Source organism: Anthonomus grandis, chromosome 19 (genome assembly GCF_022605725.1).
Source record: "Anthonomus grandis grandis chromosome 19, icAntGran1.3, whole genome shotgun sequence".
In the NCBI taxonomy this organism is placed as follows: domain Eukaryota; kingdom Metazoa; phylum Arthropoda; class Insecta; order Coleoptera; family Curculionidae; genus Anthonomus; species Anthonomus grandis.
The window spans coordinates 346,864-407,811 of record NC_065564.1 but is presented as its reverse complement, the minus strand read 5'-3'; the positions used below and the strand labels follow the sequence as shown (position 1 = coordinate 407,811).

General features: G+C 37.9%; 6 protein-coding genes and 1 long non-coding RNA gene across 13 annotated transcripts; 1 reads left to right on the top strand and 6 right to left on the bottom strand.

Moving 5' to 3' along the window:
- Positions 1-2,555: 2,555 nt before the first annotated feature.
- On the bottom strand, positions 2,556-8,869 carry LOC126747643 (protein arginine N-methyltransferase 5). 2 transcript variants are annotated; one of them, XM_050456395.1, is made up of 9 exons: positions 8,712-8,869; positions 8,363-8,632; positions 8,095-8,303; positions 7,872-8,042; positions 7,578-7,816; positions 6,163-6,551; positions 3,185-3,384; positions 2,900-3,118; positions 2,556-2,836 (listed from the first exon to the last, which is right to left on the bottom strand). In XM_050456395.1, exons 2-9 carry the CDS (start codon positions 8,601-8,603, stop codon positions 2,648-2,650), a joined length of 1,857 nt encoding a protein of 618 aa, XP_050312352.1. In that variant the 5' UTR covers positions 8,604-8,632; positions 8,712-8,869; the 3' UTR covers positions 2,556-2,647. The 2 variants fall into 2 exon arrangements, with proteins under 2 accessions (XP_050312352.1, XP_050312353.1); XM_050456396.1 differs by having other exon boundaries at positions 8,363-8,614; positions 8,712-8,863.
- Positions 8,870-9,387: 518 nt separating this feature from the next.
- On the top strand, positions 9,388-11,261 carry LOC126747648 (uncharacterized). The gene has a single exon (XM_050456407.1). The coding sequence runs from the start codon at positions 9,547-9,549 to the stop codon at positions 10,972-10,974; it is 1,428 nt and encodes a 475-aa protein (XP_050312364.1). The 5' UTR covers positions 9,388-9,546; the 3' UTR covers positions 10,975-11,261.
- Positions 11,262-18,107: 6,846 nt separating this feature from the next.
- Positions 18,108-23,582, bottom strand: LOC126747651 (lysophosphatidylserine lipase ABHD12-like). Of its 4 annotated transcripts, none has more exons than XM_050456411.1 (8): positions 23,314-23,582; positions 23,147-23,252; positions 22,532-22,650; positions 19,129-19,422; positions 18,828-19,078; positions 18,620-18,778; positions 18,426-18,553; positions 18,108-18,367 (listed from the first exon to the last, which is right to left on the bottom strand). In XM_050456411.1, the coding sequence occupies exons 2-8, from the start codon at positions 23,227-23,229 to the stop codon at positions 18,310-18,312; spliced, it is 1,092 nt and encodes a 363-aa protein (XP_050312368.1). In that variant the 5' UTR covers positions 23,230-23,252; positions 23,314-23,582; the 3' UTR covers positions 18,108-18,309. The 4 variants fall into 4 exon arrangements, with proteins under 4 accessions (XP_050312368.1, XP_050312369.1, XP_050312370.1 ...); XM_050456412.1 differs by having other exon boundaries at positions 23,159-23,252; XM_050456413.1 differs by lacking the exon at positions 23,147-23,252 and having other exon boundaries at positions 23,314-23,581.
- Positions 23,583-23,823: 241 nt separating this feature from the next.
- LOC126747642 (E3 ubiquitin-protein ligase CBL-B) lies at positions 23,824-35,289 on the bottom strand. Its single transcript, XM_050456394.1, has 8 exons — positions 34,494-35,289; positions 32,123-32,269; positions 31,797-32,066; positions 31,516-31,738; positions 31,282-31,449; positions 30,706-30,777; positions 24,649-24,898; positions 23,824-24,582 (listed from the first exon to the last, which is right to left on the bottom strand). The coding sequence occupies exons 1-8, from the start codon at positions 35,096-35,098 to the stop codon at positions 24,047-24,049; spliced, it is 2,271 nt and encodes a 756-aa protein (XP_050312351.1). The 5' UTR covers positions 35,099-35,289; the 3' UTR covers positions 23,824-24,046.
- Positions 35,290-38,413: 3,124 nt separating this feature from the next.
- LOC126747645 (glycerol kinase) lies at positions 38,414-44,352 on the bottom strand. 3 transcript variants are annotated; one of them, XM_050456402.1, is made up of 12 exons: positions 44,144-44,352; positions 43,839-44,092; positions 43,697-43,789; positions 43,427-43,644; positions 43,152-43,367; positions 42,114-42,224; positions 41,977-42,055; positions 41,745-41,922; positions 39,009-39,189; positions 38,785-38,953; positions 38,642-38,728; positions 38,414-38,585 (listed from the first exon to the last, which is right to left on the bottom strand). In XM_050456402.1, exons 2-12 carry the CDS (start codon positions 44,077-44,079, stop codon positions 38,491-38,493), a joined length of 1,668 nt encoding a protein of 555 aa, XP_050312359.1. In that variant the 5' UTR covers positions 44,080-44,092; positions 44,144-44,352; the 3' UTR covers positions 38,414-38,490. The 3 variants fall into 3 exon arrangements, with proteins under 3 accessions (XP_050312359.1, XP_050312360.1, XP_050312358.1); XM_050456403.1 differs by having other exon boundaries at positions 43,839-44,089; XM_050456401.1 differs by having other exon boundaries at positions 43,839-44,352.
- A 387-nt stretch (positions 44,353-44,739) lies between these two features.
- LOC126747655 (pro-resilin-like) lies at positions 44,740-45,810 on the bottom strand. The gene is made up of 3 exons (XM_050456418.1): positions 45,650-45,810; positions 45,240-45,563; positions 44,740-45,184 (listed from the first exon to the last, which is right to left on the bottom strand). The coding sequence occupies exons 1-3, from the start codon at positions 45,653-45,655 to the stop codon at positions 44,936-44,938; spliced, it is 579 nt and encodes a 192-aa protein (XP_050312375.1). The 5' UTR covers positions 45,656-45,810; the 3' UTR covers positions 44,740-44,935.
- Positions 45,811-46,789: 979 nt separating this feature from the next.
- On the bottom strand, positions 46,790-55,747 carry LOC126747672 (uncharacterized). The gene is made up of 3 exons (XR_007664320.1): positions 55,528-55,747; positions 48,958-49,322; positions 46,790-47,497 (listed from the first exon to the last, which is right to left on the bottom strand). It is a non-coding gene; the product is annotated as an uncharacterized LOC126747672 (long non-coding RNA).
- Positions 55,748-60,948: the final 5,201 nt, after the last annotated feature.

Genomic DNA, 60,948 nt, shown 5'->3' with positions numbered 1-60,948 from the left:
AAATTTTTGGGTTTTTTATGGAGTAGGGCCTTGAAAATTTGTAGATCATTAGAATTAATGTTTTCCTACCTGGTGCTTTTTAAATGAACATTTTAAGTTGAATAGAACAGAAATTGGGTCCTGAAACATGTGGTTTTTGGGTGAAAAAACCCAAAATTGCCAAAATTTTTGAGTTTTTTATGGAGTAGGGTCTTGAAACTTTGTAGATCATTAGAATTAATGTTTTCCTACCTAGTGCTTTTTAAATGAACATTCTAAGTTAAATAGAACAGAAATTGGGTCCTGAAACACTAGTTTTTTGAGTGGAAAAAAACCAAAATTGCCCAAATTTTTGGGTTTTTTATGGAGTAGGGCCTTGAAACTTTGTAGATCATTAGAATTAATGTTTTCCTACCTGGTGCTTTTTAAATGAACATTTTAAGTTGAATAGAACAGAAATTGGGTCCTGAAACATGTGGTTTTTGGGTGAAAAAACCCAAAATTGCCAAAATTTTTGAGTTTTTTATGGAGTAGGGTCTTGAAACTTTGTAGATCATTAGAATTAATGTTTTCCTACCTGGTGCTTTTTAAATGAACATTTTAAGTTGAATAGAACAGAAATTGGGTCCTGAAACATGTGGTTTTTGGGTGAAAAAACCCAAAATTGCCAAAATTTTTGAGTTTTTTATGGAGTAGGGTCTTGAAACTTTGTAGATCATTAGAATTAATGTTTTCCTACCTAGTGCTTTTTAAATGAACATTCTAAGTTAAATAGAACAGAAATTGGGTCCTGAAACACTAGTTTTTTGAGTGGAAAAAAACCAAAATTGCCCAAATTTTTGGGTTTTTTATGGAGTAGGGCCTTGAAACTTTGTAGATCATTAGAATTAATGTTTTCCTACCTAGTGCTTTTTAAATGAACATTCTAAGTTAAATAGAACAGAAATTGGGTCCTGAAACACTAGTTTTTTGAGTGGAAAAAAACCAAAATTGCCAAAATTTTTGGGTTTTTTATGGAGTAGGGCCTTGAAATTTTGTAGATCATTAAAATTAATGTTTTCCTACCTGATGCTTTTTAAATGAACATTCTGAGTTCAATAGAACAGAAATTGGGTCCTGAAACATGTGGTTTTCGGGTGAAAAAAACCAAAATTGCCAAAATTTTTGGGGTTTTTATGGAGTAGGGTCTTGAAACTTTGTAGATCATTAGAATTAATGTTTTCCTACCTAGTGCTTTTTAAATGAACATTCTAAGTTAAATAGAACAGAAATTGGGTCCTGAAACACAAGTTTTTTGAGTGGAAAAAAAACAAAATTGCCAACATTTTTGGGTTTTTTATGGAGTAGGGCCTTGAAACTTTGTAGATCATTAGAATTAATGTTTTCCTACCTAGTGCTTTTTAAATGAACATTTTAAGTTGAATAGAACAGAAATTGGGTCCTGAAACATGTGGTTTTCGGGTGAAAAAAACCAAAATTGCCAAAATTTTTGGGTTTTTTATGGAGTAGGGCCTTGAAATTTTGTAGATCATTAGAATTAATGTTTTCCTACCTGGTGCTTTTTAAATGAACATTTTAAGTTGAATAGAACAGAAATTGGGTCCTGAAACATGTGGTTTTCGGGTGAAAAAACCCAAAATTGCCAAAATTTTTGAGTTTTTTATAAAGTAGGGTCTTAAAACTTTGTAGATCATTAGAATTAATGTTTTCCTACCTAGTGCTTTTTAAATGAACATTCTAAGTTAAATAGAACAGAAATTGGGTCCTGAAACACTAGTTTTTTGAGTGGAAAAAAACCAAAATTGCCCAAATTTTTGGGTTTTTTATGGAGTAGGGCCTTGAAACTTTGTAGATCATTAGAATTAATGTTTTCCTACCTGGTGCTTTTTAAATGAACATTTTAAGTTGAATAGAACAGAAATTGGGTCCTGAAACATGTGGTTTTTGGGTGAAAAAACCCAAAATTGCCAAAATTTTTGAGTTTTTTATGGAGTAGGGTCTTGAAACTTTGTAGATCATTAGAATTAATGTTTTCCTACCTAGTGCTTTTTAAATGAACATTCTAAGTTGAATAGAACAGAAATTGGGTCCTGAAACACAAATTTTTTGAGTGAAAGAAAACCAAAATTGCCAAAATTTTTGGGTTTTTTATGGAGTAGGGCCTTGAAACTTTGTAGATCATTAGAATTAATGTTTTCCTACCTGGTGCTTCTTAAATGAACATTCTAAGTTGATTAGAACCGAAATTGGGTCCTGAAACACATGTTTTTGCCTTTGAAAATGATGCTAAATCAGGACAGTCAGCAGGCCATTACGCAGATAACGACCTTGATTTTTCCTTAAGATTTATTAAAATGAGACTAATCAGGAGTTAGTTGGGCCCTTGTACACAAACAATGACCTAATTTTCCTTAATATTAATTAAAAAATAGATAACCGGGAGGATCAGTATGCAAAAAACCCCCATAATATATTTGGCAACGTCGGCCGTAATTTGTGACTTTAGCGGTTCGCGTTCGGTACCGCGCGCTGTTGCCGCACAGCAGCAAAACTAACGACAGAAATAAAACGACGAATTATAAGTAAAATAACATTTTTATTCATATTTATTATCACTTAAACAAACTTAAAAAAAAAAAGTGCGTTTTCTACTTAACCTAAAACAAATTTAGTGTTTTTTAATGCTATACGACCTGCCGTTGGGGTTCATGATGGGCGTCTTAAACGGCGACTCGAGGCACCACTCGTACCACACCTTGTCGGGGTTCTCCTCGCGCCAAAACGACACCCGCACCACGTCTCCCGCCTTCAATTGAACGGGGGCGGGCAGGGGAAACACTATGGGGAACCACGAGACCTGAAAACCCACCGAGAATCAACTCGAATTTCCTCCAAAAAACAAAACAATCGAATTCGGTACCATATCGGGGGTGTGAGTCCTGGGGTTGGTACTGAGGGTCACGTTCTCGTGCAGGACCGTCTCGAAGAAGCCGCTGAACCCGGTCAGGACCGCCGCCTTCGTCAACGGCGGGTACTTGATCGACTTGTGACGCGTATTCGGTACCAACTGGAAGTTCGGATGGTCGAAAACGAACAGGGGCCGAGCCTCACCCAGTTGATAATAATTCGCCAGGTGCACCTTCGAACATCGAACATTTCCATGCGATTTGTCTGAAATGTGTATTTACGCCCCACTTGGACTTACCACATAAGGGGTCTCGAACACTTGTCTGACGCTCTTGTCCGGCATCCGGGAGTTTTTGATTTCGTTGTACAGTTTTACGGACTGCAGGGGGGCCAAGTACGACGTGTACTGACTCGGTATCGAAATTCCGGTGGGTTTCCTCAAGAACCGTTGGGCACCGTCCAGGCATTCCGGTGATAGTTCGTTGTCCCCGAAAGATCCTATTAAAGACGGTTATGTGATGTTAAATCGGGCCAGTGGGCGGGCCAACAAATAAATTGTTTGTTAAATAAGGCATAAGATCTCTATTCCATGTAACCTTCTTAATAACTCTCTTATTAGTGGGTATATTCAGTTGATTCTTGTTTTGCCAAGTAGATTGGACCTTTCCTTAAGTCCCTTTGAAGGTTTAAAATAAATTCTTTCATTGGAATTTTTTTGATGGCATTTTTTGAAAATCACTTTTTTCTCATTGGTACACTTCTGTTCCATGTAATCTTCTTAATAACTCCCCTATTAGTGGCTCTATCAAGTTGATTTTTGCTTTGCCAACTAGATTGGACCTTTTTCTAAGTCCCTTTGAACATTTGAAATAAATTCTTCCATTGGAATTTTTTTAATGACATTTTTTAAATACCACCTATTTTTTTAGTTCAGCTCTACTCCATGTAACCTTCTTAATAACTCCCTTAATAGTGACTCTATCAAGTTGATTCTTGCTTTGCCAAGTACATTGGACCTTTCACCAAGTCTCTTTGAGGATTTGGAATAAATTCTTCCATTGGAATTTTTTTGATGGCATTTTTTGAAATTCATTTTTTTCTCATTGGTACACCTCTACTCCATGTAACCTTCTTAATAGCTCCCCTATTAGTGACTCTATCAAGTTGATTCTTGCTTTGCCAAGTAGATTGGACCTTTCACTAAGTCCCTTTGAAGATTTGGAATAAATTCTTCCATTGGATTTTTTTTGATGGCATTTTTTGGAAACCACCTATTTTTCCTTAGTACAGCTCTACTCCATGTAACCTTCTTAATAACTTCCCTATTAGTGGCTCTATCAAGTCGATTCTTGCTTTGCCAAGTATATTGGACCTTTCCTCAAGTCCCTTTGAAGATTTGGAATAAATTCTTCCAGTGGAATTTTTTTAATGGCATTTTTTGAAAACCACCTATTTTTTTTTTAGTACAGCTCTACTCCATGTAACTTTCTTAATAACTCCCTTAATAGTGGCTCTATTAAGTTGATTCTTGCTTTGCCAAGTAGATTGGACCTTTCCCCAAGTCACTTTGAAGGTTTGGAATAAATTCTTCCATTGGAATTTTTTTAATGGCATTTTTTGAAAACCACCTATTTTTTTTTAAGTACAGCTCTACTCCATGTAACTTTCTTAATAACTCCCCTATTAGTGGCTCTATCAAGTTGATTCTTGCTTTGCCAAGTAGATTGGACCTTTCCCCAAGTCACTTTGAAGGTTTGGAATAAATTCTTCCATTGGAATTTTTTTGATGGCATTTTTTAAAAATCACTTTTTTCTCATTGGTATATCTCTGTTCCATGTAACCTTCTTAATAGCTCCCCTATTAGTGGCTCTATCAAGTTGATTCTTGCTCTGCCAAGTAGATTGGACCTTTCCCTAAGACCCTTTGAAGATTTGGAATAAATTCTTCCATTGGAATTTTTTTGATGGCATTTTTTGAAAACCCCTTTTTTCTCATTGGTACACCTCTACTTCATGTAACCTTCTTAATAACTTCTCTATTAGTGGCTCTATCAAGTTGATTCTTGCTTTGCCAAGTAGATTGGGCCTTTCCCCAAGTCTATCTAAAGACTTGCAATAAATTCTTCCATTGGAATTTTTTTAATGGCATTTTTTGAAAACCACCTATTTTTTTTTAGTACAGCTCCACTCCATGTAACTTTCTTAATAACTCCCTTAATAGTGGCTCTATTAAGTTGATTCTTGCTTTGCCAAGTAGATTGGACCTTTCCCTAAGTCCCTTTGAAGGTTTGGAATAAATTCTTCTATTGGAATTTTTTTGTGGGCATTTCTTGAAAACCACTTATTTCTCATTGGTACAGCTCTACTCCATGTAACCTTCTTAATAACTCCCCTATTATTGGCTCTATCAAGTTGATCGTTGCTTTGCCAAGTAGATTGGACCTTTCCCTAAGTCCCTTTGAAGGTTTGGAATGAATTCTTCCATTGAAATTTTTTTGATGGCATTTTTTGAAAACCACTTATTTCTCATTGGTACAGCACTACTCCTTGTAACTTTATTAATAACTTCCCTATTAGTGGCTCTATCAAGTTGATTCTTGCTTTGCCAAGTAGACTGGACCTTTCCCTAAGTCCCTTTGACGTTTGGAATAAATTCTTCCATTGGAATTTTTTTTATGGCATTTTTCGAAAACCACTTATTTCTCATTGGTACAGTACTACTCCATGTTAATAACTCCCCTATTAGTGGCTCTAGCAAGTTGATTCTTACTTTGCCAAGTAGATTGGACCTTTCGCTAAGTCCCTTTGAAGATTTGGAATAAATTCTTCCATTGGAATTTTTTTAATGGCATTTTTTGAAAAACACTCATTTTTTATTAGTACACCTCTCGTCCATGTAATCTTCTTAATAACTCTCTTATTAGTGGCTCTATCAAGTTGATTCTTGCTTTGGCAAGTAGATTAGACCTTTCCCTAAGTCCCTTTGAAGATTTGGAATAAATTCTTTCATTGGAATTTTTTTAATGGCATTTTTTGAAAACCACCTATTTTTTTTTAAGTACAGCTCTACTCCATGTATCTTTCTTAATAACTCCCCTATTAGTGGCTCTATCAAGTTGGTTCTTGCTTTGCCAAGTAGATTGGACCTTTTCCTAAGTCCCTTTGAAGATTTGGAATAAATTCTTCCATTGGAATTTTTTTGATGGCATTTTTTAAAAATCACTTTTTTCTCCAAACAAACAGTGAACCCGGTCATTTAGTCTTAGAAAAACTTACCTAAAAGTTCGGAAATCATAATATCCGCCAATTCCGGTGCCTGCCAGGTCCTCATGTCCTCCCTGACCAACGTCACCTGGGAATCCCACTCGTATTTGTTCCTATGTGCGATCGTGTTCATCGCGTACGGGTTTTTCTCGACCGCGTACACTTTCACCGGTTTTCCCAGGGTTTTCGATACGTTGAGGACGCATTGGACCAGGGGACCCCTGCCGGCCCCCACGACCATCACGACCGGGGCCCTAGCCTCCTCCCACTTTTCCAACGCGACGAAAAACGCTTTTTGGTAATAATCGTACTTCACCTGGTCCTTTTCGAACACCTCGTACACGGTGGTTTCCAGGTGTTCGGTTAGGGGCTGCAGGGGGTTTTGCAGGTAGTCTTCGCACCTGAAAACGCCAAGTAATTCCTTTAGACAGCCTTGTAGTGGGTGCTTTGTAGGTTAATTAGGTGTAAAAAAAAAGTTTGTGAGTTGAAAAATGAGTTAGCTAGAGCAGTTTTGGTTTAGGGGTAATTTTTTTATGCATTTTTTGTTCTTTGAGGATTTCTCGATAGCGTTTTAAGGTACTTGGATCGGGTTTTTAGTAAAATAAAGGGCGTTTTCCGAGGAACGATTTCATATATGAAGCATTTTTGTGGGTCCAATACTTTTTGAGCTGGAACGAGTTTTGTATGTGGGCAAATTTGAGGTTTTTGACAAAAATTGAAAGTTTTGATTTTTTAAATTAAGCTTGTACATATTTCCTTATAACTTCTGAACTATTTAACTTATTTTTGTAATTCCTTTACAGCCTTACAGTGGGTGCTTTGAAGATTAATTAGATGTAAAAATTATGATTCTGAGTTAAAAAATGAGTCAGCTAGAGCACTTTTAGTTTTGGAATAATTTTTTCATACATTTTTGTTTTTTTTTTTAATTAATCCCGGACATAGTTCCTTATAACTTCTGAACTATTTAAGATATTTCTGTAATTCCTTTACTGCCTGGCAGTGGGTAGTTTGTAGATTAATTAGGTGTAAAAATTATGATTCTGAGTTAAAAAATGAGTCAGCTAGAGCAGTTTTAGTTTAGGGGTAATTTTTTCATACATTTTTATTTTTTTTTAAATTAATCCTGTACATAGTTTCTTATAACTTCTGAACTATTTAAGATATTTCTGTAATTCCTTTACAGCCTTACAGTGGGTGCTTTATAGATTAATTGCGTGTAAAAAATATGACTCTGAGTTAAAAAATGAGTTAGCTAGAGCAGTTTTGGTTTAGGAGCAATTTTTTAATACATTTTCAAGGATTTATTGATGACTGTTCAAGGTACTTAGACGGGGTTTTTACTAAAATAAAGGGCGTTTTCAGAGGATTAATTTCACTCAAAAAATGTCCAAATCTTAGACCAGAAAAAATCGTGCCACACTCACCCCCTAACGAACTCCGCCATGGTGTCACACATGTACAATTTCTTCCCTAAGAACGCCATATATTTCACATATAAACTAGTATCGGCATGGTCCACGTCCAAATGTATAATGTACTGGACATCAATGGTCATAAACCTCCTCACCAAGTCCTGAAGGGCCTTCGGCAAAACCGGTTTACCGTAGTGGTTGATCAAGAAGTGTGAGGCCTTAAAAACCAGAGCCTTAACAGGCTCCCCGATCTAAAAAAGGTGATTCTTAGCCCCTCTAGAGCTTGGTGAACAAAGAAACCTTTACCCATCGGTCCACTTCGTCGGCAGGAGGCACATCTTTAGCCTCGGGCACCTCCAAAACCAGCCCCACCCTTTTGTCATAGTCACATAAAGTTCTGAAGTCGTTCCACCAGTCCCAGGTGTCCTGTTCCTCTTCCCCCATGGGGTCCTGCCTGGAAAAATGCACCATGGGCATCTAAAATGCCCCATTTAAACTAACGAGTCATAGATCCATTATAAAAACATACTTGAGCCCAAACAGAGAAAGAAAACGAGGAGACCAACTTATCGTTTACCACCCTTGCGAGCTGCAAGTTCTTAGGTTTGTTTAAATAAAGCAAGACAGCTGGGACCCCTAGGTGCGAAGCGAACCCCAATTCTTTCATCATAACCTCTTTGTCTCTTAACCTCACTGCCTCATCCTCGCTGTCCAGATTTAAATCCTTGGATAATTCACCTGAAATGTCACTAAGAGCTAGAGAAACAGGCCCCTCGTTAATGACTGGCATCCCTCACCGACCACCAGCCTGCTCCACTCCTGGGACTTTAAGATGCGATCGGTGCGCCCCATGACGTATTTGGCGTCGGGCCCCTCGAAGTCTTTCGTAAAGTTCGGGTGGGTTAATTGAGTGACTAAGAAATGAAAACCCCAGTCGAAACTGGTGTGAATTGCCTCCTTGAGGGACTCCGGACAGTCAAAGTAGACCCCGCAGGACATGGTTTTTCGTTTTTCCTCGGTTTGGTCGTTGGTATCCATAGTGTTGCTGCCTTTTTTTTTAAATAACCCTAATAAGAAGCCCCAAGTGGTTGAATGTGGGGGCCACAAGGGTAATTGTTGTTTTTTTGTTTAAGGAATACTACTTACAGTTTTTTGTGTGTGTGTGAGAGGGAATTATTTGATGCAGGGGTGCGTTAAATAGTGGTTTTGAAAGAAATTTGATGAATGAGATTTATTGAATTAAACTTTTGAGGTTAAAGTAAACGTAAACGAGGTTGCCATTGAAGAAAGAAATGTCGAATTTTTTGAATTTTGCCGCTCAATTTCCTGTCAAAACTGCTTGTCAACAGGCAACCAAAATCGAGAACGTAGCAGAATATGTCGGTTGCCAGCAACTTATTTATAGTCCGCGCTCGCTGTTATTTAATCCTGAATTTATATTATCTCCTGAAATGCCCAAGGGATTTTAATAATTTCTTGTCCAGATATTAATAATAAATATCTAAATCGAATTATGGTGGTGCCAAACCTTTAGAAACTAAGGGTTTATGTAAAAATTAATTAAAAAGTCAAATGTTAAAAAAGGCTCTAATTCCCAAAAAAGCCTTAGTTTGTAGAGGTTTGGAGTCACCTTAGTATTTATTGTTAATATCTGGACAAAAAATTAATAAAATCCCTTGGGAATTTCAGGAGATACAGGCATTATATTGATTAAATAACAGCGAGCGCGGACTATAAATAGCTACGTTCTCGATTTCGGTTGCTGGTTGCGATCGCCTAACTTCACACACGTGCCCATGACAGAATTGTCACTTTTGACGTTCGCAACGACGCCATTTTGTTGTGTGCCACAAACGAAAACATTGGGATATTTCTGGGGTAAATCATTATAAATACACAAATAATTTAATAATTTTTTTTATAAAAATAACCCTCGCGTAATTCGATATTCGCGTAACACTTACGTAACCCAAATATAAGCATGAGAAGACAATCGCCCCCTAGGAGACGTAGGCCGGGACCGCCGCGACGCGTGAGCCCCTTACGTAACCAACCCGCGCCTCCCGGGGAGGAACACAACAACCGAAACCTCTGGACCGAGCCCCCGCACAACAACAATAAAAGGGGAAGAAGTAGGGGCGGGTCTAGGCCGCGAGACTGGGCCCCCCAGTCGCCCCCCTTTAAACGCTCCTCCTCCGGGGTCATGCACCCGGAATACGAAGAAAGTTACTTGGATACTAATTATATGGGGCATGGGGGGGAAGGGATTATAGCGGTAGACCCTTCCGTGATGAGTTTTAATAATTACGAGCCGTTAACGCCAGAGATGCGGAGGCACTCTCCTGTTAAGAGGAGGTCGCCTCCGGCTCGGAAACCCTTGTCGCCCCCAAGGAGGGCCAAAAGATCCCCCATAAGGAGATCTCCTTTGGCGCATAGGCCCTTAAGGAGGTCTCCACCCCCGAGAAGGTCTCCTCCTCCGGCAAGGAGGTCCCCGCTAGCAAGGAAATCCCCCCTAATACGAAGATCCCCGGCAAAAAAAGCCAAACGGTCCCCCACACCCAGAAAAACCCAGAAAGAAGAGTCTGCGGACCGCATAAACCGCTTGGAAAAATTAGTGGAAAAACTAGTGGAGAACAAAGGGGGGGACAAGAACCAGCAGGGCCCCGGCAGTTCCCTGTCTCCGGGAGGGATCCCCGAGCTGATCCCCAGCAACCACCGGTTCACCACCTCGATGTGGCTCAACGCGGTGCACGAGGAGTGCCTCAAACAAAACTACGACGAGCGGAGCTGCATCAGGTTCATGCAAGACAAAATGACGGGCATCATGAAGGCCTGGTTCAAAACCGTATCGAATTATGACTTCACCTGGCCCGAAATCAAACTGCTCATCACGAAAACCTTTCCGGACAACACCGACTTCGCTCAGACCCTGAAATATTTAGTGTCGAGGGACAAAACCCCCGAGGAAACCATCACCCAATACTACTTCAGTAAACTGTACTTGTGCGAGGCCTGTAAGATAACGGGGGAAAGTGCCGTGTCGTGTCTCATCGATGGACTGAACAATCCGTTTATGAAGCAGGATGTGCGCGCACGTAATTTTTTGACCCCCGAGGCATTATACGGGGAGTATTTGGCCAAATATCCGGAGGGTGAGGTGCATCGGTCGGAGCACAGGGAGGTGGTACCAGAGTACCAACCGGACGACGATTATGTCCCCGTGCAGCAGGACGGGTATCCGTCCCGCGAGCAGGATATACCGAGGAAATCGCGCCCCCTGGTGCCAAGGTGTCTCACCTGCAAGAAACTGGGGCACACCACCCTGATGTGCAGACACGCCCCCATTTGTTACAAGTGTAAGAAGAAGGGACATATTGCCGCCAAGTGTTTTTCCTCGAATGCACACTAAACGGTGAATTTATTTTTTGTTTGGGGTTTAAATCAGGACAAAATTTGTATTTTTTAATTTACGGTAGGGTTCAGTCAGGTCAAGAGATGTTCCCTTGAATACCAACCTTGTTTATGATGTAAGATACACTTTGCTTCTTTTTTTTTTTTTGATTGTTTCTAATTGTAACAATTCTCGGAAGTGTTTTTTGAGAGTTTAGGGGTATTCATTCGGTTTTGTAGATCTTAAGACATTATATATATATATATATACGATTTGTAAGTCAATATAGAAAGTGTGCAAGTTTTTTTGTGGTGAAATTTTTATTTTTAAACAACGGCCCGTGTACGTCTTGGTCTAGATCAGGAAGGAAATCTGTCCGGTGTAAGCAGAAATCTTCTCCTATAAGTCAAGAAGAAAAAGTGAAATGCATCATCTTTATAGTGACTTGATTTGTTGTTTATCCCAGAGTAGTCATAGACTTTGGAAGAATTTAATTTGACAATGAAGAAGAAAACCCTCCTGGTCTCTAAAAAGTCTGGAAGGGGAATAAATCACAGAAGAATTCAAGGAAGATCACAGGAAACTCTCAGGATTGTTATATACTGCCACAAAATTGTCTCCTTAAGGTTCTTAAGCTGTTCTACTGGTTCCTGGAAGGAAATCTTATACTCCAAATGTCTGGAAGAAAATTGAATCCCCAGATCCTACACTAAAATATAAAGGAATCCTTGGAAACTGGAATGGAACAGTCTGGAGTTACTCCATTTCTAGAAGATTATGGGAAACCCCTTTGAATTGAATCCCAGAGGTACTCGGGAAGATCACAGAAAGAATCAAATGCAGGATTAATATGTCCGAAGAGAATCCACAAACCTCTCTTCTAAAGGATTTAAAGATACTCTAATAGTTTCTGGAAGAAAATCCTTCACTGTAAATGCCTGGAAGGGAATAGAAGCCCAGATCTTACATTAAAATATCAACAGACCCTCGGAAACTGGAATGGCTTGGTCCCAGTCCTGTTAAATCACAGGAAATTATTGCAGGACTGCCTTACCCAATTAGAATTCTACAAAAATGAAATTTTTCTTTAGCATTGTCCACAAACGTCCCTCCAAAGCTACTCTACTCATTTCTGGAAGAAAATCTTACACTCTGAATGCCTGGAAGAGAATTGAATCCCAGATCTTACAATAAAATATCGACAGACCCTTGAAAACTGGAATGGAACAGTCTAGAGTTACTCCATCTCTGGAAGATTATGGGAAACCCCTTTTAGGACTGTCCTCTTCAATTAAAAACCTACAAGAATGCAATTTTTTTTGGCATTTTTTCCAAACATCATTTCTGAAGATTCTTAACCCGTTCTACTAGTTCCTGGAAGATGATTGAATCCCAGAGGTACTCTGGTAGATCACAGAAAGAATCAAATGCAGGATTGATATGTCCGAGGAGACTCCCACAACTTCCACAAACTTCTCTCCTAAAGCATCTAAAGATACTCTAATAGTTCCTGGAAGAAAATCGTTCACTGTAAATGCCTGGAAGGGAATTGAAGCCCAGAGCTTACATTAAAATATCAACAGACCCTCGGAAACTGGAATGGCTTGGTCTGGAGTTACCCCAGACCTGTTAAATCACAGGAAATTATTGCAGGACTGCCTTACCCAATTAGAATTCTACAAAAATGAAATTATTCTTTAGCATTGTCCACAAACGTCCCTCCAACTCATTTCTGGAAGAGAATCTTACACTCCGAATGCCTGGAAGAGAATTGACTTCCAGATCTTACACTAAAATATCAAGAGACCCTCGGAAACTGGAATGGACTAATTTGGAGTTACCCCATCTCTGAGAGATCACAGGAAAACCCTTTCAGGATTGTGCTCTACATTTAGAGCACTGCTTAAACGTAATTTCCCTGCAAGGCAGTTGAATATACGAAGAATGAATTCGAGTGCCTGGAAATATCTTCAGAAGTGAAATATTTCTTACAGGCAGTTGAAAGTACGAAGTACGCATTGAATTCCCTGAAAGTTATGAGAACATTACTTCAGAAATATTAGATTTTTCCCAAGCAGTAAGAGTCCTAAAGAGTCTAGTAGTTCCTGGAAAAAATTCTGTACTCCAAATGCCTGGAAGATAATTCAATCCTAGATCTTACACTGAAATATCAACAGACCCTTGAAAACTGGAATGGAACAGTCTAGAGTTACTCCATCTCTGGAAGATTATGGGAAACCCTTTTTAGGACTGTCCTCTTCAATTAGAGACCTACAAGAATGCAATTTTTTCTTGTCATTTTCTGCAAACATCATTTCTGAAGATTCTTAACCTGTTCTACTAGTTCCTGGAAGAAAATCATTCAGCTCCAAATTCCTGGAAGATGATTGAATCCCAGAGGTACTGAGGAAAATCACAGAAAGAATCAAATGCAGGATTAATATGTCCGAGGAGGATCCCACAACTTCCACAAACTTCTCTCCTAAAGCATCTAAAGATACTTTAATAGTTCCTGGAAGAAAATCGTTCACTGTAAATGCCTGAAAGGGAATTGAAGTCCAGAGCTTACATTAAATTATCAACAGACCCTCGGAAACTGGAATGGATTGGTCTGGAGTTACCCCAGACCTGTTAAATTGCAGGACTGCCTTACCCAATTAGAATTCTACAAAAATGAAATTATTCTTTAGCATTGTCCACAAACGTCCCTCCAACTCATTTCTGGAAGAGAATCATACACTCCAAATGCCTGGAAGAGAATTGACTACCAGATCTTACATTAAAATATCAACAGACCCTCGGAAACTAGAATGGACCAGTTTGGAGTTACCCCATCTCTGAGAGATCACAGGAAAACCCTTTCAGGATTGTGCTCTACATTTAGAGCACTGCTTAAACGTAATTTCCCTGCAAGGCAGTTGAATATACGAAGAATGAATTCGAGTGCCTGGAAATATCTTCAGAAGTGAAATATTTCTTACAGGCAGTTAAAAGTACGAAGTATGCGTTGAATTTCCTGAAAGTTATGAGAACAGTAGTTCGGAAATATGAGATTTTTCCCAAGCAGTAAGAGTCCTAAAGAGTCTAGTAGTAGTTCCTGGAAGAAAATCCTGTACACTTCAAATGCCTGGAAGATAATTGAATCCTAGATCTTACATTAAAATATCAACAGACCCTTGGAAACTGGAATGGAACAGTCTGGAGGTACTCCATCTCTGGAAGATTACAGGAAACCCTTTTTAGGACTGTCCTCTTCAATTAGAAACCTACAAGAATGCAAGTTTTTCTTGGCATTTTCTGCAAACATAATTTCTGAACATTCTTAACCTGTTCTACTAGTTCCTGGAAGAAAATCATTCAGCTCCAAATACCTGGAAGATGATTGAATCCCAGAGGTACTCAGATAGATCACAGAAAGAATCAAATGCAGGATTAATATGTCCGAGGAGAATCCCACAACTTCCACAAACTTCTCTCCTAAAGCCTCTAAAGATACTCTAATAGTTCCTGGAAGAAAATCGTTCACTGTAAATGCCTGGAAGAGAATTGAATCCCAGATCTTACACTAAAATAGCAATAGATCCTTGGAAACTGGAATGGATTGGTCTGGAGTTACCCCATCTCTGAAAGATGACAGGAAAACCCTTTCAGGATTGTGCTCTACATTTAGAACACTGCTTAAACGTAATTTCCCTGCAAGGCAGTTGAATATACAAAGAATGAATTCGAGTGCCTGGAAATATCTTCAGAAGTGAAATATTTCTTACAGGCAGTTGAAAGTACGAAGTATGCATTGAATTCCCTGAAAGTTATGAGAACATTACTTCAGAAATATGAGATTTTTCCCAAGCAGTATGAGTCCTAAAGAGTCTAGTAGTTCCTGGAAGAAAATCCTGTACACTCCAAATGCCTGAAAGATAATTGAATCCCAGATCTTACAATAAAATATTGACAGACCCTTGAAAACTGGAATGGAACAGTCTAGAGTTACTCCATCTCTGGAAGATTATGGGAAACCCTTTTTAGGACTGTCCTCTTCAATTAGAGACCTACAAGAATGCAATTTTTTTTGGCCTTTTCTCCAAACATCCCTTCTGAAGATTCTTAACCTGTTCTACTACTTCCTGGAAGAAAATCATTCAGCTCCAAATACCTGGAAGATGATTGAATTCCAGAGGTACTCGGGAAGATCACAGAAAGAATCAAATGCAAGATTAATATGTCCGAGGAGAATCCAACAACTTCCACAAACTTCTCTCCTAAAGCATCTAAAGATACTCTAATAGTTCCTGGAAGAAAATCGTTCACTGTAAATGCCTGGAAGGGAATTGAAGCCCAGAGCTTACATTAAAATATCAACAGACCCTCGGAAACTGGAATGGACTAATTTGGAGTTACCGCATCTCTGAGAGATCACAGGAAAACCCTTTAAGGATTGTGCTCTACATTTAGAACCCTGCTTAAACGTAATTTCCCTGCAAGGCAGTTGAATATACAAAGAATGAATTCGAGTGCCTGGAAATATCTTCAGAAGTGAAATATTTCTTACAGGCAGTTGAAAGTACGAAGTATGCATTGAATTCCCTGAAAGTTATGGGAACATTACTTCGGAAATATGAGATTTTTCCCAAGCAGTAAGAGTCCTAAAGAGTCTAGTAGTTCCTGAAAGAAAATCCTGTACTCCAAATGCCTGGAAGATAATTCAATCCTAGATCCTACACTAAAATGTCAAGAGATCCTTGGAAACTGGAATGGACCAGTCAGGATTGCCCTCTTCAATTAGAACCGGACAGGAATGCAATTTTTCTTTGATATTATCTACAAACGTCCCTTCTAAAAAATCTTAAGCTGCTCTACTACTTCCTGGAAGAAAATCTGAACTTTCCTAATGCCTGAAAGAAGATTGACTCGCAAATCTTAAGCTACAGTATCAATAGACCCATGGAAATTGGAGTGGACCAGTCTGGAGTTACCCCAGTGTCTGGAAGATCACAGGAAACCCTTTTCAAAACTGCTCTCCCTCCAACTAGAATACCCAAGAATGGAATTTTTCTTCATAAACGTCCCTCCTAAAGACTCTTAAGCTGCTCTACTAGTTTCTGGAAGAAAATCCTTGGCTTCAAATGCCTGGAAGAAAATTTATCTTATATTAAAATATCAACAGACCCTTGGAAACACTGGAGTGGACCAGTCTGGAGTTACCCGAGGAAACCTCTTTTCAGGATAGTGTTAAAAAGTAAAAATTACGGTTACACAAGTCAAAAAAAGAAACTACACAACAAGCATGATCCTAAAAAGAAGAAATGCAATAAAACTGGTTATTAGCCCAATAAAAAACAAGATTCACGTGTGAAATGACGCAATGTTATAGTGAAATTGGATCGGAGTAGGTATTCCTCAAGAGGGTAAAAGGCATGTTTAATTAAGGTAGTCCCTAATCTTGACCCGACATGCAGAAAATGTTTAAGTACTTGGAAAGTATCTTCAGAAATAGTGTATTTCTTACAGGCAGTTGAAAATTACTCCAATTGTCTGGAAAATATAAGGAATTCACTTCAGAAGTATGAGATTTCTTGCAGGCAGTTGAACAGACAGAAAATGAATTCAAGTTCCTGGAAAATGTAAGAAATTATCTTCAAAAATAGAGTATTTCTTACAGGCAGTTGGAAATTAATTCAATTGTCTGGAAAATCTAAGAAATTCACTTCAGAAATATGGAATTTCTTCCAGGCAGTTGAACATACAGAAATTGAAGTCAATTTCCTGGAAAATGTAAGAAAATATCTTCAAAAATAGTGTATTTCTTACAGGCAGCCGAAAGAATGAAGTATGCATTGAATTGCCTGAAAGTTATGAGGAAAATGCTTCAGAAACTTTAAATTTGTCCCAGGCAGTTGCAATTTACTCCAATTGTCTGGAAAGTATAAGAAATTCGCTTCAGAAATATGGAATTTCTTCCAGGCAGTTGAACATGCGGAAATGAATTGTATTTCCTGGAAAATGTAAGAAATTATCTTCAAAAATAGAGTATTTCTTACAGGCAGTTGAAAGAATGAAGTATGCATTGAATTGCCTGAAAGTTATGAGGAAAATGCTTCAGAAACTTTAAATTTGTCCCGGGCAGTTGCAATTTACTCCAATTGTCTGGAAAATATAAGAAATTCGCTTCAGAAATATAAGATTTCTTCCAGGCAGTTGAACATGCAGAAAATGAATTGAATTTCCTGGAAAATGTAAGAAATTATCTTCAAAAATAGAGTATTTCTTACAGGCAGCCGAAAGAATGAAGTATGCATTGAATTGCCTGAAAGTTATGAGGAAAATGCTTCAGAAACTTTAAATTTGTCCCGGGCAGTTGCAATTTACTCCAATTGTCTGGAAAATATAAGAAATTCGCTTCAGAAATATAAGATTTCTTCCAGGCAGTTGAACATGCGGAAATGAATTGAATTTCCTGGAAAATGTAAGAAATTATCTTCAAAAATAGAGTATTTCTTACAGGCAGTTGAAAGAATGAAGTATGCATTGAAGTGCCTGAAAGTTATGAGGAAATTGCTTCAGAAACTTTAAATTTGTCCCAGGCAGTTGCAATTTACTCCAATTGTCTGGAAAATATAAGGAATTCGCTTCAGAAATATGGAATTTCTTCCAGGCAGTTGAACATACAGAAAATGAATTGTATTTCTTGGAAAATGTAAGACAATATCTTCAAAAATAGAGTATTTCTTACAGGACTGTCCTCTCAAACTACAATGACACCATAATGCAATTTTTCATTGGTATTGTCTCCAAATGTTCCTCCTAAATTACTCTACTAGTTCCTGGAAGAAAATCCTTCGCTCCAAATGCCTGGAAGACGCTGGAAGGCCCTTAATAAACTCAAACTGTTCTGCAACCCAAGATTTTGAACTATAACATCGAAAACCCCTTGGAGACTGTAACCTGGACTTGTAACGTTCCCTCTTAAAGTTGTACCACTAATTCCTGGAAGATTTTCCCAAGAATTCTGAACATCAGTCACCTGGAATCCCGTTTTACATGGAACTGCTTCATGGAGCAGAACAAGGAGCCTCTGAGGAGGAACAACAGTTTATTGGTTTGTGGAAATCCTAAGAGCAAATAAAGGAAGGAAGAAAAAAAAGAGGCAAAAGTTAATTGAAATTCCGTTTATTGCTACGTAAAAATAAAAACCCTAATGAGATACATGTCGCAGGCATTATACTAAATTGACATTGCTTATCAATAATGACTAACTAACTTAAGGAGGGATGAAAGGACTATATCAAAAAGTTGCCATAAAATCACAGTGGTCAAATAAATTAAACTAAATAAATAAAGGCGTCCGTCGCTACATTAATACTGATGGTCGATCTTGTCGGTTTTGATTTCCAGGCAGATTTCCAAAAATTCACTGAAACAATAAAAACTTATCCAGGAACCCCCCCGCCAGCGTCTATTTGCGCACTTACTTGATTTTCTCCGGTAAATCTTCCGCCCTGGAGATGTACTTGTGCCCAAACTTGTACCGCGCATCAAAAGAATGGAACAGAACGGGGCCCTGGGCCTCGCTCCTGCACTGTTTCGCCCCAGCATACAACTACAAAGTACCACTCACTAATTAAACGTCATTATTCAAAAAAACAAACGAAAATCAAAAAATCACCTTCTCTCCTAACTTGTAGGGTACCACCTTGTCGTCTTTGGCGTGCAGTATCATCACGGGCACATTCACCTCGCAAACGTACCGATCAGTCTCGAATTTGAAGTTTTCCGACATCGGATTGACTATGGTCGCCTTGAACCAGGGCAGGAACTTGAACATCTAAAACCGAACCTGATTCACTGGGGCCTTAAGGGGGGTTGAAACTTGCCTTAGCCAAAGGAAACTCGCCGATTTCCTCCCTCATGTTATTAAAGGGACTCTCCAGGATCAGTCCCAACGGTTTTTCCAGCGGTAACTGTTGGATCTCCCTTAGGGCGTTCGTGGACAAACTGGTGCCCAACGAGTGACCCCAAATGAACACGTTCGTCCTCGTACGGTTCCGCACCCATTTGTACACGTTCACGATGTCCCGGACCACGTCCGGTTCGCTTGGGGGTTCCGAGGAGGAATCCCCGTAACCTAAAAGGGTCGATTAAGGGTCTACACTCTTCACCGGAACCGGGCAATACCTCTATAATCGAAAGCGATCACGTGGAAGAACTTGCGGAGCATATGATAGGTCTCGATTCGGTGGGGGGTGAGTCTACAGCCGCCGTTTCCGTGGTTGTAGATCACCACCGGTTGACCGTCGCTCAGCACCCGTTCGAAGAACTCCGCGCTCGTTTCGTTGATGTTTTCCAGGTTGGCGGGGAGGATTTGCCACGTGCCCAACTCGACGTTTTCGGCCGTTATCCGGAAGTTCCGGGATCCGCTCAGGCCGTACTTTTCCGGATGTTCGTAATCGGCCGAGGAGGGCACGTTTACTGGAAATAGCCAGAGTTAAATGGGAAAATTCGGGACCTTAATTTGTGTAAAACCAAACAAAGTTGCCTTGAAAAGCACAGCCGTTTTGGAGTTAATAAGTAGATTGATTAAAGAAGTCTTGATAGTGTCAAAGGCTTTAAAAAAATCTTAATATACTTAAAGCACGGAATGATTTTATTGATATGAACTGCGATGAGTTTCTTGATCAAAAAGTCCCTTGTAAACGCAACCGTCTCAGAGGTATTGGATAGTTTTATTATTAATCTAAAGAAATCTTGATACTGTCAAAGGCTTTACAAAAATCCAAACACTCGTGTAACAATTTTATCGAATTTCTTTAAAAAATCGATGCATTCTTTTACAAAGAGGCATGCGACAATTATTTTGGGTCTTTTCTATATAAGACTTCCAAGAGTAAGAGTGAGATGTGTTGGCATGCAAAACTGGTTGTATCTCAGGAAGTATTAGACCTAGAAAAGTGGTTCATATATGAAATTGTTCATTAGCAAACGCCCTTACTTTCAGTAAAAATTCCATTGAAGTGCCTCGAATAGTTTTCAAATGATCCCTAAAGAAACTTTTGTGACAGAATTGTCATGAAACCAAAACTGCTCTAGTTAATTAAATTTTTCACATAGGATTGACTTTTTTACATAGAATTAATCTACTGAATGTCCACAATTTTATAGTGAAAGAATTACGTAAATACGTCGAATAGTTTAGAAGTTATAAGGAAAAATGTCCAAGAATAAATAAAGAAAAATTAAATTAAAAACCTCAAATCTAGGGAGCATTGGGACTTGGCGTGCAAAACTGGTTGTATCTCAGGAAGTATTAAACTCAGAAAAGTGGTTCATATATTAAATTGTTCGTTAGAAAACGCCATTACTTTCAGTAAAAACTCCATTGAAGTGCCTCGAATAGTTTTCAAATGATCCCTAAAGAAACTTTTATGACAGAATTGTCATGAAATCAAAACTGCTCTAGTTAATTTAATTTTTCACTTAGGACTAACTTTTTTACATAGACTTAAGCCACTGAGTGTCTACAATTGTATAGTGAAAGAATTACGTAAATACATCAAATAGTTTAGAAGTTATAAGGAAAAATATCTAAGTATAATGAAAAAATTGTAAATTAAAAACCTTAAATCTGGGGAGCATTGGGACTTGGCATGCAAAACTGGTTGTATCTCAGGAAATAGTAGATCCACAAAAATGGTTCATATATGAAATTGTTCATTAGAAAACGCCCTTACTTTCAGTAAAAACTCCATTGAAACACCTCGAATAGTTTTTAAGTGATCCCTAAAAGAACTTTTGTGACCAGATTGTCATGAAACCAAAACTGCTCTAGTTAATTTAATTTTTCATTTAGGATTAACTTTTTTAGATAGAATTAATCTACTGAATGCCCACAATTGTATAGTGAAAGAATTACGTAAATAGGTCAAATAGTTCAGAAGTTATAAAGAAAAATGTCCAAGAATAATGAAAAAATTGTAAATTAAAAACCCCAAATCTGAAGAACATTGGGACTTGGCATGCAAAAGTGGTTCTATCTCAGGAAATATTAGAGTCACAAAAATGGTTCATATATGAAATTGTTCATTAGAAAACGCCCTTAATTTGAGTAAAAACACCATCGAAGTACCTCGAATAGTTTTAAAATGATCCCTAAAGAAACTTTTGTGACCCAATTGCCATGAAACCAAAACTGCTCTAGTTAATTTAATTTTTCACTTAGGACTAACCTTTTTACATAGAATTAATCTACTGAATGTCCATTATTATATTGTGAAAGAATTACGTAAATAGGTGAAATAGTTTAGAAGTTATAAGGAAAAATGTCCAAGTATAATGAAAAAATTGTAAATTAAAAACCTCAAATCTGGGGAGCATTGGGACTTGGCATGCAAAAGTGGTTCTATCTCAGGGAATATTAGATCCACAAAAATGGTTTATATATGAAATTGTTCATTGGAAAACGCACTTACTTTAAGTAAACATTTCATTGGGGTACCTCAAATAGTTTTCAAGTGATCCCTAAAGTAACTTTTGTGACCCAATTACCATGAAACCAAAACTGCTCTAGTTAATTTAATTTTTCACTTAGGATTAACTTTTTTACATAAAATTAATCTACTGAATGTCCACAATTGTATAGTGAAAGAATTACGTAAATACATCAAATAGTTTAGAAGTTATAAGGAAAAATGTCCAAGTATAATGAAAAAATTGTAAATTAAAAACATCAAATCTGGGGAGCATTGGGACTTGGCATGCAAAACTGGTTGTATCTCCGGAAGTAGTAGATCCACAAAAATGGTTCATATATGAAATTGTTCGTTAGAAAACGCCCTTACTTTTAGTAAAAACTCCTTTAAAATGCCTTGACTAGTTTTCAAGTAATCCCTAAAGAAACTTTTGGGACTTAATTGTCATGAAACCAAAATTGCTCTAGTTAAGTTAATTTTTCACTTAAGATTAACTTTTGTACATAAAATTAATCTACTGCATGTCCACAATTATATAGTGAAAGAATTACGTAAATACATCAAATAGTTTAGAAGTTATAAGCAAATATGTCCAAGAATAATGAAAAAATTGTAAATTAAAAACCTGGAGAGCACTGGGACTTGGCATGCAAAAGTGGTTCTATCTCAGGGAATATTAGACCTAGAAAAGTGGTTCATATATTAAATTGTTCGTTAGAAAACGCCCTTACTTTTAGTAAAAACTCCATTGAAGTTCCTCGAATAGTTTTCAAATGATCCCTAAAGAAACTTGTGACCCAATTACTATGAAACCAAAACTGCTCTAGTTATTGTAATTTTTAACTTTTTTACATAGAATTGATCTACCGAATGTCCACTATTATACTGTGAGAGACAAACATAAACAAGTCAAATAGTTTAGAAGTTATTTGGAAAAAATAACCAAATTACTCAGAACAGAAAAACCCATTTACTGTCAAACGTGCCCATGTTGCAACCCTTTCACTTGATACTTTAACTTCATAATGCTCGTCCCGTATTGAAGCTACAGGAACATTGGATACATCATTTTAAAGCAAAAATTACGCGTTTTCATACAAATCGGTACTTACTGAACGTCAAGAAGACAACGGACCTCTGAAAGCCGTAGGAGTACTTGAAGATCAGGGGTACGATACCGAAGAGTATCACGCATATTACGCAGGCGACTTTGAAGGCCCCAAGGGTTATTCTGCAACAAAAAAAAAATTGGCAAAAACTAATGTATGGAAACTAAAGGCGGTTTTATACCCGATCAAGGTTTTCCTAAACGTTGTTTTAGTGACGAGTTTATCATCGTCAAAGATAATGGCGCGATATTCTAACTTATTTGGAAAACTGTTTGTGGCCATTTTAGGCATGGAGTGTAACTCTGCAGTACCATAAAATAACTAACGGAAAAAGCGGACGAATGAGTGGGGTTTTTTAAAAGTTTTTGATAAGGAGCAGTGGCGCCCCACAATGGCCCCAGCATTGCCCACCTTATTTAGATAGACACCCAATTTGTAATATATATATTTTTTTAAATAGATTCTACACTACTGGCACATTAAATATGAATTAAATTGCCTCGATAACGAAACCGTTTACTTGGCGATCTTTAAACATTATTTATTAATGCACTTCCTGAAGTTAATAGATTATTAAGTGGCCTGATTCCAGGTACACATTTTAAGCGATTTACTTACATATCAACGTACACAAGAAAGTAGAGAAACACTGGTAAGGAAGGCAGGATAAGGTAAAACAGCTTGTGCCTCTCCCGTGCCATTTCACTCAGTTTTTCTCTATCCTCTAAAAGGAACCGAGGTTACGTAAGAACCTCACTGATATATAATTTATTTTAACTAATTACCTCTTGATAAAGCGTCTTTTGTTCAGTATCATGGTGGGGTTCCATGCAACTCGGGGCACAAAGGTATAACATACGACATATAAAATCTCCCCGGATCGATTGTCGGGCGGCAATAATTTATTAAGGTCAACCGTTCATAAATAATTGATCTCAATTTATTATTAAGGACCTTATATACTTCTCTCCCTCGATAATAAAAAACAATTGATTTTAATTTTAAAGTGTTTTCAATTCAAACAAAGCCGCCATCAGCTGATTGGTTGACAACTGACTCACTCACTTACCTCCTGACGTTTCGCTGAACATAAAGTTGCTACCGAAATGATATCTTGGCTTAAACCAAAATTGCTCTAGTTAAGTCAATTGTTCACTTAGAATTGACTTTTTTACATAGAATTAATCTACTGAATGCCCATTATTATATTCTGAAAGAATTACATAAATAGGTCAAATAGTTTAGAAGTTATTTGAAAAAATGTCCCAAGAAAAATGAAATGAAACACATTTAAAGAGTTTTTTTTTTAATCATGTATATTATTGAATCGTTACGCTTAATAGTAGTAGTACATCAAAATGAACTCGTTATATATGTACAAAAAACGGTGTCGTCCTACCGCTGCTCCGCAACGAATCGCTTCCTTAGGCCGGCGCGCCCTCCCGACTTATCCCCCCTAGATATTGCCATTATATATACAAAAAAAAAATTATTATTATCATCATCAGTCCTTTCTAGCTATCCCAGTTTGGTGCCGAACTCGTGTAAAATATCGCAGGCCATGTCCACGTTGTTCCTGCTGATCCCCAACGCCCTGATGACCGCGTCCCTCGAGTATCCCTCCCCCACCAACTTCTTCACGTAGTCGATGTTCAGGTTCTCGTATGAGACCCCCGCGTCCTCCAACGGGTTCGGTAACTTTCGCTTAACGATGACGGGGTTCGCCTTCGGGTGTGCGGGTTCGACGTTCTCGTAGGGCTTCAAATTGGGCGTGGTCAAGGATTTCGGGGGCGATTTCGGTGAGGGCGCGGTCCTATTCGACGGGCAACTGAGGTGGCGCGGGGGGATGACGGCCTCCCGTTTGGCGGCGGCCCCCTCGATGACGTCGTGGTGACAATCGTTGATGATGGGGGGCCCCCCCCAGTCCGACACCACCAGGCCCACGATGGTTTCCGGGGAGCTGAGTTCCACCTGCGCCGCCGCCCCACCTTGATGGGCGGTTCCGTACCGTCGAATTTCCAACATCGAGGTACTTTTCGGTATCGTGGTGTGATCTGTAAATTACCCTCACTGTATCCTCCAACTGCACTGGGTGCGATTTTGAGGTTAAATTTATTTACCTGAGGGTTGAGTCAGATCGGTCACGGATTGTGATTGCAACAAGGATTCTGTCGGTACCGCCGCGTGCGTTTCGGCACCGGCACGCGCCAAAGAGGTGGACGAGGAAGTGGTGGTCGGTTCGTTGGTGGGGGAGCTTTTCCGCGGCGGTAAAGGGGGCGGGGCGGGGGTGGGTACCACCACCGTACCCGGGGGGTTTCTTCGTAAAAATCGCGGGCTACTACCCGGCGATATCATCGGGCTCGAGGAGTGCTATGATCGAGAAAAAATGATTTCGGGACATGCTAAATATTGGGTGAAGGATCTGGGAAATGATTTTTTTGGAAAGCCTTTGAAATTTCAAGAAAAATCGTTGGGTTTAAGGAGAGCTATCATTTGCCAAGGATTTCACATTTCTCTCTATGACGGTTTTCGAGAAAATTGAGGAAAACCAGTTTTCAAATTTTCCCAATTTTCTTTGAAACTATCGGGAAAATTGGTGTTTTTCTTTTTGCATTGAGTTCTATGGAAAGGTGCCTAAAAAAAAGCTAGAATACCTTTTTGCCCTAAATCGCATACTAAGGGAGCTACGGGCGATTTTCTAAAAACAGCCCCATTTTTGAGCCCAAAAATATCGAAAAATTAAAATTTTTGAAAAATCCAAAAACAAAATTACCACAAGGTAGAGCATTAAATTAGCATAAAAAAAGCTTAATAAAATTTTTTTCTAACTTCAAAAATAAGGCCACAAAAAATTTTTGAAAATTTGTATTACTCAAAAAATGAGCCCTAACTCAAAAAAATTGAGGCGTGGCCAGCGCTTTAAGGGAAGAAAATGCGTTAGAATTGCCGTAAAATAGTTTTTTGAACAAAAATTGCAAAATCAAAAAAATCGATTTTTGGCCCAAAATTCGAAGAGGGTACCCTAGGGAAATTCTCTGAAAAATGGTTTTAATTTTTTTTTGGAAAATCTTTGAGGCTGAGAGAAAAATGGTTCTAACAAAAGTTGTTGGGCCTAAAGAGAGCTTCCTTTTGCAAAATATTACACAATTTTATCTATGACCGTTTTCGAGAAAATTGAGAAAAACTAGTTTTCATATTTTTCCAATTTTCTTTGAAACTATGAGGAAAATTGGTGTTTTTGTTTTTGCATTGGATCCCATGTAAGGAGGCCTAAAAAAAAGCTAGAATACCTTTTTGCCATAAATCGCATATTAAGGGAGCTACGGCCGATTTTCTAAAAACAGCTCCATTTTTGAGCCCAAAAATTTCGAAAAATTAAAATTTTTGAAAAATCCAAAAACAAAATTACCACAAAGTAAAGCATTAAATTAGCATCAAAAAAGCTTAATAACATTTTTTTATAACTTCAAAAATAAGGACACAAAAAAATTTTGAAAATTTGTATTTCTCAAAAAATGAGCCCTAACTCAAAAAAATTGAGGCGTGGCCAGCGCTTTAAGGGAAGAAAATGTGTTAGAATTGCCGTAAAATAGTTTTTGGAACAAAAAATGCAAAATCAAAAAAATCGATTTTTGGCCCAAAATTTGAAGGGGGTACCCTAGGGAAATTGTCTGAAAAATGGTTATAATTTTTTTTTGGAAAATCTTTGAGGCTGAGAGAAAAATGGTTCTAACAAAAGTTGTTGGGCCTAAGCAGAGCTTTCTTTTGCAAAATATTACACATTTTTATCTATGAGCATTTTCGAGAAAATTAAGAAAAACTGATTTTCATATTTTCCCAATTTTCTCTGAAACTATGAGGAAAATTGGTGTTTTTGTTTTTGCATTGGATCCCATGTAAGGAGGCCTAAAAAAAAGCTAGAATACCTTTTTGCCCTAAATCGCATATTAAGGGAGCTACGGGCGATTTTCTAAAAACATCCCCATTTTTGAGCCCAAAAATTTCGAAAAAATAAAATTTTTGAAAAATCCAAAAACAAAATTACCACGAGGTAGAAAATTAAATTGGCATCAAAAAAGCTTAATAACATTTTTTAATAACTTCAAAAATAAGGCCACAATAAATTTTTGAAAATTTGTATTCCTCAAAAAATGAGCTCTAACTCAAAAAATTGAGGCGTGGTCAGCGCTTTAAGGGAAGAAAATGTGTTAGAATTGTCGTAAAATAGTTTTTGGAACAAAAAATGCAAAATCAAAAAAATCGATTTTTGGCCCAAAATTTGAAGGGGGTACCCTAGGGAAATTCTCTGAAAAAGGGTTTTAATTTTTTTTTGGAAAATCTTTAAGGCTGAGAGAAAAATGGTTCTAACAAAAGTTGTTGGGCCTAAAGAGGGCTTCCTTTTGCAAAATATTTCACCTTTTTATCTGTGACCGTTTTCGAGAAAATTGAGAAAAACTGATTTTCATATTTTTCCAATTTTCTTTGAAACTATGAGGAAAATTGGTGTTTTTCTTTTTGCATTGGATCCCATGTAAGGAGGCCTAAAAAAAAGCTAGAATACCTTTTTGCCCTAAATCGCATACTAAGGGAGCTACGGGCGATTTTCTAAAAACAGCCCCATTTTTGAGCCCAAAAATTTCGAAAAATTAAAATTTTTGAAAAATCCAAAAACAAAATTACCACGTGGTAGAATATTAAATTAGCATCAAAAAGGCTTTATACAATTTTTTTCTAACTTCTAAAATAAGGCCACAGTAAATTTTTGAAAATTTGTATTCCTCAAAAAATGAGCGCTAACTCAAAAAATTGAGACGTGGCCAGCGCTTTAAGCGAAGAAAATGTGTTAGAATTGTCGTAAAATAGTTTTTGGAACAAAAAATGCAAAATCAAAAAAATCGATTTTTAGCCCAAAATTTGAAGGGTGTACCCTAGGGAAATTCTCTGAAAAATGGTTTTAATTTTTTTTTGGAAAATCTTTGAGGCTGAGAGAAAAATGGTTTTAACAAAAGTTGTTGGGCCTAAAGAGGGCTTCCTTTTGCAAAATATTTCACATTTTTATCTATGACCATTTTCGAGAAAATTGAGAAAAACTAGTTTTCATATTTTCCCAATTTTCTCTGAAACCATGGGGAAAATTGGTGTTTTTCTTTTTGCATTGAGTTCTATGGAAAGGTGCCTAAAAAAAAGCTAGAATACCTTTTTGCCCTAAATCGCATATTAAGGGAGCTACGGGCGATTTTCTAAAAACAGCCCCATTTTTGAGCCTAAAAATTTCAAAAAACTAAAATTTTTGAAAAATCCAAAAACAAAATTACCACAAGGTAAAGCATTAAATTGGCATCAAAAAAGCTTAATAACATTTTTTTGTAACTTCTAAAATAAGGCCACAAAAAATTTTTGAAAATTTGTATTACTTAAAAAATGAGCCCTAACTCAAAAAAATTGAGGCGTGGCCAGCGCTTTAAGAGAAGAAAATGTGTTAGAATTGCTTGGAAATAGTTTCCATTACAAAAAATCGATTTTTAGCCCAAAATTTGAAGGGGGTACCCTAGGGAAATTCTCTGAAAAATGGTTTTAATTTTTTTTTGGAAAATCTTTGAGGCTGAGAGAAAAAAGGTTTTAACAAAAGTTGTTGGGCCTAAAGAGAACTTCCTTTTGCAAAATATTTCACATTTTTATCTATGAGCATTTTCGAGAAAATTGAGGAAAACTAGTTTTCATATTTTCCCAATTTTCTCTGAAACTATGAGGAAAATTGGTGTTTTTGTTTTTGCATTGGATCCCATGTAAGGAGGCCTAAAAAAAAGCTAGAATACCTTTTTGCCCTAAATCGCATACTAAGGGAGCTACGGGCGATTTTCTAAAAACAGCCCCATTTTTGAGCCAAAAAATTTCGAAAAATTAAAATTTCTGAAAAATCAAAAAACAAAATTACCACAAAGTAAAGCATTAAATTAGCATCAAAAAAGCTTAATAACATTTTTTTATAACTTCAAAAATAAGGCCACAAAAAAATTTTGAAAATTTTTATTCCTCAAAAAATGAGCCCTAACTCAAAAAATTGAGGCGTGGCCAGCGCTTTAAGGGAAGAAAATGTGTTAGAATTGCTGTAAAATAGTTTTTGGAACAAAAAATGCAAAATCAAAAAAATCGATTTTTGGCCCCAAAATTTGAAGGGGGTGGTACCCCTAGGGAAATTCTCTGAAAAATGGTTTTAATTTTTTTTTGGAAAATCTTTGAGGCTGAGAGAAAAATGGTTTTAACAAAAGTTGTTGGGCCTAAAGAGGACTTCCTTTTGCAAAATATGTCAAATTTTTATCTTTGACCATTTTCGAGAAAATTAAGAAAAACTGATTTTCATATTTTCCCAATTTTCTCTAAAACTATGAGGAAAATTGGTGTTTTTCTTTTTGAATTGGATTCCATAAAAGGAGGGCTAAAAAAAAGCTAGAATACCTTTTTGCCCTAAATCGCATATTAAGGGAGCTACGAGGGGTTTTCTAAAAACAGCCCCATTTTTGAGCCCAAAAATTTCGAAAAACTAAAATTTTTGAAAAATCAAAAAACAAAATTACCACAAGGTAAAGCATTAAATTGGCATCAAAAAAGCTTAATAACATTTTTTTATAACTTCAAAAATAAGGCCACAAAAAATTTTTGAAAATTTGTATTCCTCAAAAAATGAGCGCTAACTCAAAAAAATTGAGGCGTGGCCAGCGCTTTAAGGGAAGAAAATATCTTAGAATTACCGTAAAATAGTTTTTGGAACAAAAAATGCAAAATTAAAAAAATCGATTTTTTGCCCAAAATTTGCAGGGGTTACCCTAGGGAAATTCTCTGAAAAATGGTTTTAATTTTTTTTTGGAAAATCTATGAGGCTGAGAGAAAAATGGTTTTAACAAAAGTTGTTGGGCCTAAAGAGAACTTTCTTTTGCAAAATATTTCACAATTTTATCTATGACCGTTTTCGAGAAAATTGAGGAAAACTAGTTTTCATATTTTCCCAATTTTCTCTGAAACTATGAGAAAAATTGGTGTTTTTCTTTTTGCATTGGATCCCATGTAAGAAGGCCTAAAAAAAAGCTAGAATACCTTTTTGCCCTAAATCGCATATTAAGGGAGCTACGGGCGATTTTCTAAAAACAGCCCAATTTTTGAGCCCAAAAATTTCGAAAAAATAAAATTTTTGAAAAATCCAAAAACAAAATTACCACGAGGTAGAACATTAAATTAGCATCAAAAAAGGTTAATAACATTTTTTTATAACTTCAAAAATAAGGACACAAAAAAATTTTGAAAATTTGTATTCCTCAAAAAATGAGCCCTAACTTAAAAAAATTGAGGCGTGGCCAGCGCTTTAAGGAAAAAAATATGTTAGAATTGCCGTAAAATAGTTTTTGGAACAAAAAATGCAAAATCAAAATAATCTATTTTTAGCCCAAAATTTGAAGGGGGTACCCTAGGGAAATTCTCTGAAAAATGGTTTTAATTTTTTTTTGGAAAATCTTTGAGGCTGAGAGAAAAATGGTTCTCACAAAAGTTGTTGGGCCTAAAGAGGGCTTTCTTTTGCAAAATATTTCACATTTTTATCTATGAGCATTTTCGAGAAAATTGAAAAAAACTAGTTTTCATATTTTCACAATTTTCTCAGAAACTATGAGGAAAATTGGTGTTTTTCTTTTTGAATTGGATTCCATAAAAGGAGGGCTAAAAAAAAGCTAGAATACCTTTTTGCGCTAAATCGCGTATTAAGGGAGCTACGGGCGATTTTCTAAAAACAGCCCCATTTTTGAGCCCAAAAATTTCGAAAAATTAAAATTTTTGAAAAATCAAAAAACAAAATTACCACAAGGTAGAGCATTAAATTAGCATAAAAAAATCCTTATAAAACTTTTTTCTAACTTTCAAAACAAGGCCACAAAAAAATGTTGAAAGTTGACCCTGCCAACCCAGCCCCAGCCGAGTAATTTTTCGATCTAGAAAGACGTTTCTTATGTCAAATCCATCCCCAGGAATTGCCTTAAGGGCATTTAAAACTCATAAATAGTTTTCCACTTTGGTAGTGACGGTATGCATCTGTAATGTCCAGCGGGATCGCCAGATCTGACCCTAATAAATTCATCGTTTAAGGCAGGATTTTTTTTAGGTGGGGAGTGTCTAAAGGTACTAGATCTTACCGAAACGTCGTTTCTCGGTTTCAAGGCCAGAGCGTGAAGGCTGCTTCCCGCACAGTTCCACATTTCCGAGTCCTAAAATCACAGTTTTCACCCTTTAACGCACACAGACTTTCATTGATCCTGTTATTTGAAAAGAAAAAAAGGCGCCGCATGCACAGAACAGAACGCATGCGAAAAATAAACACAAAAATTACAATTACAATTATTTTTATTAAAATAAAATAATAATAATACAATGAAAAGTGCAAATATTGCATTACATCAATCGTATTTCGAGTTAGACTAGAGGGGTACTAACTGGAAATAGCTATACAAAAAGGGCCACCGGATGTATAAATAAAAGCGACTTATTTTTAATGCAGTGACATTTTAGGCACTTTTGTTTTTTTTTTTGTTGTTTATTGCTAATAATGTGAATTAAATATTTACAAAATAAGCCGAGCATAAAACTCAAAATGCAGCAAAGAAGGGTGGAACGGGGGGGAGCGGGATACAAGGGAGGGTGCAAAGCTAAAGCTGCGAGTGCCGTTGTTGCGGTGCCGAATAATTATTAAAATCAGGGCCGGCGGCTCGTACCTCGATTTCGTCCTCGTCGTCCAGGGTCGAAATACTGTGCGAGAACGTCGGCAAATTTTTACGATTGTGCGACTTTTTCGGATCGAACGGATCGACCACGATCTGTTCGGTACCTTTGATCTCCGCCCGACAGAACGGGCACCCCTGGCTCCCCTGACCCTCGGAACCCTACAAAACAAATTCACCTATCTATAGAAACGTCGGCGCGCGAAAAAAGTGCCAAAACTAACTAACCGCTTGCCAGGCCGTGAGACAGGGGGTGCACAACAAATGGCCGCACGGCTCTATGCGCACGTCCTTGTCGTTTTCCGCGCATATCTTACACAACTGAAAGGTGCTGCCCATCTCGCAGTACAGCTCGTACTGTTCCTGAGTGACGGAGATGTGATCCTCCTGGCTGGGCTGTACCGCCCACGACAGGTCCGGATTGTTAGCCCTCCCGTCCGGATATAAATAACTGGAAAAAGAACCCTCGTACACATGTCAACTTTTTGATGCGCTTGTGCGGCACTCACAATCCCTCCCTGTAGCCGTCAAGTAACGCCTGGATCAGACTTTTGTTCTGCGGGATCGTTTGTAAAATCTCCCCGTCGGGGGTGACGTAACCGATGGCCCACTGGCCCAACCTGGTGCAGGACAACCGGAACACGTACGACCCCGCTTTATTGATGTACCGCTGCAGACGGGCCTTGACCTCGTCGTACGTCAAAAATGCCACGTAACCGGGATGCGTGACCGCCAAAATTTGCCAGTTACGCAGCAGCGTCGTCCACGGTTGAAATAACCTGAGAATTTGTTCGTTTTTTTCGCTTGTTTTGGGGGAAGTTGGGGTGTTAATTACCTAGTGAACACGTCAAACTCGAAATTCGATATGTAGTCGTTGCAGGTGAGGTCGATGGTCGATTTTAGGGCCATCGCCTCCAGTCCGGAACTGATCGGGTGTATTTTGTTCAGTTCGTGCCTGAAGATTTTCCAGAGCACCAGGGTGCTGTAAGAGAAAATTCGAAGTTTTGTCTCGGTTTACTCTGGGTTCCCCTACGTGTGGGAGGGAGTCGAAGCGAGTAGAGGAATATGGAGTAAATACAGACAGTTTTAGAGGCATTTTTTCCACATGTTTAGCAATACCTTGAATTAGAACTCGTTCAAGTATAATAAGAAATTTTGGTCTTTGGTTAAAGGGAAGTGAATTTTACAGAATTTTATAGGGTAAATACAGGTAGTTTAGGAAGTTTATTATTTACTGTATTTTTCATATGTTATAGTCAGTGGTTGGAGCTAACTTTTCTCTCCCTATAGTTTTTTTCATAAACATACACAGTGCCCCAAAAAATAGAGCAAAAAACGGCAAAAAATTGAACCAAAACCAATTTTCAAAAACTTCTAAAATTAATATTTGGGACCATTGCACAGGGTTGTACTTTTTATATGTTGTAGCCAAGGCTTGGAGCTAATTTTTCTCTCTCTATAGATTTTTTTGTAAATATACTCGGTGGCCCAGAAAATAGGGTCAAAAAACAGCAAAAAATTGGTCCAAAACCGCTTGTCAAAGAATTCTGAAATTAATATTTGGGACCACTGTACAGGACTGTACTTTTTATGTTGTAGTTGAGGCTTGGAGCTAACTTTTCTCTTCCTGTAGTTTGTTTCATAAACATACACAGTGGCCCAGAAAATAGGCTCAAAAAACAGGAAAAAAATGGACCAAACCCTTATTTTAAAAATCCCTAAAATTAATATTTGTGCTGATTGTACAGGACTGTACTTTTTATATGTTGTAATTAGTGGTTGGGGCTAACTTTTCCCTCCCTATAGATTTTTTCATAGACATACACAGTGGCCCAGAAAATAGGCTCAAAAAACAGCAAAAAAATGGGACCAAACCCTTATTTTAAAAATCCCTAAAATTAATATTTGTGCTGATTGTACAGGACTGTACTTTTTATATATTGTATTTAGTGATTGGGGCAAACTTTTCCCTCCCTATAGATTTTTTCATAAACATACACAGTGGCCCAGAAAATAGGGTTAAAAAACAGGAAAAAAATGGACCAAACTCTTAATTTAAAAATCCCTAAAATTAATATTTGTGCTGATTGTACAGGACTGTACTTTTTATATGTTGTAATCAGTGGTTGGGGCTAACTTTTTCCCTCCTATAGATTTTTTCATAAACATACACAGTGGCCCAGAAAATAGGCTCAAAAAACAGCAAAAAAATGGACCAAACCCTTATTTTAAAAATCCTTAAAATTAATATTTGTGCTGATTGTACAGGACTGTACTTTTTATATGTTGTAGTCAGTGGTTGGGGCTAACTTTTCTCCCCTTAAAGATTTTTTCATAAGCATACACAGTGGCCCAGAAAATAGGGTTAAAAAACAGCTAAAAAATTGGACCAAACCCTTATTTTAAATATCCCTAAAATTAATATTTATGCTGATTGTACAGGACTGTACTTTTTATATGTTGTAGTTAGTGGTTGGGGCTAACTTTTTCCTTCCTATAGATTTTTTTGTAAACATACACAGTGGCCCAAAAAATGGGGTTAAAAAACAGCTAAAAAATTGGACCAAACCCTTATTTTAAAAATCCCTAAAATTAATATTTGTGCTGATTGTACAGGACTGTATTTTTTATATGTTGTAGTCAGTGGTTGGGGCTAACTTTTCTCTCCTTAAAGATTTTTTCACAAACATACATTGTGGCCCAGAAAATAGGGTTAAAAAATAGCAAAAAGTTGGACCAAACCCTTATTTTAAAAATCCCGAAAATTAATATTTGTGCTGGTTCTACAGGACTGTATTTTTTATATGTTGTAGTCAGTGGTTGGGGCTAACTTTTCTCTCCTTAAAGATTTTTTCATAAACATACACAGTGGCTCAAAAAATAGAGTGAACAAGCATCAAAAATTTCATTTTTCATATAAACAACCATAGATTTTATCAACCAGGGGAACCCAAAGTAAACCCAGACACTTTAAAGGTTTTAAGCTGGAATAGTTATTGCCTGATTATGGGACTACCTAGTCACATCAAACATGAATTAAAATGCCACCAGATAAGACACAATGATAAACTAAAGACAATGGTTTGCATATTCAATCGAGCCGCTGAAAATAATAAATATTTATCTACAATGTTAACTGATTAATTCAAAAATGCTTATTATTATGGTGCTGGAAGTGAGCGATGATGAGTCACATCCTGCCATACCTGTCTCCGAAGTTACTTTTCCAAAACTCTGCGGCATCGGACTTGGTGATCCTGAACTGATCCCCGGCGAACCGTCCGTTAGGAAACAGGGCCTTCAGCTCGCTCAACATATGACTGAAAACCAAACTCAACTTGGTCAAGTTCCTTCGGTAATGCGAGTTCTCATCAAACATCTTGTCCTTGCCCTCCTTAAACAGTTTGATGGCCTGCTTGCACTTCCTCATCAAGTTAATAATGAAAACGTTAAAGTAGTCGATGCTGTGCAGGGCGGACATGTTGTCCTCATACTTGGAATAAATCATCCTCAGTCTCTGATAAGTGTCCGGTAAAATGTCCAGGATGAAAGGGGGCGAGTTCTTCAGGTTCATCTTCTGTTGCTGACAGAGTTTCACCACTTTGTCCATCAGTTTCCACGTTTTGTCCAACGTTCTCTTGTCGGTGGTGTATTTGTTCGAGTGGGCCAAGTAGGCGACGTCCGAAAAGGCCCCTTGGAGCTTCGATAGGATCGTCGAGAGGTTCTTGTGTTGCACCGTAACCGACGACGACGAGGAGGAGGAAGTGGTGGAACGGTTCGAGGAGCGATTATTACTCGCCGAAGAAGACATTTTTTTTAAAATTAACGAACCGGATGTAGGCACTCAGGATCACGCTTTACGGTTCACTTCCGGGCACATTTTTTTGGCAATTGTTCCGTTTTTTTTTTTCGATGGGGACAAATGTAAATAATCAACTTCCCAGTTTTGTGAATGGGGGAAACGTCGGGTGCAAAAACATTAACGTGACATTGACTTGACTACTGGCGTGTGTCAGTGACAGTGGGTTGCTACAACGTCGTGTGAATCGCGCGAAATTTCGTTGGTAAAGTTGGGCTCAGATGAGTGGGAAACGTTTAAAGTTTCCTATTTATTGGGAAAACCTTGAAATTTATTATAGGAATCTATTGTTTATTTGTTTTTCTTTTCCTACAGACGGTTTTTGAGTAATAAATGTATACAGGGGTTCAGAAAATGGGGTCAAAAGCAGGAAAAAGTTGGACCAAAACCGTAGTATGAAAACCCCTAAAATTGATATTTGGGGTCACTGTATTGGGATGTAGTCTTTGTATGTTGTAGTAAAGGCTTGGAGCTAACTTTTCTCTCTCTATAGAATTTTTCATAAACATACACAGTGGCCCAGAAAATAGGGTTAAAAAACAGCAAAAAAATTGGACCAAACCCTTATTTTAAAAATCCTTAAAATTAATATTTGTGCTGATTGTACAGGATTGTGCTTTTTATATGTTGTAGTTAGTGGTTGGGGCAAACTTTTCCCTCCCTATAAATTTTTTCATAAACATACACAGTGGCCCAGAAAAAAGGGTTAAAAAACAGGAAAGAAATGGACCAAACCCTTATTTTAAAAATCCCTAAAATTAATATTTGTGCTGATTGTACAGGACTGTACTTTTTATATGTTGTAGTCAGTGGTTGGGGCTAACTTTTCCCTCCCTATAGATTTTTTCATAAACATACACAGTGGCCCAGAAAATAGGGTTAAAAAACAGGAAAGAAATGGACCAAACCCTTATTTTAAAAATCCCTAAAATTAATATTTGTGCTGATTGTACAGGACTGTACTTTTTATATGTTGTAGTCAGTGGTTGGGGCTAACTTTTCCCTCCTTATAGATTTTTTCATAAACATACACAGTGGCCCAGAAAATAGGGTTAAAAAACAGGAAAGAAATGGACCAAACCCTTATTTTAAAAATCCCTAAAATTAATATTTGTGCTGATTGTACAGGACTGTACTTTTTATATGTTGTATTTAGTGGTTGGGGCTAACTTTTCTCTCCTTAAAGATTTTTTCATAAACATACACAGTGGCCCAGAAAATAGGGTTAAAAAACAGGAAAAAAATTGACCAAACCCTTATTTTAAAAATCCCTAAAATTAATATTTGTGCTGATTGTACAGGACTGTACTTTTTATATGTTGTAGTCAGTGGTTGGGGCTAACTTTTCCCTTCCTATAGATTTTTTCATAAACATACACAGTGGCCCAGAAAATAGGGTTAAAAAACAGGAAAGAAATGGACCAAACCCTTATTTTAAAAATCCCTAAAATTAATATTTGTGCTGATTGTACAGGACTGTACTTTTTATATGTTGTAGTCAGTGGTTGGGGCTAACTTTTTCCTCCTTATAGATTTTTTCATAAACATACACAGTGGCCCAGAAAATAGGGTTAAAAAACAGGAAAGAAATGGACCAAACCCTTATTTTAAAAATCCCTAAAATTAATATTTGTGCTGATTGTACAGGACTGTACTTTTTATATGTTGTATTTAGTGGTTGGGGCTAACTTTTCTCTCCTTAAAGATTTTTTCATAAACATACACAGTGGCCCAGAAAATAGGGCCAAAAAACAGCAAAAAATTGTACCAAAAACCGCATTTCGAAAACCCCTAAAATTGATATTTAGACCCACTGTACAGGGCAGTACTTTTCATATGTTATAGTCGATGGCTAAAACAAACTTTTCTCTCCCTATATATTTTTTCATGAACATACACAGTGGCCCAGAAAATAGGGCCAAAAAACAACAAAGAATTGTACCAAAAACCGCATTTCAAAAACTCCTAAAATTGATATTTAGACCCGCTGTACAGGGCAGTACTTTTCATATGTTATAGTCGATGGCTAAAGCTAACTTTTCTCTCCCTATAAATTTTTTCATGAACATACACAGTGGCCCAGAAAATGGGGTCCAAAAACAGCAAAAAATTGGACCAAAAACCACATTTCAAAAACCCCTAAAATTGATATTTAGACCCACTGTACAAGGCAGTACTTTTCATATGTTATAGTCAATGGCTAAAGCAAACTTTTCTCTCCCTATAAATTTTTTCGTGAACATACACAGCGGCCCAGAAAATAGGGCAAAAAAACAGCAAAAAATTGTACCAAAAACCGCATTTCAAAAACTCCTAAAATTGATATTTAGACCCGCTGTACAGGGCAGTACTTTTCATATGTTATAGTCGATGGCTAAAACAAACTTTTCTCTCCCTATACATTTTTTCATGAACATACACAGTGGCCCAGAAAATTGCTCCAAAAAACAGCAAAAAAAAGTACCAAAAACCACATTTCAAAAACTCTTAAAATTAATATTTAGACTTACTTTACAGGGCTGTACTTTTCATATGTTATAGTTAATGGTTGGAACTAACTTTTTTTCCCTATACAGTTTCTCATAAACATACAGGATGTCCTAGAAAATAGGGCCAAAAAACAACAAAAAATTGTACCAAAAACCGCATTTCGAAAACCCCTAAAATTGATATTTAGACCCACTGTACAGGGCAGTACTTTTCATATGTTATAGTCAATGGTTAAAGCAAACTTTTCTGTCCCTATAAATTTTTTCATGAACATACACAGTGGGCCAGAAAATAGGGTCCAAAAACAGCAAAAAATTAGACCAAAAACCGCATTTCAAAAACTCGTAAAATTAATATTTAGACTTACTTTACAGGTCTGTACTTTTCATATGTTATAGTTAATGGTTGGAACTAACTTTTCTTTCCCTATACACTTTCTCATAAATATACAGGATGTCCTAGAAAATAGGACCAAAAAACAGCAAAAAATTATACCAAAAACCACATTTCAAAAACTCCTAAAATTGATATTTAGACCCACTGTACAGGGCAGTACTTTTCATATGTTATAGTCAATGGCTAAAGCTAACTTTTCTCTCCCTATAAATTTTTTCATAAACATACACAGTGGCTCAGAAAATAAAGCTAAAAAACCACTAAAAATTGGACAAAAACCACATTTGAAAAACCCCTAAAATTTACTATTTAGACTCACTTTACAGGGCTTAACTTTTCATATGTTCTTCTTAATGGTCGAAACTAATAAAAACTTCCACATTTTCCAAATAAAATTTATTAAAAATCAACATAACAACCTTCATAAGTACAATAATATCATAAAAAGAGCATAAACGTTAATTATCCAAGTATTGCGACAAGACGAGTAGTCCGAAGCTTAATATCGCATAGAGACTGCCTGGAATGCTGGATAGCAGCTGATAACGTTCCTCTGCAACGATAAATTTCATTTAAAAAACAACAATTTCCAAGAAAACCCCCATTTACCGGTCATAACAGCTGATTTCTTGGGGGAAACCCAACCCAAGGACCTCTGGACGGCCATTTTCCACTTGGTGTATCTGGTATCGCGTTCTGGAAAAATCGACAATTTCACCACGACATCGTCCTTGTCTCGCTCATTTACTTACCGTCTTCGGTGGACGTGGGCAAAAAAGTATCGCTGGGCACCAACTCCCTCTCCTCCGCGTAAATGTCCCAGACGTCCACGCCCCGGGCCATACCGGCGGCCATTGCGGCCCCCAGGGCCGTCACGTCTTGGGACTGCGCCCTGATCACCGGTACGCCACTGATATCCGCCTGAAAAATTTAAATTTTTTCCTTCCTGGAAATTTTTTTTGGGGGAAGTCCTGACCTGCAGTTGCATCAATAAGTTATTGGTGGTCATCACGCCGTCCACGTGGAGTTTTTCCAACGGGATGCCGCAGTCTTTGTTCATCGCTTCTAGGATGTCTCTGGTTTGGAAACAGACCGCCTCCAGTGCGGCCCTGATTATGTGCTGTTTGGTCGAGAAGGCCGTTAAACCGCAGATTATACTGAAATGATTTGGGCAAAATCACTGTTGGAAAATCTCTGAATTTTGCAGTTGGGGTCGTTGTACAGGGTTGCACTTTTTATATGTTGTAGTCAAGGGTTGGAGCTAAGTTTTCGCTCTCTATAGATTTTTTTGTAAATATACTCGGTGGCCCAGAAAGTAGGGTCAAAAAACGGCAAAAAATTGGACCGAAACCGCTTGTCAAAGAATTCTGAAATTAATATTTGGGACCACCGTACAGGGTTGTACTTTTTATATGTTATAGTCGAGGCTTGGAGCTAACTTTTCTTTCCTTATACATTTTTTCATTAACATACACAGTGGCCCAAAAAAAAGGGTCAAAAAACGGCAAAAAATTGAAACGAAACCGCTTTTCAAAAAATTCTAAAATTAATATTTGGGACCACTGTACAGGGCTGTACTTTTTATATGTTATAGTCGAGGCTTGGAGCTAACTTTACTTTCGCTATAGATTTTTTCATAAATATACACAGTGGCCTAGAAAATAGGGTTAAAAAACAGCAAAAAATTGGACCAAAACCCCATTTGAAAAACTTCTAAAATTAATATTTGGGACCACTGTACAGGGTTGTACTTTTTATATGTTGTAGCCAAGGGTTGGAGCTAAGTTTTCTCTCTCTATAGATTTTTTTGTAAATAGACTCGGTTGTCCAGAAAATAGGGTCAAAAAACAGCAAAAAATTGGACCGAAACCGCTTTTCAAAGAATTCTGAAATTAATATTTGGGACCACCGTACAGGGTTGTACTTTTTATATGTTGTAGCCAAGGGTTGGAGCTAAGTTTTCTCTCTCTATAGATTTTTTTGTAAATAGACTCGGTCGTCCAGAAAATAGGGTCAAAAAACAGCAAAAAATTGGACCAAAACCGCTTTTCAAAAAATTCTGAAATGAATATTTGGGACCACTGTACAGGACTGTACTTTTTATATGTTTTAGTCGAGGTTTGGGCCAAACTTTTCTTTCTCTATAGTTTTTTTCATAAACATACACGGTGGCCCAGAAAATGGGGTCAAAAAACGGCAAAAAATTGAACCAAAACCGCTTTTCAAAAAATTCTAAAATTAATATTTGGGACTACTGTACAGGGCTGTACTTTTTATATGTTGTAGCCAAGGGTTGGAGCTAACTTTTCTCTCTCTATAGTTTTTTTCATAAACATACACAGTGGCTCAAAAGATAGGGTCAAAAAACAGCAAAAAATTGGACCGAAACCGCTTTTCAAAGAATTCTGAAATTAATATTTGGGACCACTGTACAGGGTTGTACTTTTTATATGTTGTAGCCAAGGGCTGGAGCTAACTTTTCTCTGCCTATAGTTTTTTTCATAAACATACACAGTGGCCCAGAAAATAGGGTCAAAAAACAGCAAAAAATTGAACCAAAACCGCTTTTCAAAAAATTCTAAAATTAATATTTGGGACCACTGTACAGGGCTGTACTTTTTATATGTTATAGTCGAGGCTCGGAGCTAACTTTTCTCTCCCTATAGGTTTTTTCATAAACATACACAGTGGCTCAAAAAATGGGGTCAAAAAACGGCAAAAAATTGAACCAAAACCGCTTTTCAAAGAATTCTGAAATTAATATTTGGGACCACTGTACAGGACTGTACTTTTTATATGTTCTAGCCAAGGGTTGGAGCTAACTTTTCTCTCTCTATAGTTTTTTCCATAAACATACACAGTGGCTCAAAAAATGGGATCAAAAAACGGCAAAAAATTGAACCAAAACCGCTTTTCAAAAAATTCTGAAATGAATATTTGGGACCACTGTACAGGGCTGTACTTTTTATATGTTATAGTCGAGGCTTGGAGCTAACTTTTCTTTCCCTATAGATTTTTTCATAAACATACACAGTGGCCCAGAAAATGGGGTCAAAAAACAGCAAAAAAATTAACCAAAATCGCTTTTTAAAAAACCCCTAAAATTCTTATTTAGACTCACTGTATAAGGCTGTAGTTTTTGTATTTTGTATTAAAGGCTTGGAGTTACATGTGCTTATAGCTCTATTCTTTTCCTATCCATTGATGGTACTACCAATTTTTTACCTCCAAAGCTCCAGAACTTACAGGACTTCTACTGACACACTTTTTACTTAAACAATTCTTTCCCACATCAAAATATTACTTTATTTTGAAAACTAATTACTGCTTAACGAAACGCGTTACAAAAAAAATAATTACACGTACTTATAGCTCTATCCTTTTCCTATACGTTGATGGTACTACCGATTTTGTACCTCAAAACATCCAGAAATTACAAGACTTAGTGGTACACCTTTCAAAAACTTCTGTCAGCGAAAAATTGAAGCAAAACCACTTTTCAAAAATGTCTAAAATTAATAGTTGGAACCACTGTACAGGGTTGTACTTTTGATATGTTGTAGTCAATATTTGAATCTAACTTTTGACTCCCTATAATTTTTTTCATAAACCTACATGGTGGCCCAAAAAACAGGCTAAAAAAAAAGGACCCAAAACCCCTAAAATCGCCAAGTTTGCCTCCATAAATTCCCTCTAAAAAACAAATTCTTACCCCCTGGCATCTTTCCTCCAATAAGGAGCGTAGAGACCCTTAAAGGCGGGCACAAAATAAACGTCTCCGGTGCTAAAAACCTCCTTGGCCAACGATTCGGTTTCCTTGCTAATATCCTTCATGAATCCCATGTTGTCCCGGAGCCATTTCATCGCTGCGCCCGCTATGGCCACGCTCCCTATTAAAAACATTGAAAAAAAAATTTACAGGGTGGAAAACCCGATTTTCTCACCCTCCAAAGCGTAAATCGGAGCCTGATCGCCCAACTTGTAGGCCACAGTCGTTACTAAACCGTGGGACGATTGCACCCTCTAAAAATTGTATTTTTTAAGGTTAATTTATCCTTGAATATTCCAGAAGGATTCTTACGTTATTTCCCGTATTATATAGCAAAAAACAGCCGCTACGATATGTGTTTTTCGCCATCCCCTCCTTGAAACAGCTCTGCCCCAGAAGGGCCGATTGTTGGTTCCCTAATATCTGTACAGAGGGCGCTAATAAGAGCTTTTTGACGTTCACTCCAAAAAATATATTTAAAAATCTAGATAGGCGGAGTCCTGAGGATGGATTTGATGTATGAAACGTCTTGATAGCACGAAAATCCTTTCGGTTACACGACTTTTACCCAAACCAAGTTTGATTGCAAATTTTCGCATCCACTTTCAACTTGTTTTGAGGATAACTCAAAAACTCTTTGAGGAATTTCAAGGGGGGTTTTACTCAAAGTTGAGGAATTCTTTCGCAAACATTTTGATATGCAAACGACTTCTGTGCCTCAAATAGTTTTTGAGTTACAAGCATTTATGTAAACCGGGGTCGATAATCAAGAGGGATTTGAAAAATTTCTCAACTTCTTTTGAGGAGAACTTAAAGACCTTTTGAGGAATTTCAAGGGGGTTTTCACTCAAAGTTGAGGAATTTTTTAGCAAACATTTTGATATGCAAACGACTTTTGTGCCTCAAATACTTTTTGAGTTACAAGCATTTTTATCAAGCAGGGTCAATAGCCAAGAGGGATTTGAGAAATTTCTCAATTTTCCAAATTTGACCAGTTCTTGGACCTTGCATTGCAAAAGTGCTTGTAACTCAAAAACTATTTGAGGCACAAAAGTCGTTTGCATATCAAAATGTTTGCAAAAGAATTCCTCAACTTTGAGTGCCACACTCCTTGAAATTCCTCAAAGGGTTTTTGAGTCCTCCTCAAAAGAACTTGAAAGTGGATGTGAAAATTTATCATTTAACATGGTTTGGGTAAAACTTGTGTAGCTTAAAGAGTTTGTGCGGTATCAGGACGTTTCTTATATCAAATTAATCCTCAGGAATCCCGCTACATGCACGTAAAAGAATTATCTAAATATTCTAAGTAGCTGTCGAGTTATGCTCAAAAACGTTAGACTATGATCTTACCCCAGAAATTGTAACCCCTTTCAAAGGCCACATGTCCCCAATAGCCCCGTAAATCTCTGAACTGCTCCTGATTTCCGGTAAAATGTTCACGGGTATTTTAAAGGTGCTGAGCAACTGTGCGTCCCAATAAAGGGTCTCAATGTTCATTAAAAAGGTGCGAGAAGCATTGGTTACATCAGTTAAATGTTTCCCTCCCTTGGGCCCTCCGGTCAAGTTCTAAAATGTCTCCGAATTATTAAAATTTTTACTGTTGGAACTGTAAGTAGGGTTCTCACCCATAGTAACCATGTATCTACGGTACCGAAAAGGCACTTTTTCTCTTTTATGGCCTTTTTTACTGCGGGTACATGGTGCATCAGCCATTTTAGCTTAAAAGCGCTGAAATATGGGGAAATCGGGAGGCCACAGACTGGCTTGAAATGGTTCTTGTTGTTTTCAGGGATTTTCGCCAGGATTATGTCTACCGTGGAGTCTGTTCTGATGTCATTCCACACTGAATCCTTGATAAGGTTAATTACTGCCTAGGAACTTTTAAAGTTACTTACCAAGAGCATTATATAGAGGTTTCCCAGTGGTTTTGTCCCATACTATAGTGGTCTCCCTCTGGTTGGTTATACCGATGGTTATAATGTTATTTGCTAAGAAGGTTTTTTAAAAATAGGGCTTCTCGGAGAGAGGGTTTCTTACCTTTAACAGGTCCTAAACCAGCGACAACCTTTTCCATGCAAATCTTTACTGCCTCAAGGATCTTTAGAGGATCCTGCTCAGACCAACCCTCCTTAGGGGTAATTGGCTCCAGATCTATGGCATGTTCGGCCAGTTCTTTTATGTGCTGACTAACAAAGACCCCGAATTTTACGGTCCTAGTGCTGGCATCGATTACACCCACTAGGGGTCTCTGCTGCTGCTGCTGCTCGTTCTCCGACATTACGCTACCACTACTATTAATTATTATTATAAACAAATTAATTAAAAATAAAAATAGTACACACCCAATTGGTGTCTGATAAACTATGACCCCCCCCAATAACGCTTATCTAGGAGCAGCATTATCACCTGTACAGTACGGCTAATTATAAAGTTTTTTTCGTCATTCGTCATAGCCAAGTGATATTTTAAGTTCGAGACCTTGACTTAAAAAAAAACATATTATATATTTGATTTTTTTATTATTTATTCAAAAATTTGAAAAATTTTGACGTGTGACATGTAAACAAAAACATAACCTCGAAAAATTTGCGAATGACAGTTCTTAGATATAAGCTAACCTCAAAATGGCATATGACTGTCATGGAGGGAACTTGTCTTGTGACAAGTTTTGAGCAACAAATTGAATAATTTGACTATTTTTTATTTCAGGGTGATTAAAATTATTATGCAATGAAGGAATAAATCATAGTGAGTTGAAATGACCCTTGCAAACTACATGACAGATTAACCTAACCTCGAAAAAGTGCGAGTGACTTGCCCCCAAACCTAACCTCAAAAATAAAGAATTGGCGGGTGCGAAGCGAGTGAGACGTTTATAGTGCGTGCGTTCCTGCGTTAGTGCGTTAGGTAAGTGTATTAAATAAACGATAAACAAAAATTATTATTGCATATTCATTTATTTATTGATATAACTATAAATCACTATATAACTAACTTATATATGGCAGTTACTGTACAAACAATAAATCATTATCCGTGTCCGTCGTCCTTATTATACTGGCATTAAAGCTATAACTATCAGGCACATAAGCATTTTTGGTCAGGGGGGCGGCTGTTTTATCCGGGGTACTTCCTCACTTCCTGTACTGGTATCCGCCGCCGCTGGGGTACTGGTACCCCCCGACGCTCACTTGCTGATAACTGATCTTCGGTTTGTACCCCTCGGTATCGGCGGTATACTCGACAGTTTGCAGTCTACCGTCGGGCAAAAGTACGTAGTACTTCCCTTGGGCCACGTCCCCTTTCCTCTGCTCCTTATGCCCGAAATCGTTGCCGGATTGCTCGTCTTTCACTTGATATTCGAACTCGTAATTGGCAGGTTCCTAAGGGATCACTCCATTATAACCTAAAACGGTTCATTCAAAAGCGATTTCTTACCGAACGTTCCTCGTAACCCCTGCTAGGGTCGTAGGAGGCTCCGTAGCTGGTGCTGGGCGGCAAGTATTGCTTGGTGGGTCTCACTGATGGTACCCCATAAGACGTCGAGGGCGGCAAGTATTTGGGAGCGGGGGCGGCAACAGTAGGGGGAAGATATTGGTTCTGGGGCGGCAAGTATTGTCTTTGGGGCGGCAAGTACTGGTTCTGGGGTGGCAGATATTGATTTTGAGGCGGCAGGTATTGGTTTTGGGGCGGGAGGTACTGAGAGGGAGGTCCCAGGTCCGCTAGGGCGAGCGAGATGGTCGTCAAGAAAATTGCGGAGATCTGGAAATGGGTAAAGTTTGAGTCAGAAAATTAAAGGGTTTTAAGATGTAGTAACTTATTAATTAAATTAATATACGTTTTCCTACCTTCATGATGGGTTGCACGAACAGTTGATCACCAAAAGAATATGTAAGAGATGATGGTACAGGATGATCTGATTACCGTAGCTCACCACCGCAGCTTTTATACCGTAAAGGTGTAGTGGGTGGGCGCGAGCGAAGAATCACTTTCATACCCACGAAACCCCCGTAGATCTTCCCGCAATGGTCGTCGTAATTTATGGCGAATAAGGTTGATTGATGGCACGCGTCTCTCGATCTAGATTCTCTTTAATTTTTTCTGTTCTTTGTCTTAATTGGGCTTTTTTCACCTCGACGTGTGTGTGTTAGATTACGTCGGTTGCGTCATTCGACTGGGTTCGGCTTCTAAATCGCTCTAAAGAGAAGATGATATTTAATTTTTTTATAAACGACAGATTTCGGTTCTGGATAAAACCTTCCAATAATGGAATAATTCCAGTCATCACCTACGTCACGAAAACACTGGTTTACAACAAATTCGAACTATACCAACGTCTTCATCGTGTCACCTAGATTACGAAAATACAGGGTTATAACGAGATTCGATCAGAAATAAGGGAATGAGAGCACTTTGAAAATTCGAAAATTGTCACTTTCTGACCCCGTTTTTGAGCCCAAAAATGGGCCTCAAAAATGCGAGATCTCAGCTAATATGAGACCTACGACCTTGTGGATGGTCTCGTTGGATTCGGAAAGACGAAACTAAGAGAAAACCGTTGGAATTTTCCAGATAGTGCCCATAGAAGCCGAGATATCGACCTCCAAAGTTTGGGATTTTTCATTTTTCGGGTATACCCCCCCGTATCGAATTTTTCACCAAAAATTGAATTTTTTCGAATTCGAACTAACTATACCATCGACTTGTTTACATCACCTAGATTACGAAAACACCGGGTTATAACAGGATTCGATCAGAAATAAGGGAATGAGAGCACTTTGAAAATTCGAAAATTGTCACTTTCTGACCCCGTTTTTGAGCCCAAAAATGGGCCTCAAAAATGCGAGATCTCAGCTAATATGAGACCTACGACCTTGTGGATGGTCTCGTTGGATTCGGAAAGACGAAACTAAGAGAAAACCGTTGGAATTTTCCAGATAGTGCCCATAGAAGCCGAGATATCGACCTCCAAAGTTTGGGATTTTTCATTTTTCGGGTATACCCCCCCGTATCGAATTTTTCACCAAAAATTGAATTTTTTCGAATTCGAACTAACTGTACCATCGACTTGTTTACATCACCTAGATTACGAAAACACCGGGTTATAACAGGATTCGATCAGAAATAAGGGAATGAGAGCACTTTGAAAATTCGAAAATTGTCACTTTCTGACCCCGTTTTTGAGCCCAAAAATGGGCCTCAAATATGCGAGATCTCAGCTAATATGAGACCTACGACCTTGTGGATGGTCTCGTTGGATTCGGAAAGACGAAACTAAGAGAAAACCGTTGGAATTTTCCAGATAGTGCCCATAGAAGCCGAGATATCGACCTCCAAAGTTTGGGATTTTTCATTTTTCGGGTATACCCCCCCGTATCGAATTTTTCACCAAAAATTGAATTTTTTCGAATTCGAACTAACTGTACCATCGACTTGTTTACATCACCTAGATTACGAAAACACGGGGTTATAACAGGATTCGATCAGAAATAAGGGAATGAGAGCACTTTGAAAATTCGAAAATTGTCACTTTCTGACCCCGTTTTTGAGCCCAAAAATGGGCCTCAAAAATGCGAGATCTCAGCTAATATGAGACCTACGACCTTGTGGATGGTCTCGTTGGATTCGGAAAGACGAAACTAAGAGAAAACCGTTGGAATTTTCCAGATAGTGCCCATAGAAGCCGAGATATCGACCTCCAAAGTTTGGGATTTTTCATTTTTCGGGTATACCCCCCCGTATCGAATTTTTCACCAAAAATTGAATTTTTTCGAATTCGAACTAACTGTACCATCGACTTGTTTACATCACCTAGATTACGAAAACACCGGGTTATAACAGGATTCGATCAGAAATAAGGGAATGAGAGCACTTTGAAAATTCGAAAATTGTCACTTTCTGACCCCGTTTTTGAGCCCAAAAATGGGCCTCAAAAATGCGAGATCTCAGCTAATATGAGACCTACGACCTTGTGGATAGTCTCGTTGGATTCAGAAGGCCGAAACTAAGAGAAAACCGTTGGAATTTTCCAGATAGTGCCCATAGAAGCCGAGATATCGACCGCCAAAGTTTGGGATTTTTCATTTTTCGGGTATACCCCCCCGTATCGAATTTTTCACCAAAAATTGAATTTTTTCGAATTCGAACTAACTGTACCATCGACTTGTTTACATCACCTAGATTACGAAAACACCGGGTTATAAGAGGATTCGATCAGAAATAAGGGAATGAGAGCACTTTGAAAATTCGAAAATTGTCGCTTTCTGACCCCGTTTTTGAGCCCAAAAATGGGCCTCAAAAATGCGAGATCTCAGCTAATATGAGACCTACGACCTGGTGGATGGTCTCGTTGGATTCGGAAAGGCGAAACTAAGAGAAAACCGTTGGAATTTTCCAGATAGTGCCCATAGAAGCCGAGATATCGACCTCCAAAGTTTGGGATTTTTCATTTTTCGGGTATACCCCCCCGTATCGAATTTTTCACCAAAAATTGAATTTTTTCGAATTCGAACTAACTATACCATCGACTTGTTTACATCACCTAGATTACGAAAACACCGGGTTATAACAGGATTCGATCAGAAATAAGGGAATGAGAGCACTTTGAAAATTCGGAAATTGTCACTTTCTGACCCCGTTTTTGAGCCCAAAAATGGGCCTCAAAAATGCGAGATCTCAGCTAATATGAGACCTACGACCTTGTGGATGGTCTCGTTGGATTCAGAATAACAAAACTAAGAGAAAACCGTTGGAATTTTCCAGATAGTGCCCATAGAAGCCGAGATATCGACCTCCAAAGTTTGGGATTTTTCATTTTTCGGGTATACCCCCCCGTATCGAATTTTTCACCAAAAATTGAATTTTTTCGAATTCGAACTAACTATACCATCGACTTGTTTACATCACCTAGATTACGAAAACACCGGGTTATAACAGGATTCGATCAGAAATAAGGGAATGAGAGCACTTTGAAAATTCGAAAATTGTCACTTTCTGACCCCGTTTTTGAGCCCAAAAATGGGCCTCAAAAATGCGAGATCTCAGCTAATATGAGACCTACGACCTTGTGGATGGTCTCGTTGGATTCAGAATTTCAAAACTAAGAGAAAACCGTTGGAATTTTCCAGATAGTGCCCATAGAAGCCGAGATATCGACCTCCAAAGTTTGGGATTTTTCATTTTTCGGGTATACCCCCCCGTATCGAATTTTTCACCAAAAATTGAATTTTTTCGAATTCGAACTAACTATACCATCGACTTGTTTACATCACCTAGATTACGAAAACACCGGGTTATAACAGGATTCGATCAGAAATAAGGGAATGAGAGCACTTTGAAAATTCGAAAATTGTCACTTTCTGACCCCGTTTTTGAGCCCAAAAATGGGCCTCAAAAATGCGAGATCTCAGCTAATATGAGACCTACGACCTTGTGGATGGTCTCGTTGGATTCGGAAAGACGAAACTAAGAGAAAACCGTTGGAATTTTCCAGATAGTGCCCATAGAAGCCGAGATATCGACCTCCAAAGTTTGGTATTTTTCATTTTTAGGGTATACCCCCCCGTATCGAATTTTTCACCAAAAATTGAATTTTTTCGAATTCGAACTAACTATACCATCGACTTGTTTACATCACCTAGATTACGAAAACACCGGGTTATAACAGGATTCGATCAGAAATAAGGGAATGAGAGCACTTTGAAAATTCGAAAATTGTCACTTTCTGACCCCGTTTTTGAGCCCAAAAATGGGCCTCAAAAATGCGAGTTCTCAGCTAATATGAGACCTACGACCTTGTGGATGGTCTCGTTGGATTCAGAATTTCAAAACTAAGAGAAAACCGTTGGAATTTTCCAGATAGTGCCCATAGAAGCCGAGATATCGACCTCCAAAGTTTGGGATTTTTCATTTTTCGGGTATACCCCCCCGTATCGAATTTTTCACCAAAAATTGAATTTTTTCGAATTCGAACTAACTATACCATCGACTTGTTTACATCACCTAGATTACGAAAACACCGGGTTATAACAGGATTCGATCAGAAATAAGGGAATGAGAGCACTTTGAAAATTCGAAAATTGTCACTTTCTGACCCCGTTTTTGAGCCCAAAAATGGGCCTCAAAAATGCGAGTTCTCAGCTAATATGAGACCTACGACCTTGTGGATGGTCTCGTTGGATTCAGAATTTCAAAACTAAGAGAAAACCGTTGGAATTTTCCAGATAGTGCCCATAGAAGCCGAGATATCGACCTCCAAAGTTTGGGATTTTTCATTTTTAGGGTATACCCCCCCGTATCGAATTTTTCACCAAAAATTGAATTTTTTCGAATTCGAACTAACTATACCATCGACTTGTTTACATCACCTAGATTACGAAAACACCGGGTTATAACAGGATTCGATCAGAAATAAGGGAATGAGAGCACTTTGAAAATTCGAAAATTGTCACTTTCTGACCCCGTTTTTGAGCCCAAAAATGGGCCTCAAAAATGCGAGTTCTCAGCTAATATGAGACCTACGACCTTGTGGATGGTCTCGTTGGATTCAGAATTTCAAAACTAAGAGAAAACCGTTGGAATTTTCCAGATAGTGCCCATAGAAGCCGAGATATCGACCTCCAAAGTTTGGGATTTTTCATTTTTCGGGTATACCCCCCCGTATCGAATTTTTCACCAAAAATTGAATTTTTTCGAATTCGAACTAACTATACCATCGACTTGTTTACATCACCTAGATTACGAAAACACCGGGTTATAACAGGATTCGATCAGAAATAAGGGAATGAGAGCACTTTGAAAATTCGGAAATTGTCACTTTTTGACCCCGTTTTTGAGCCCAAAAATGGGCATAAAAAATGCGAGATCTCAGCAAATATGAGACCTACGACTTTGTGGATGGTCTCGTTGGATTCAGAATAACCAAACTAAGAGAAAACCGTTGGAATTTTCCAGATAGTGCCCATAGAAGCCGAGATATCGACCTCCAAAGTTTGGGATTTTTCATTTTTCGGGTATACCCCCCCGTATCGAATTTTTCACCAAAAATTGAATTTTTTCGAATTCGAACTAACTATACCATCGACATGTTTACATCACCTAGATTACGAAAACACCGGGTTATAACAGGATTCGATCAGAAATAAGGGAATGAGAGCACTTTGAAAATTCGAAAATTGTCACTTTTTGACCCCGTTTTTGAGCCCAAAAATGGGCATCAAAAATGCGAGATCTCAGCAAATATGAGACCTACGACTTTGTGGATGGTCTCGTTGGATTCAGAATAACCAAACTAAGAGAAAACCGTTGGAATTTTCCAGATAGTGCCCATAGAAGCCGAGATATCGACCTCCAAAGTTTGGGATTTTTCATTTTTCGGGTATACCCCCCCGTATCGAATTTTTCACCAAAAATTGAATTTTTTCGAATTCGAACTAACTATACCATCGACTTGTTTACATCACCTAGATTACGAAAACACCGGGTTATAACAGGATTCGATCAGAAATAAGGGAATGAGAGCACTTTGAAAATTCGAAAATTGTCACTTTCTGACCCCGTTTTTGAGCCCAAAAATGGGCCTCAAAAATGCGAGATCTCAGCTAATATGAGACCTACGACCTTGTGGATGGTCTCGTTGGATTCAGAATTTCAAAACTAAGAGAAAACCGTTGGAATTTTCCAGATAGTGCCCATAGAAGCCGAGATATCGACCTCCAAAGTTTGGGATTTTTCATTTTTCGGGTATACCCCCCCGTATCGAATTTTTCACCAAAAATTGAATTTTTTCGAATTCGAACTAACTATACCATCGACTTGTTTACATCACCTAGATTACGAAAACACCGGGTTATAACAGGATTCGATCAGAAATAAGGGAATGAGAGCACTTTGAAAATTCGGAAATTGTCACTTTTTGACCCCGTTTTTGAGCCCAAAAATGGGCATCAAAAATGCGAGATCTCAGCAAATATGAGACCTACGACTTTGTGGATGGTCTCGTTGGATTCAGAATAACCAAACTAAGAGAAAACCGTTGGAATTTTCCAGATAGTGCCCATAGAAGCCGAGATATCGACCTCCAAAGTTTGGGATTTTTCATTTTTAGGGTATACCCCCCCGTATCGAATTTTTCACCAAAAATTGAATTTTTTCGAATTCGAACTAACTATACCATCGACTTATTTACATCACCTAGATTACGAAAACACCGGGTTATAACAGGATTCGATCAGAAATAAAGGAATGAGAGCACTTTGAAAATTCGAAAATTGTCACTTTCTGACCCCGTTTTTGAGCCCAAAAATGGGCCTCAAAAATGCGAGATCTCAGCTAATATGAGACCTACGACCTTGTGGATGGTCTCGTTGGATTCGGAAAGACGAAACTAAGAGAAAACCGTTGGAATTTTCCAGATAGTGCCCATAGAAGCCGAGATATCGACCTCCAAAGTTTGGGATTTTTCATTTTTCGGGTATACCCCCCCGTATCGAATTTTTCACCAAAAATTGAATTTTTTCGAATTCGAACTAACTATACCATCGACTTGTTTACATCACCTAGATTACGAAAACACCGGGTTATAACAGGATTCGATCAGAAATAAGGGAATGAGAGCACTTTGAAAATTCGAAAATTGTCACTTTCTGACCCCGTTTTTGAGCCCAAAAATGGGCCTCAAAAATGCGAGATCTCAGCTAATATGAGACCTACGACCTTGTGGATGGTCTCGTTGGATTCAGAATTTCAAAACTAAGAGAAAACCGTTGGAATTTTCCAGATAGTGCCCATAGAAGCCGAGATATCGACCTCCAAAGTTTGGGATTTTTCATTTTTCGGGTATACCCCCCCGTATCGAATTTTTCACCAAAAATTGAATTTTTTCGAATTCGAACTAACTATACCATCGACTTGTTTACATCACCTAGATTACGAAAACACCGGGTTATAACAGGATTCGATCAGAAATAAGGGAATGACAGCACTTTGAAAATTCGGAAATTGTCACTTTTTGACCCCGTTTTTGAGCCCAAAAATGGGCATCAAAAATGCGAGATCTCAGCTAATATGAGACCAACGACTTTGTGGATGGTCTCGTTGGATTCAGAATAACCAAACTAAGAGAAAACCGTTGGAATTTTCCAGATAGTGCCCATAGAAGCCGAGATATCGACCTCCAAAGTTTGGGATTTTTCATTTTTAGGGTATACCCCCCCGTATCGAATTTTTCACCAAAAATTGAATTTTTTCGAATTCGAACTAACTATACCATCGACTTGTTTACATCACCTAGATTACGAAAACACCGGGTTATAACAGGATTCGATCAGAAATAAGGGAATGAGAGCACTTTGAAAATTCGAAAATTGTCACTTTCTGACCCCGTTTTTGAGCCCAAAAATGGGCCTCAAAAATGCGAGATCTCAGCTAATATGAGACCTACGACCTTGTGGATGGTCTCGTTGGATTCAAAATAACAAAACTAAGAGAAAACCGTTGGAATTTTCCAGATAGTGCCCATAGAAGCCGAGATATCGACCTCCAAAGTTTGGGATTTTTCATTTTTCGGGTATACCCCCCCGTATCGAATTTTTCACCAAAAATTGAATTTTTTCGAATTCGAACTAACTATACCATCGACTTGTTTACATCACCTAGATTACGAAAACACCGGGTTATAACAGGATTCGATCAGAAATAAGGGAATGAGAGCACTTTGAAAATTCGAAAATTGTCACTTTCTGACCCCGTTTTTGAGCCCAAAAATGGGCCTCAAAAATGCGAGATCTCAGCTAATATGAGACCTACGACCTTGTGGATGGTCTCGTTGGATTCAGAATAACAAAACTAAGAGAAAACCGTTGGAATTTTCCAGATAGTGCCCATAGAAGCCGAGATATCGACCTCCAAAGTTTGGGATTTTTCATTTTTCGGGTATACCCCCCCGTATCGAATTTTTCACCAAAAATTGAATTTTTTCGAATTCGAACTAACTATACCATCGACTTGTTTACATCACCTAGATTACGAAAACACCGGGTTATAACAGGATTCGATCAGAAATAAGGGAATGAGAGCACTTTGAAAATTCGGAAATTGTCACTTTTTGACCCCGTTTTTGAGCCCAAAAATGGGCATCAAAAATGCGAGATCTCAGCTAATATGAGACCTACGACTTTGTGGATGGTCTCGTTGGATTCAGAATAACCAAACTAAGAGAAAACCGTTGGAATTTTCCAGATAGTGCCCATAGAAGCCGAGATATCGACCTCCAAAGTTTGGGATTTTTCATTTTTAGGGTATACCCCCCCGTATCGAATTTTTCACCAAAAATTGAATTTTTTCGAATTCGAACTAACTATACCATCGACTTGTTTACATCACCTAGATTACGAAAACACCGGGTTATAACAGGATTCGATCAGAAATAAGATAATGAGAGCACTTTGAAAATTCGAAAATTGTCACTTTCTGACCCCGTTTTTGAGCCCAAAAATGGGCCTCAAAAATGCGAGATCTCAGCTAATATGAGACCTACGACCTTGTGGATGGTCTCGTTGGATTCGGAAAGACGAAACTAAGAGAAAACCGTTGGAATTTTCCAGATAGTGCCCATAGAAGCCGAGATATCGACCTCCAAAGTTTGGGATTTTTCATTTTTCGGGTATACCCCCCCGTATCGAATTTTTCACCAAAAATTGAATTTTTTCGAATTCGAACTAACTATACCATCGACTTGTTTACATCACCTAGATTACGAAAACACCGGGTTATAACAGGATTCGATCAGAAATAAGGGAATGACAGCACTTTGAAAATTCGGAAATTGTCACTTTTTGACCCCGTTTTTGAGTCCAAAAATGGGCATCAAAAATGCGAGATCTCAGCTAATATGAGACCAACGACTTTGTGGATGGTCTCGTTGGATTCAGAATAACCAAACTAAGAGAAAACCGTTGGAATTTTCCAGATAGTGCCCATAGAAGCCGAGATATCGACCTCCAAAGTTTGGGATTTTTCATTTTTAGGGTATACCCCCCCGTATCGAATTTTTCACCAAAAATTGAATTTTTTCGAATTCGAACTAACTATACCATCGACTTGTTTACATCACCTAGATTACGAAAACACCGGGTTATAACAGGATTCGATCAGAAATAAGGGAATGAGAGCACTTTGAAAATTCGAAAATTGTCACTTTCTGACCCCGTTTTTGAGCCCAAAAATGGGCCTCAAAAATGCGAGATCTCAGCTAATATGAGACCTACGACCTTGTGGATGGTCTCGTTGGATTCAGAATTTCAAAACTAAGAGAAAACCGTTGGAATTTTCCAGATAGTGCCCATAGAAGCCGAGATATCGACCTCCAAAGTTTGGGATTTTTCATTTTTCGGGTATACCCCCCCGTATCGAATTTTTCACCAAAAATTGAATTTTTTCGAATTCGAACTAACTATACCATCGACATGTTTACATCACCTAGATTACGAAAACACCGGGTTATAACAGGATTCGATCAGAAATAAGGGAATGAGAGCACTTTGAAAATTCGAAAATTGTCACTTTCTGACCTCGTTTTTGAGCCCAAAAATGGGCATCAAAAATGCGAGATCTCAGCTAATATGAGACCTACGACCTTGTGGATGGTCTCGTTGGATTCGGAAAAACGAAACTAAGAGAAAACCGTTGGAATTTTCCAGATAGTGCCCATAGAAGCCGAGATATCGACCTCCAAAGTTTGGGATTTTTCATTTTTCGGGTATACCCCCCCGTATCGAATTTTTCACCAAAAATTGAATTTTTTCGAATTCGAACTAACTATACCATCGACTTGTTTACATCACCTAGATTACGAAAACACCGGGTTATAACAGGATTCGATCAGAAATAAGGGAATGAGAGCACTTTGAAAATTCGAAAATTGTCACTTTCTGACCCCGTTTTTGAGCCCAAAAATGGGCCTCAAAAATGCGAGATCTCAGCTAATATGAGACCTACGACCTTGTGGATGGTCTCGTTGGATTCAGACTAACAAAACAAAGAGAAAACCGTTGGAATTTTCCAGATAGTGCCCATAGAAGCCGAGATCTCGACCTCCAAAGTTTGGGATTTTTCATTTTTCGGGTATACCCCCCCGTATCGAATTTTTCACCAAAAATTGAATTTTTTCGAATTCGAACTAACTATACCAACGTCTTCATCGTGTTACCTAGATGTCGGAAACACCGGGTTATAACGGGATTCGATCAGAAATAAGGGAATGAGAGCACTCTGAAAATTCGGAAATTGTCACTTTCTGACCTCGTTTTTGAGCCCAAAAATGGGCTTCAAAAATGCGAGATCTCAGCTAATATGAGACCTACGACCTTGCGGATGGTCTCATTGGATTCGGAAAGACGAAAGTAAGAGAAAACCGTTGGAATTTTCCAGATAGTGCCCATAGAAGCCGAGATATCGACCTCCAAAGTTTGGGATTTTTCATTTTTCGGGTATACCCCCCCGTATCGAATTTTTCACCAAAAATTGAATTTTTTCGAATTCGAACTAACTATACCATCGACTTGTTTACATCACCTAGATTACGAAAACACCGGGTTATAACAGGATTCGATCAGAAATAAGGGAATGAGAGCACTTTGAAAATTCGAAAATTGTCACTTTCTGACCCCGTTTTTGAGCCCGAAAATGGGCATCAAAAATGCGAGATCTCAGCTAATATGAGACCTACGACCTTGTGGATGGTCTCGTTGGATTCGGAAAAACGAAACTAAGAGAAAACCGTTGGAATTTTCCAGATAGTGCCCATAGAAGCCGAGATATCGACCTCCAAAGTTTGGGATTTTTCATTTTTCGGGTATACCCCCCCGTATCGAATTTTTCACCAAAAATTGAATTTTTTCGAATTCGAACTAACTGTACCATCGACTTGTTTACATCACCTAGATTACGAAAACACCGGGTTATAACAGGATTCGATCGGAAATAAGGGAATGAGAGCACTTTGAAAATTCGAAAATTGTCACTTTTTGACCCCGTTTTTGAGCCCAAAAATGGGCCTCAAAAATGCGAGATCTCAGCTAATATGAGACCTACGAACTTGTGGATGGTCTCGTTGGATTCGGAAAGACGAAACTAAGAGAAAACCGTTGGAATTTTCCAGATAGTGCCCATAGAAGCCGAGATATCGACCTTCAAAATCTCATTTTGTAGGACAAGAATATTGTGTTTAAATTAGGGTGCTCCCTGTATCCTATCTCTTACCAGATTAACCACTTTGGGATGTTAACTTGAGTATAAGGGAGTTAAAGGGAAGTCCAACAACAGACTCCCAGAAATGCCCAGTTTTTTGCTTTGATTTAAATCTTGACTTCCGAGCGACCGAGAAGACAAAATTTACAGACAAAACAACAAACGAACGAAAACAAAAGAGGAAATGACATTTAAATTTAAAACCCTCGACAATATCTCCGGTGAAAATCTCCCCCGCGATATCCGGGCAATATCTCCGGTTCTGTCGGTATTCAATTTTCCCCAGGAAGTCCCTCCTCACCCCTCGCCCTCTCCGATAGCCATCTTTTAATTAGTTATGCGTACGAGGTACCGGGTACCCTCGAAAAGTACCAACAAGTATGCATAATTCGCCCATATAAGATAAGATCTATCCTGATGGTTTACATAATCAAGACAACGCGATTTTTCTCTTGAGATTGTAATGTCGCACGTGTAATTATTGAAATAAGCATGAAATAGTCATCGTATATTATTGTGGGTGGTGGAAATGGAACAAATGGTGTTTTTTTTCTCTTCTTGTCGTTTTGAATAACGAAGGTCAAAACGGTTATTTCGAAGGCGGAATTTAAAGTAGACGTTTCTAATAAGGTGGTACTATTAATCGGAGAGTTCTTAATATATTTAAAAGTGTCTTATGACAGCTTAAAGTGTATTAAATACCTCGTGGGAAGCTGTTTATTTCATGGCTGTAGCTGTCACTTAGCTGCAATAAATGCAGTTTCACTTACAGGACTCTTTGGATAAGAACTATTGGGACTATCTACATGAATCTTATTAAATCCCTTATAAGAGGCTATTTATTTCATTATAGCTGTAATCCAATGATCTCTTAAGCAATTCGAAAATATAACGGTGTGGGCGTTAATTGCGTCTTATAATCTGCCCCGATTAAAAAATTAGATAGTACCATTTTAATTATTAGACAATGTATTTTCGGTAAAGTGAAAGTGCATCCTCGGCGTTTTTCCTTAATAACTCTCGACCCCGTTGAACTCTTATCACTTTTAAGGAATAAACTGCCAAAGCCATAAACGAAGATTCAATTTTCCGTTGCACTTGACCCAGTTGCGCTCGTTAATTAGTCTTAAGATTAATAAACTGTTTTTTTTTAAATCGATTAAACCTTCATGGCCTCCATGTTCGTCGGTTAAACTGTAACAAAGCATAATTATGCAGATGGCATTATAAAAATTCCGATTTAAATTGGAGTAATGGAACGCGTGCATATATTCGGTTTCCTAATGACCCGAGTGGTATTTCCAGTTTAAGTAAAAATCATGGATCCATTGTGCGACCGCGGGTAGTTTGAATAGAACGTTTATTGCGCCTTTTTGCGATTCGTTACGGTTTTGGCGTTAATGATGTTGCACCGATGCCAATGGATAATACACACTGATGATGATGATGACAGAAATGGTGAAGAAACTTCAAGATTCGTTTGTTTCTTATTGTCTAAATGACCTTCAAAGTTGAAGTTGGATTGAAGGGTTTTTATTAGGCGACAGGGGAAAGTTGAGGCTCCCTTATTAGCAATTTTCATGAAAATCGATTGATTGGAACAAATGCTACGGGGGATGGAAAATTTGCATTAAAAAAATATGGACATAAAAATTATTTTTTTCTTACAGGCACTCCTGTACTAAAAATCCCAATTTCTCGACTCCTATTGTAGGGATTTCACTGTTTTTTTCAAAAGAGCCTAAAAAAGCCTCCAAAGAACCCCAAGAACCATTAATTGCTTCATTTTGACTAATAGGGACCGACATATTTACTGTTTCATCCAGTGAAAAATGATTTGTTTCTTACAGGCACTCCTGTACTAAAAATTCCAATTTCTCGACTCCTATTGTAGGGATTTTACTGTTTTTTTCAAAAGAGCCTAAAAAGCCTCCAAAGAACCCCAAGAGCCAATAATTGCTTAATTTTGACCAGTAGGGACCGATATATTTGCTGTTCCATGCAGTGATAAATGATTTGTTTCTTACAGGCACTCCTGTACTAAAAATTCCAATTTCTCGACTCCTATTGTAGGGATTTTACTGTTTTTTTCAAAAGAGCCTAAAAAAGCCTCCAAAGAACCCCAAGAGCCAATATTTGCTTTATTTTGACTAATAGGGACCGATATATTTGCTGTTCCATTCAGTGATAAATGAGTTGTTTCTTACAGGCACTCCTGTACTAAAAATTCCAATTTCTCGACTCCTATTGTAGGGATTTTACTGTTTTTTTCAAAAGAGCCTAAAAAGCCTCCAAAGAACCCCAAGAGCCAATAAATGCTTTATTTTGACTAATAGGGACCGATATATTTACTGTTTCATCCAGTGATAAATGATTTGTTTCTTACAGGCACTCCTGTACTAAAAATTCCAATTTCTCGACTCCTATTGTAGGGATTTCACTTTTTTTTTCAGAAGAGCCTAAAAAAGCCTCCAAAGAACCCCAAAAGCCAATAATTGCTTCATTTTGACCAGTAGAGACCGATATATTTGCTGTTCCATCCAGTGATAAATGATTTGTTTCTTACAGGCACTCCTGTACTAAAAATTCCAATTTCTCGACTCCTATTCTAGGGATTTTACGGTTTTTTTCAAAAGAGTCTTAAAACGACTCCAAAGAACCCCAAGAGTTATTAATTGCTTCATTTTGACTAATAGGGACCGACATATTTACTGTTCCATCCAGTGATAAATGATTTCTTTCTTACAGGTACTCCTGTACTAAAAATTCCAATTTCTCGACACCTATTCTAGGGATTTTACGGTTTTTTTCAAAAGAGCCTAAAAAGCCTCCAAAGAACCCCAAGAGCCAATAAATGCTTCATTTTGACTAATAGGGACCGATATATTTGCTGTTCCATCCAGTGATAAATGATTTGTTTCTTACAGGCACTCCTGTACTAAAAATCCCAATTTCTCGACTCATATTCTAGGGATTTTACGGTTTTTTTCAAAAGAGTCTTAAAAAGCCTCCAAAGAACCCCAAGAGCCAATAATTGCTTCATTTTGACTAATAGGGACCGATATATTTACTGTTTCATCCAGTGATAAATGATTTGTTTCTTACAGGCACTCCTGTACTAAAAATTCCAATTTCTCGACACCTATTCTAGGGATTTTACGGTTTTTTTCAAAAGAGCCTAAAAAGCCTCCAAAGAACCCCAAGAGCCAATAAATGCTTCATTTTGACTAATAGGGACCGATATATTTGCTGTTCCATGCACTGATAAATGATTTCTTTCTTACAGGCACTCCTGTACTAAAAATCCCAATTTCTCGACTCATATTCTAGGGATTTCACTGTTTTTTTCAAAAGAGCCTAAAAAAGCCTCCAAAGAACCCCAAGAGCCAATAAATGCTTTATTTTGCCAAATAGGGACCGCTATATTTGCTGTTCCATCCAGTGATTAATGATTTGTTTCTTACAGGCACTCCTGTACTAAAAATTCCAATTTCTCGACTCCTATTCTAGGGATTTTACGGTTTTTTTCAAAAGAGCCTTAAAAAGACTCCAAAGAACCCCAAGAGCCATTAATTGCTTAATTTTAACAAATAGGGACCGATATATTTGCTGTTTCATCCAGTGATAAATGATTTGTTTCTTACAGGCACTCCTGTACTAAAAATTCCAATTTCTCGACTCCTATTCTAGGGATTTTACGGTTTTTTTCAAAAGAGCCTTAAAAAGACTCCAAAGAACCCCAAGAGCCATTAATTGCTTCATTTTGACTTATAGGGACCGATATATTTACTGTTCCATGCACTGATAAATGATTTCTTTCTTACAGGCACTCCTGTACTAAAAATCCCAATTTCTCGACTCATATTGTAGGGATTTTACGTTTTTTTTCAAAAGAGTCTTA

Excerpts from the sequence above, each read along its gene's own strand:
- LOC126747643 (XM_050456395.1), bottom strand. The coding sequence starts at position 8,603 with ATGGATACCAACGACCAAACCGAGGAAAAACGAAAAACCATGTCCTGC. Across the intron at positions 3,385-6,162 it reads TATGATTTCCGAACTTTTAG|GATCTTTCGGGGACAACGAA; the intron begins GTAAGTTTTTCT and ends CGTCTTTAATAG. Across the intron at positions 3,119-3,184 it reads TGTTCGAGACCCCTTATGTG|GTGCACCTGGCGAATTATTA; the intron begins GTAAGTCCAAGT and ends CGATGTTCGAAG.
- LOC126747648 (XM_050456407.1), top strand. The coding sequence starts at position 9,547 with ATGAGAAGACAATCGCCCCCTAGGAGACGTAGGCCGGGACCGCCGCGA.
- LOC126747651 (XM_050456410.1), bottom strand. The coding sequence starts at position 22,819 with ATGCCTAAAATGGCCACAAACAGTTTTCCAAATAAGTTAGAATATCGC. Across the intron at positions 19,423-22,531 it reads CGTTGTCTTCTTGACGTTCA|TAAACGTGCCCTCCTCGGCC; the intron begins GTAAGTACCGAT and ends GGCTATTTCCAG. Across the intron at positions 18,368-18,425 it reads GATTTACCGGAGAAAATCAA|TGAATTTTTGGAAATCTGCC; the intron begins GTAAGTGCGCAA and ends TTATTGTTTCAG.
- LOC126747642 (XM_050456394.1), bottom strand. The coding sequence starts at position 35,098 with ATGTCTTCTTCGGCGAGTAATAATCGCTCCTCGAACCGTTCCACCACT. Across the intron at positions 31,739-31,796 it reads GACGGCTACAGGGAGGGATT|TTATTTATATCCGGACGGGA; the intron begins GTGAGTGCCGCA and ends TTCTTTTTCCAG. Across the intron at positions 24,899-30,705 it reads AACCGAGAAACGACGTTTCG|CACTCCTCGAGCCCGATGAT; the intron begins GTAAGATCTAGT and ends TCTCGATCATAG.
- LOC126747645 (XM_050456401.1), bottom strand. The coding sequence starts at position 44,079 with ATGTCGGAGAACGAGCAGCAGCAGCAGCAGAGACCCCTAGTGGGTGTA. Across the intron at positions 43,790-43,838 it reads TGGTTTAGGACCTGTTAAAG|CAAATAACATTATAACCATC; the intron begins GTAAGAAACCCT and ends AAACCTTCTTAG. Across the intron at positions 42,056-42,113 it reads TATATAATACGGGAAATAAC|AGGGTGCAATCGTCCCACGG; the intron begins GTAAGAATCCTT and ends TACAATTTTTAG.
- LOC126747655 (XM_050456418.1), bottom strand. Across the intron at positions 45,185-45,239 it reads GGGGTTACGAGGAACGTTCG|GAACCTGCCAATTACGAGTT; the intron begins GTAAGAAATCGC and ends GTGATCCCTTAG.